General features: G+C 45.6%; 2 protein-coding genes across 3 annotated transcripts in view; both read right to left on the bottom strand.

The window, feature by feature from the left end:
• Positions 1–15,009: 15,009 nt before the first annotated feature.
• LOC125940324 (venom metalloproteinase antarease TserMP_A-like) lies at positions 15,010–39,847 on the bottom strand. The gene is made up of 11 exons (XM_049656368.1): positions 39,721–39,847; positions 37,625–37,663; positions 37,417–37,541; positions 31,566–31,634; positions 31,382–31,512; positions 27,395–27,444; positions 23,984–24,092; positions 21,240–21,380; positions 18,343–18,499; positions 16,639–16,767; positions 15,010–15,114 (listed from the first exon to the last, which is right to left on the bottom strand). The coding sequence occupies exons 1-11, from the start codon at positions 39,782–39,784 to the stop codon at positions 15,082–15,084; spliced, it is 1,047 nt and encodes a 348-aa protein (XP_049512325.1). The 5' UTR covers positions 39,785–39,847; the 3' UTR covers positions 15,010–15,081.
• A 22,115-nt stretch (positions 39,848–61,962) lies between these two features.
• The window catches only part of LOC119465019 (venom metalloproteinase antarease-like TpachMP_A), a 45,811-nt gene continuing 35,684 nt past the window's right edge, over positions 61,963–72,089 (bottom strand). For both annotated transcript variants that reach the window (XM_049656370.1, XM_037725861.2), the window contains exons 4-9: positions 70,767–70,816; positions 68,943–69,051; positions 67,234–67,374; positions 66,439–66,589; positions 64,600–64,725; positions 61,963–62,118 (exon numbers count right to left, since the gene is read on the bottom strand). In XM_049656370.1, coding sequence (XP_049512327.1) covers positions 62,092–62,118; positions 64,600–64,725; positions 66,439–66,589; positions 67,234–67,374; positions 68,943–69,051; positions 70,767–70,816 — 604 coding nt within the window. In that variant the 3' untranslated portion in view covers positions 61,963–62,091. The remainder of the gene's footprint in view (positions 62,119–64,599; positions 64,726–66,438; positions 66,590–67,233; positions 67,375–68,942; positions 69,052–70,766; positions 70,817–72,089) is intronic.

Raw genomic sequence — 72,089 nt, 5'->3', positions numbered from 1 at the left:
TTACGAAAGAAATACTGATAAATAATAATAAATAAATCACAAGAAAGCATAAAAAACATAAACGTTTCTTGTAATACAGAACTACTAACAGCTATTCCTCTCCAGTCCAAAGTATGAAGAACAACGTGCACGGGATTTATTGTCAAGAAAACACTTATACGCACGCTTTTAACAAATTTAGTTATGTACTGATGAACGTTCCTTTTTGTCTGAGGATCCTTGGTATAGCCTTTGTCGTAAGAAACCTGCAGATTCAATGATATATTTGCCGGAAGATCGTCCGCATCTATGCACGAAAAAAAAAAAAAAAGGTAGACCAGGAGGAAACGAAGCTTACATGTTATGACAGGACATGTTCGGAGAAAAATATATCATGCATGCGTAGCGCTTCTTATGTGTGCTGTAGTTGATAAACGCCACTTTTTATTGCGAGGGCCATATACGTATTATGCATTCCATACCAAGGAAGTATGACAGGCAACATGGAGGGCAAGAAAGCACTACCAATTGAGCTACTTAGCATGTCATTCGCCCTCTTACTTTGGTATGTCTGTATATATGGTAAAAGCCTATCTCTGCAGGGCTGTTAACCAGGGTCACTCATCGTCGTGGAGGCTTATTGAAACAACCTTTAAACTGCAGGCGTCTCGTGACCTTAACAGCAGCTCATTGGCCAATAAATCATTGTATTCTATACCCGAAATCTCAAGTCTGCCAAAGTCAAGGCCCTCGCTACGCAATTACTGATCAAGAGAATAGGGGCTCTATATTTTGGAACACTTGTGGTAGTAGTAGTAAACAACTTTATTGGGGTCCTGAGAAGCTATTGGGGTCCTGAGGGGGGCCTGCTTGCCGTTGGCTAGTCCCATGTTGGAACAGAGAGGTGTGCCTCTCCGCTCGTTCACGGGCCCTATGGACAGCCAGGAGCTGGACGTCTTGTAACACTTGTGGTAAAGATATTTAGTATAAGGTCAAGAATTGATGGCCACTGGTGGCGAGTGTCCTTTTCGCGAGCTTAACTATTGCGTTAACTATATGAAGAAAACGATGTTTATTGCAAATTGAGCTCTCATCCTTGATTATGTAAATTAATACAAAAACAATTTGTTGTCTGTTTTCCTCGGCATTGCTGTGTGCGAGCTTTAAATGGCTGCTAGGATTCATGTCTTATGCAAAATACGAAAAAAAAAAAAAAACATGCACGCAGTACCGTATCTGCTTAGGCTTGATTCCACTTCAATGTCCAAGCATTTCCCGTGGTTGCCTACAAAAGCTTATAAGAAACATTACCAATAATAATTAACAATAACAAACCACTAAAGAGGCATTTCATCTGTTTTATCTGTAGCTGAATTTTTATTTCAGTATCACTTCTATATATATTTTCCTCTGGCCACCGGTACTTAACTCCCGTGTAAAGAAGGTTGTGTCGGGGCTCGAAAAAATGCCATGCAACTAGTTCTCTTGAAATTATTAGGTTCGTATCCTATTGTTAAATAATGAAAGAAGTAAGTAAGCGTGATAAAACTGTTTTGCATGTCATACACGAGTGAAACCATCCTTATTGGTCAATAGATCAAACGTCAGAACATTAATTTAAATTGGTTTTTATTTCTAGTCCTCTGCAAACAGGAGAGTTTCTGGAAAACCTCGTTAATATTTTTTCTTCTCTCGACAAAGAAAATGTTGGACAAAGAGTTCGACCCGCCACTTATGCAGCTTCTTACAAGGTAGGTGTACACGCATTTATTTACGTATAGTGTGCCGTGTGGGAACACGTGTGACAATTAAAAAAAAAGGAAACCATTACTAAGTGCATAAACAGGACGTATCGAAAGATATTCCCACTACTCGTGCCTTAAACAGCCTTTTAGTGCAGAAAACTCACCAAGGACTGTCATAATCGGCAGTGAGGCATCTTTCAAACTCGTAATCATTTTTGTGCCGCTTCAGCGTGGGCGCTGGAAAGATGTGGTTTCCCCTTATATATCTGCAGTGAACCTACAGCCTTCTGAATTTCTTTAATTAGATTCCAGTGCGAAAAGTTTAAGCAGCCAGTTGTCAAAATATACAGGGCACCATCGCACACAACGCTCGCCCAATTTGCCCGTAATGTTTCCAGGAAACGTAATTCGCCGTGAAGAGTGGAAATGTCAGTAAGAAAAACCACAAATGTTGTTATCCACGTAAAGAACGCGCTTTTTCTTGGAGATCAACGACTGCCGATGTTCAGGCTGTTCCTCGGTTCTGTACAGCGGCATTTGTTTCGGTGGGCAGATATTAAATACCAAGTGTCAGACACTTATACATGGTATATATGCGGAAGCGAAACATATGCGAGAGCGCAGCATGTTATTGATATTTCATCAAAAGCTGCCTTGGCTTCGCCGCTCGCGCTGAAAATAGCTTGCGCAACTCCCGATTAGACGCATAGTTGCTTCACCAGCAGGGACGAGACAGATAGCTTTATCGTACTGTACTGCGAAGCTTAATTTTACGCCACCCGACTATGGGAAGGGGGAGGGGGGGGGAAGGGGGGCTTGCACCACGAGGCGCGCTTCGCAGTGCCACGTGCTTACAGGCAACTTCAAATAAATTGCCACAGATTATTTCTGTTACATCGCCATTATGAAATGTAGAAGCACGAAATTGGACTTTTATGACGATTCCTTTTAAATTTCCAGTATAAGGAATGTGCTGGTCTGGGCTGGTTGGTACATCATTAGGACGGGAACAAACAGCGCTAGGACGGGACGAGATTCGGGAAGCGTTTTGCGTTCAATCGCACGGAAACTCCTGCGTCAGCGAACCCTCGGTTTCTCTGCATAGCTGCGAGATTAACTACTTGTTAAAAACATGATAACCTGCTATGACGACGCGCGTGATGTGATGATTTCATTCCCTTCCCGGCGCAGAAACCGTGTTTTTCTGGCCTTCTGCGCTGAACCTGTGTATTGTATATATCGCTTTCCCACCAATATACCAGTGTTTGTTAGTTCGGTGCCTTGTCTGATGATGATGATGATGATGTGTGGTGTTTAATGGCGCAAGGGCCAGCTATGGCCAAAGAGCGCCATGACATATGGTAATAAAATGTTTATGTATTATGAATGAAGTGATTTAATTGAGTTGCTAATGTACATGTTATGTGGCTGTAAAGAGGCCTAAGAACGGGTCGCTGTAAACAGCGTAAAATAGAATGACAATGATTCATGATAAAATAAAAATGAGCATAAAAGTTTCACTATGAAAAGGTGATATAATAAATGACATACAAGGACTACTGCCTCCACAGGGCTCTTGAAGTAGAGAGCTGAGAGGCATGTGGTATAAGAACTTATGTCACTGCGGCTACAGCCTCGAAGACGAGGCTGTGCTACGCATGACCTGGCCAAATGATTTCTAAGACGTTAATTTCATCTAAAAAGCTAAAAACTGTGTTTATGTTAAAAAGTGGTTCGTTGCTCAGAAAAAATGCTGGGTGAAATGGGATATGCTGGCGATATGCAGAATAAAAGTACTTTTTACGCTCCCTTTCTATTTCCTTGCACTGGATGAGGACATGGAGCACTGTAAGGGTGTCGCCACACCTTCGACATGACGGAGTATCACTTCCTGTCAGTAGGTAAGAGTGGGTGCCGAAGGTATGGCCTATTCTTAATCGGCAGAGGAGCACTTCTTTGTATCGTGCTGTTTTCTCTGATATCCAGTGCCCTAATTTTGGTTTGATAAAATGCAGTTTATTGGATACCTGGGTATCCCACTGTTTCTGCCAGTGCTTCTTCAGCTTATGACGTAAATATGGTTTAAGGTCTGTGGCTGGAATTGGTATGTTTCTGTCGGCGTTGCTAAAAACTACTGAGGTAGCGTTCTCGTCAGCATCTTCGTTGCCTTTTATGCCACTATGGCCAGGCACCCAGCATAGGACGATGACTTGTTTAACCGTATAAGCTGAGCACAGCAATGCATATAGTTCGTTAAAAACAGTGTTCTTGTTTTTTCGTACGCTCATTAGAGCTCGGACTACACTCAATGAGTCCGTGAACACAATAGCTTTTGCGAGGTTCATTTGTTTTATGTGTTTAACTGCAGAGAGTATCGCGTACGCTTCTGCCGTAAAAATACTTGTATGTGGATTTAATGTACCAGATATTAAAAACGATGGTCCTAGAGCTGCATAGGCAACACCAGCAGGAGACTTCGAAGCGTCTGTATAGAATTCAGCACAAGAATACTTATCCTGAAGTTCACGAAAATGTGAATGTATACGTGTATCAGGTGCTCGTTTCGATATTTCAGCAAAAGAAATGTCACACTGTATATTCTGCCACTCCCAAGGTGGTGGCAGCCGAGTAGGAGCCATTAGAACATTCTTCAGAAGAGGGGCGCCTAATTCTTCTGACAGTGCTTCCAACCGAAGTGACAGAGGAGGCCTAGTGGCCGGGCGGTTACGGAACAGCCTGGCCGCGGACATGTCGCGAATGGTAGAATGGCATGGATGCTGACTATCTGATTTAACCTTCAGGGCGTAGGCAAAGCTTAAGTATGTCCTTTGGAGATGTAGTGACCACTCGTTTGATTCAACGTACAGACTTTCTACAGGACTAGTCCTGAAGGCACCTGTAGCAACACGGATACCTAAGTGGTGAACGGAATCCAGCATCTTCAAAGCACTAGGTGCAGCGGAGTTGTATACTATAGCCCCATAGTCGAGGCGCGACCGAATGAGACTTTTGTAGAGGTTTAAAAGGCATCCCCTGTCACTTCCCCAAGATGTCCGGGACAATAGCTTCAGTAGATTCATTGTCTTCAGACACTTCGCTTTCAGATATTTTAAATGGGGGATAAATGTTAATTTAGTGTCTAAAATGAGGCCTAAAAATTTGTGTTCATGGCTCACAGATAGCCGTTGTCCATTAAGATGAATACAGGGGTCAGGTAGTATACCTCTCTTGTTCGAGAAAAGAACGCAAGTGCTTTTTTGAGGGTTCAGTTTAAATCCATTCTCGTCAGCCCATTTACTTACTTTGTTTAACCCAAGTTGTACATGTCGCTCACAGATAGAAATGTTACATGATCTAAAACCTATTTGTACATCATCCACATACACCGAATAAAACATCGTACTAGGTAAGACAGTATTGAGCGAATTCATTTTCACAACGAATAGAGTACAGCTCAGTACACCACCTTGTGGTACGCCCGTTTCTTGAGTAAATGGACGAGATAGGATATTACCAACCCTAACACGGAACGTGCGATTAGATAGATAGCTTTGAATCACTCTCAAAAGGTTGCCTCGGACTCCCATTGCAGCCAGATCACGGAGAATTCCAAAACGCCAAGTTGTATCGTATGCCTTCTCCATATCTAAAAATACCGATAATAAAAACTGTTTGTGCACGAAGGCATCCCGTATATTCGCCTCGATGCGAACAAGGTGATCAGTTGTGGATCTACCCTCCCTAAAACCACACTGCAAGGGGTCTATTATTTTGTTGATTTCAAGATAATGGATCAGGCGTCGATTCACCATTTTCTCAAAGAGTTTACATAAGCAGCTTGTCAGGGCTATAGGCCTATAGCTGCTGGCCGAACACGGGTCCTTGCCTTCTTTAAGAATAGGTATTATGATTGCTTCCTTCCAGGCGGACGGAATATAGCTGGCAGAGAAAATGGCGTTGAAAAGCGATAGGAGTGTTTTGTGTGCTTCGGGGTGTAAGTGTTTTATCATCTCGTAAACTATTCGATCGTTTCCAGGGGCCGATTTATTACAACAATTTAGTGCAGCCTGAAATTCTGCCATGTTAAATGGACGGTTGTAAGGTTCATTTCTGTCTCCTTTCCGATCCAGAGGCAGTCGCTCTGCTTGTCGCTTGTGTCTCAGGAATGTGTCTGAATAATGGGATGAACTGGAAATGTACTCAAAATGTTCCCCTAGAGAATCAGCTTGGGCCTCAAGAGTTTCTCCTTGTGTATTCACCAATGGTAGAGGATGAGTTTCACGGCCTTTTATCTTGTTTACCCTGTTCCAAGCTTTTCTTTCGTCTGTATAAGAATTTATGCTAGATATGTATCTTTGCCAGCTTTCCCTTTTGGCACGGCGGCGTGTTCTTCTTCCTTCAGACTTTATTTTCTTGAAGCTGATAAGATTCTCTGTAGTCGGAGAGTCGCGGAGGTGATTCCAAGCCTTATTTTGTTTCTTTCGCGCTTCCCTACATTCATCGTTCCACCAGGGAACACGTCGTTTGGAAGGTGAACCATTTGTTTCGGGGATACATATTGACGCCGTATCAACAACAAATGCCGTCAGATATGCCACTGCATCATCTATAGGAAGCGTAGAGATGTCTTCCCAGTTTATGCGCGTGAGTTCTTCATACCGCTTCCAGTCGGCTGACTCGACTTTCCAATGGGGGACGCGTGGAGAGCACTCATCAGCTTTTGTTAATTTTAGGACGATAGGAAAATGGTCACTTCCATATGGATTTTTAATCACGTTCCACTCTAGGTATGGCACGAGTGTACTAGATGCGATGCTTAAATCGATAGATGAATATGTTTTGTTTGCCACGCTGTAAAATGTAGGCTCTTTCTTATTTAGTAGGCATGCATCTGTAGAGAGGAGGAAGTTTTCTACTAAGCGCCCTCTAGCATCACAGCGACAATCTCCCCAAAGGGTGTTGTGTGCATTAAAATCTCCAACGACAACATAAGGTTCGGGCAGTTCATAGATGAAGCTGTGAAATTCTGCTTTTGATAGGTGGTAGTTCGGGGGGATGTATAGTGAAGCAATTGTTACCATCTTGTTAAAGAGTACTGCACGGACAGCAACTGCCTCCAGAGGCGTTTTAAGCTGTATTTGCCGGCAAGCAACACCTTTATTTACTGCTATGGCCACACCGCCCGACGAGGCAAGGGCGTCGTTGCGGTCTTTTCGGTAAATGGCATACTGCCGGAGAAAGTTCGCATGAGAAGAATTAAGATGGGTTTCTTGGACACACAGCACCCTTGGATTAAACTTGTGAAGGAGTTCCTGAATGTCATCAAGATTGTGGAGTAAACCTCTAACATTCCACTGCAGTATCTGTGTATCCATTTTATATGTGTTTTGTGCTGTGTGTCTGAGAGGTAAATTAAGCTAGCTCACGAGGCCTTTCCAGGCCCCGTGATGGGGGTTTTCCCTTTCTTCCCGGCGCGCTCGAGGGAGCTGCGCCGTTCTTTGGGCGTCTGAGACGCCGGTGTTTTTCTTGTATCCATCACCTCATCTGAGGCGGTGGATAGTGCCCGCTCAGCGGGCACGTTTGCGGGGGTTTCGGGCCTATCTGCACGGGCAGTGGCCCTGGGTCCGGCAGGCCCGCGGGTCTGCTGGCCCTCCTTAGCAGGGGGCGGAACAGCGCTGGCTGCTCCAGCCGGGGGGGCTGATGGTGTGGCTGCCGTCACACTCCGTGTGACTTGAGCGGCCGCCGAATGACGTGGCGCTGCCCCCCGGCGCGCCACATCGGTGTAGGACGGACTAGACTGGTTATGCATAGAGAAACGCTTGCGTGCTTCTTGGAACGACAGATTAAATTTGATTTTGAGTTCAATGATTTGCTTCTCTTTTTTCCAAGACGGACATGAACGGGAGTACGCGGGGTGATCTCCGTCACAGTTAGCACAGCGGGTGGTGAAAGTGCAGGAGTCAGATAGGTGCTCATTGGATGCACATTTTGCACAGGTGGTGCGCCCTCGGCAGGTTTGCGAACCATGCCCGAACCGCTGACACTTGAAGCATCGGCGCGGATTCGGGATGTATGGCCGTACACGGAGTTTGCAGTATCCAGTTTCTATTGAGTCTGGTAGGTTACTTGTTCCAAAGGTAATGATTATGTGTTTCGTCGGGATTTGCTTGTCATCGCGCCTGATGGTTATTCTTTGTACTTTTACTACATTCTGATCTTGCCACCCCTCGAGTAGCTCGCTCTCACTAAGGTCAATTAGGTCATCTTCAGAGATGACACCGCGGACAGTGTTCAATGATCTGTGTGGGCCCACTGATACGGGAATGTCTCCAAAAGCAATGAGTTTTGTTAATTTGCTGTACTGGGTCTTGTCTCGAACTTCAAGAAGAAGGTCGCCGCTTCCCATCTTAGTTACTTTGTAGCCTGGGCCGAGCGATTCTGTCAAAGATTTTGACACAACAAAAGGAGATATTGTGCGGACTGTCTTGGTTTCATGCTGACTGTGGATTACGTGGTACTTTGGGAATGTTTCTTTCGGCTGCATGAAAAAATTGAAGCTTTCATCGGTGCGCCCCCTCTTGAGGGAGCGATCAGGTAGTGGGGGGAAATTGGATTCCATTAAGAGATTCCTATATTCGGCAGGGATGGCCGCCACCCACCATGGAGCCCAACTAGGGGACGACACAGGACAAACTATTCAGTTCTGTGCACGCCAACGGTGCATCCCCACTATAACCAAATACCTATACCCAAGGCTGGATATAATGCACAAGGTTAACCCTTGCTGCCCATGAAATCGGAAGTAAAAGGAAAATAAAGAGAGGACAGGAAAGATTGAAAGTGAAAGAGAAAGACGAAGATTGGGAGAGAAGGACAGGAAAGGGCAACTACCGATTCCCCCCGGGTGGGTCAGTCCGGGGGTGCCGTCTACGTGAAGCAGAGGCCAAAGGGATGTGTTGCCTCCGCCGAGGGGCCTTAAAGGTCCAAACACCCGGCATCGGCTCAACCCCCAGGATCCCCCTTTCCCCGGACACGGCTAAGCCACGCACGGCTACACGCGGGAGGGTCCAACCCTCGTGTGCTCGGGTCCGTGGTGTCGCCACACACCAAACGCCTGCCAACGCAGACGCCCCTGCGGGGTGTGCCTTGTCTGTCTACTCACTTCATCCCGTCCTAGCGCTGTTTGTTCCCGTCCTTCCAGTATAAACATGTGCCATAAAGTTTGAAATTAATTAATGTTAATTGATGTAATTGATGAAATTATGTGAATTAATTGATTGCTTAGCTTTTTCTTGAAAATGATGTCCGCCTGGACAGATAATTCATAAGTAGTGACGCGATTTGAGTAAATTTAGGGCTGACGTAAAAACAACGCTGTATTAGTAGTAGTGCGGATATTTAGGAACCATCTGTTGTTTCAGTGCGTAATTCCGCAAAAGGCAGACCAGGTGCGGTATTCTGTAAGAGTCCATATAGTGGACAGTCCACTTCGGCTGTCGCTGATTGGCTGCTGCTTGACGTGCAGGAAGGTGCCAGCCAGTCTCCTTCCTGCACGTGAAGCAGCAGCTAATCAGTGACAGCCGAGGTGGACTGTCCACTAATTAGACTCTTACAGAATACCGCACTTGGTCACCGGTGGATATGCAACGCGGTATACAGGCGGCTATAATAGCCGATTCGCTATATGAATGCTGTACCAAGTTGAGGTGCGCGAATATCATCTTTAAACGCTGCTACCACACCCTGTTTTTTCATGGGACTAGTGCGCTTTGCTAGACGATTTAAGCTAACCTGAGTCCTGGCACATGGACTAATTACGTACATACCTTTCCCATTTACATTTTATTGACATGCATGATTACAACGTAGGATGTTGAAACCAAGAGATGGTGCCGGATGCTTTTTTCACAAGAGAAACATGGAACTATATCACAAGGGTAAAATAGACGCATTATAGATTGCCATTACGATGAATCCTCAAAGTAGGAAATTTCACAACATAGAAACAGAGCTTAAATTGCCACAATCTCTCTACATGCACTCCAGGTGGACACTGCAGCATGTCATCAGAGGGAAAATAATATATCTGACAGAAATCAATGTTTCGGAACAAGAATGCATCTACTGTCATGCATACATACACTAAATTTACATGCAATCTCAATTTCTCCGGGCAAAAGCATACATGCACTTCTTAAGCTAACAACTTTATCCATCGGTATGCTATTAAGCCTCATCAGTTTTTACGCCAGTCGGCTTCTCTTTATTTATTTTTTATATACGGTATACTGCAGGCCAACATGTGGCCCGGGCAGGAGTGGATTTGTTTATGAAGCATGGTTCAGAGTGTTTGCGGCATTCAAAAACAAGATATTCTACATTCTCATCTGCGCCGCCACATCCGCAGGGAGGGTTTTCATCACGGCCAGTGCAACGTAGAAACTGTTTTGTGTAGACGGTAGCTCGGTCGCATACAGTGAACAAGTGTTTGGAGACTCCTGTTGAGCTCTATCGTTATATGGAGTCCAATAAGGGGATCAATATAGTAAATATCAAAAGTCCTATAAGTTCCGTCGAACTATGTTCTTCTGCTATTACGGGTGGATGTCATTCCTTAATATGCACCGTATTCCAGACCTAGTTAAAGGAAGTGCGGTTGTTGTGTTTTCTTGATGTACCTGTCCCACTGCTACATCAGCTGCACAATTGCTGGGTTTGTTGCTGCAGTGTGCCGGTATCCACTGAAAAAAAAAAAAAAAAAATGTGCGCTGCGCTTCATTCGCTTTAGTAAGTTCTTTTAACGCCTGGTACATTAACGATGCGTTTATAGAGATTGAAGCCTCTGCCGTGAAAATACTGGTTTCAGGGTGTAGAATGTCGGATTCCGAAAATGATGCGCCGGCAGCTGCGTAAGAGACGCCGGCTTGTGACTTTGATGCCTCTGCGTAAAAGTCTGGGCAGATGTACTTTGACTGAAGCTGCGGAAATGGCATTTGAATGTGCACATCGGGAGCGCGTTCTGTTACATCAATAAATGTGTCACACTCATCGAGTTGCCATTGCCACGGTGGTGACAGCTTAGCTGAAGCAATTAGAGGATTCTCAAAGACTAGAACACCCATTTCCTCACTGAGGTCCCTTAAACGCTGTGAAAAGGGCTCTCTTACTGCAGGTCGGTTATCAAACTAGTCATATCATTTACAGTTGAATAGGAGGGGTGCTGATTGTTTGAGTGCACTTTCAGATAATACAAGAAGCTGGAGTATACCGTATAGCTATATTGCAATAATAACCAACACACACAAATAGGCCCGTAATTAAGCCTAGACATTGTCGATTTACTGAAGTATAGGCCCGCGGGCAACAAATAATTTAGAGCTAACGGGCGTCCGTTCCAGGGAAACAAATAGAAACATAAGGCCACGCATGTAAATATGTTTTTTAGAAACATTTCTGCTTGCCAAGGAGGAAATAAGACGAAGAAAATTTCTTTTGATGCAAACATGACATTATCTAGACAGAAAAACGCAATAGCAGTGAAGTGGTGAAGAGCATTTGAAAAGTCATTTTACGAGAAAATACCTCTCTGATTTAAAAAAAAAAGCATTCGTTCAACCGCTAACTTTCCGAGAACTGCAACTCCAATAGCGCATTAGCGACATGAAACTCACATAACCAACTTATGTTCTGCTATGCATAACACGTATAAGTTATGCATAGTACATAGCTATATGGTGTTGTGTAGATGGTATATGCACCATGTGCAGTTTATGTAGTATTATCCATGTAAATTACGTCACATGCTGACTTGTAGTGCTCCATGTGAGCCTTGTCAAGCAGTTTCTATGCAGCTTTTAGCCCACGCGATCGGCCAGGTTATTTAAAGGTCGTAGCAAAGGTCGTTGTGAGTCTTTTTCATCAAGGAAGGCGCCGTACACTGTTGGTATTGAAAATAAAAATGGCGCATGGGTTCTTGCCAGATTACTGTACGGATGTTCCTTGTTGTTACTTGCTAAGTGCCTTGAAAGAAATTTTATATTCTGTGGGGAGCGATGATCGCTACAACTGTACACGGCCGAGTGTCAACAACTGATGCAGAATACACGTGCACGTAAACAAGACAACAACGTGACAAAAACCGTGTCAATTTTCGAACAGATTCTCCAAACGGTTCCAACAACTGAATCAGCCATACTTATGAAGCGTCGTCCGACGGATTGGATGGTTCTGGCGCACGTGTGTTCCTAGCGTAAACTGTTGTAAATCATGCACGTGAAAATCATTCTATTCCTCGACGGTCTAACAAAAGCACCCAACACTTTTCCGATAAGGTCTTGCACGTTCTGATAGGTTCCACCAGTCCGAATGACAGAGCATCGTTCAATGGATGAAAAGGTTTTTATGCACACGTGTTTTCCCCTTAACACGACGTGGCTACGCGCTGGTTTGTTTAGGTGCGCTTCTATTCCACTGGCTCGAGGAGGTGCGTCGCATTGCGCCTTTATGCGACTTTCATACAGTTGCTCGCACATCTGACGAGGAAGGCTGGCTAAGCAAAATGTTTCGAAGTAGATTGGGAATTTTCCGTATGATATTGTTATATAACTGTTGGTCGTTGCGACGTCATATCTATTCATTGTTTAGGCGATGAAATTGCGATCACTTTTACAATCTTAGCTAGTGATCTTGCTTCGCTTCTTGAGGTGTAACGGATAGCGCATATGACAAGTTGTTTGACACGAAAAATAATTACTGGTGTCATTGCTTTTGCTAAACACCCCCGAACAGGTCTTTAACCATATTACTTCGTCACTATGTTAATGTTATATAACAATAACAGCGTTTCTTACTTATTTAATTGTGTCGTTCGCGATAGTTTCGTGCTGCCAAGCGATAATGACCCTAAATTATGAATACAAAATTATGGACTGTGTAATATTCGATATTCAAGGAGTATGATATGCCAACCGATATGGCGATTGGTTATTATACAACGACCGATATTCGGCGGGTGTTATATGGCGGGAGATGATGATGGACGTATGTCAGTTAAACTTTCATATAACGATGTTCGTACTTTTGTTTATGCACTAAATTGAATTTGCATTTGAATTTGAAGTTTATGCACCATCTACTTGTAACGAAACGTATTATGATCTCTGCGTCAAGTTCTGCGAGCACAGAAATGTTACCAAGTCAAAGACCGCGGACTGGATGCGTAAATAGAGAATAAACGCAGGCTTTGCTTGTGCAGTGCCCTGCTTGCACGAGACAAGAAAAGAACGGAATGCAAATGATTTTGTCTTAAATCATGTTAATTTCCGGAATGTGACGACATAGCCGCGGTGACGCGAAAAACAAAATGGTGCAGTCATGTAGCGTGACAATGCTTCCTTCATCTAAAATGCATCAGGAGGCACAGCTGATACAAAAACGCAAGATGGCTCGAATAGCTATAGATATGCATCGTTTTAAGAAACTACAAAAATCACGTCCTCTAAGTCACCTTGAATTCTTCGAGTACAAAACGTTTTGGCAGACAAAAGCAGTTTCGCGATCAACATTTATGTGTAAATAAATTTTGTTTGCTCTGCTTATTTCAGGATCTTTTTGCAGAAGCTAAAACACCCGTTTTGATACGACTGTCGGCTTGTTATTTTGATGTAGGTACCCCCTGCAACCCTGAATCGCATGTGAACAAGGAAAACGAGCAGACGCACGCGTTAAGTTTGGTGTTTCCCTTCCCATGCTGTAACTGAATCCGCAGACAATATATCTTCGTTGTAGCTGAGTATGTGCAGTTGCGTTGGGCTGCTGAGCACGAGGTCGCGGAATCCCGGCCACGGCCATCGAATCCCGGCCACGGCGGTCGCATTTCGATGGGGGTGAAATGCGAAAACACCCGTGTACTTAGATTTAGGTGCACGTTAAAGAACCCCAGGTGGTCCAAATTTCCGGAGTCCCCCATTACGGCGTGCCTCATAATCAGAACTGGTTTTAGCATGTAAAACCCCATAATTTTTTTTTGAGTATGTGCAGTTCTTTAACGACCCTCTTTCACGCCAACTTGAATCACTGGGTATGTGCACAGGGCATCAACAACCCCAGCATTTCCGGACATCGCCTTTAGGTCACCGTTTTTACACCACGCGGCGTACCCCCTCTCTCTTCCATGCCTCATCCAACTTTTTTGTCTGATCGAATTGCCGGGCGGCTTTTCCGGGTGTCTTATAAAAGCAAAAACGAATTTTTTTTCGCTGCAGTTCTCGTAATCCGACAAGCAGATTTTCAAGGAATAATGCAAGCTTGTTAAGTGGTGGTGGTGGGCACGTGTTTCAGGATATGCAGACACAGGCTTGACGTCCTTAATCTCAGTTGACTTGAGTTTACGAGTCCATTTGCGCATTTGCGTGAATGCGCCTGGTTGCGTTACGTTCGCTGCCACCGACATCGATTTCTTTTTTTTTTCTTTTTTTTTTGCATAGGGGACGCGTGCATGCCGAGAGCCTTTTTGAGGGCTTCGATAGTGACAGGAGTAAAGGTAGAAATTAATCTGAAACTGGTCAGTGTTCAAAGATCTGCTTCACTGAAGGGCTTCGAGTAAGACGCATTAGTTTGACCAATCTATAGTAGTTCCGTTCTTTTCGCAAGCTCACATTACAGCAAGACGTCTGAAATCATTCATTTTCCTATGCGCATGGCACACAATGCAGTGCGCCCTTGCCTCTTTGCTAAGGATTGGCGAAACCGTATAATGGAACTGATTATAAACTGATCTACTAGACGAAATGGCGCGAAGGAGGTTCATTGAAGGGCGACACATGCTCGGTAAAACGCATCAAGTGACCCCAAGTTGATCCGACGGTTGACCAATTGTAGCCCGGTTCGACAAAAAACGCAGTGTCATATTTCCCAGTTTCTTCCATTCTTAACTGCGCAGCAAGAACATTTGGGCGTGCTAGAACATGTGTACTTAACACGATGCATACGGATGGCTAAAATGCAACCATTCGCGCACTCAGTTTTAGCATGAGTCAGCGTTTATTTAGAAATAAAAAGCGTGAAGCTGTTTTCATGACATGAATTATAACACAACTCGTCTAAAATAATGCTCAATGACATGCACGAGAATTGCCACCATGTAGAAGGACGGACGGACTTTTTATACTGACAACGGCGACAGAAGTCATGCAATGAATATTCACTGTTTTATGACCACATCAGAAAAATAAAACACTATTCGCGGCATAATACGAAGGCGGGAGCAACTGAACAGAGCTCTTTATTATATCGGAAGAGTTCCCGAGAAGATACGTCAGCTTATGTGAATGTTTCTCATTGGACCAATATAACTGTGTTATGGTTCCACGCAGATCCTGCTCTTGCATACCTGAGAAAAAAAAATACAGATAAACAACAAAAGCGATTGCTTTCAAAATTCTTACAGGGATGGATTTATTTTTTAGCATTGCCAATACTCAGACAGAGTAAGGTCATCTCCATGGGCAATGGGCGTCTTCAATTTATCTCACTATACTCTCGGCCCTATTTACAGACCTATCTCGTTTTTGCGCGTTCTTGATTCATGAGTACTGTGAAGCCGGTGCAAGAAAGTGTGGGCTAGCATAACACACATTTATGTGCCGTGGTATTTTTCTTGAACTGAGGACTTTCTTTTTGTCTTAATTCCTGATTACAGACCACTGTCTTTTCAAAGCCTCAGTCACTGAATGACTTTCCTCATTGTATTATACCGCCAGTTTCAACTCTTACACCTCATGTAAAGTCCCACCGTGGGAACCTCGATGTATATGAAATAAATAAATAATAAATAAATAAATAAATAAATAAATAAATAAATAAATAAATAAATAAATAAATAAATAAATAAATAAATAAATAAAATTTTCACGGGATAGCATGCCTGCTCTCAATGACGTTCAATATTCATCACCGGATAGCACAGATATTAGCAGACGAGATGCAGAATACCCACTGTAAAACACTTCAAGTGTTTACAATCAACAGACAAGAATCTGATAGTTTTATTCCGTTGGCGTCTATGCATGTATGTGCCACAATGAACATTCTGAGATTCAGTGAGTTGATTGAATACTTCGCAAACCAAGGGTGTAATACAGTTGGGATCAAGCTCCAACGCTCAGTTCTTGCCATTACCGAATACGCAGTAATAAATAGGGTGAAAAGCGTCAAACTATGGATTGTGGCACCCGTTGGTCGCAAGTATTGTCTCTCAAACAGGCCAGCAATGCACAAGTACCGATTTCTTCGCATCGCAGCGTGCGCTGTAGATGTAAGCGAGAACGACTGTATGTACCATTTAATGGTTGCCGATTACGCGCTCTTATTTACGCGCAGCTCTGAAACTGGACGGAAACACCCCCCCCCCACACACACACACACACACACACCACACACACACACACACACACAGAGTAGGAACTAGCACATGTTTATTTTAGACAATTTACTGATACATGTATACACACATGCTAACATAATGATCACCAGACTAAAGGTAGAGGTACAAGTACAGTGTGCAAGCGCATTCCTTTTTGCGTCCCAGCGCAACGCATTCTATAGCCCAAATGGCCCCAATTGCAGCCCTACTTCTTAAATTTATGGCGGACAAAATACTTCCCTGGTGCACCGGTATACTGTCGTGGTAAAAAAGGCACCTAGGAACTCTGTCCGAGGACCGTGTTATCACTTGAAGATTTATATAGTATATATATATATATATATATATATATATATATATATATATATATATATATATATACGTGGTAATTCCGCACCCGTTAGGTAGGCTCAGAAACTTCTTGCTTGGAGGTGCAGGTACTTTAGAGTGCTCAATATTAATGTAAGCGCATGAAGTCAAGGGAGCTCTCACCTTTCGGGGTTCAGATTGAGAACACGGCGTACCATCGACTGCAAATGGTGTAACGTTCATCGCCCGACGGGGAAGTCTCTTGGACTCTACCAAACAGCGAAATAGACATCGGTTCAGGTCAGAGTCCACCTGTGAACAAAAAAGCGCAGGTATTTAAACTTGCATACATTAAAAGAAAAGAAATAAAAAACACAAACAACGCAGTTCATCGTGCTATAGCTAAGCGTATGTAATGCGAAAGCTATATTATTTATTTTTATTTATTCATACTATTGACCCGAAGATTGCTACAGGGTGGGTTAAATATATAGCAGATACACATGGTAAAATATGCATTTCAGGCAGTGATTTTAGCCGCACGTTAACAAACGCTAACTATCACTAATATAAATGTGAACACAACTGATATGAGTATTATTCAAGACAAAAGTGGGTTTTCAGATTTCAGAGCAATCGCGTATGCAACCGAGTAGACAGGGCAAGTCACAAAGCAAACGATTAAAAGCAGCCAATTACCGCAGCTCATTGCGTAGAGGAACAGAAAAAAAAAGAAGTAAACTAAGCCACAACCTGTGGTACAACTAAGTTTCGTTATAACGTCAACTGCTGGAACAAAAATGACGCAACAGAGAACCTTCAAACTGCCTTACAAAAATACGTGTTATCATTCTATGATTACCCATCGGCACCCACACGAACTTCCTTCCCTTCCATGATCATCCGTGAAATATTGCGAACTGTTAATCTATACTGGTACTGCATACCTGCGCCTTACGACATTATGATCTACTGATTATGCTTGATTATGACGCATGAGGAGACTTATCGTGCATCAAAAGAGGTTCGATGTTGTATTAACTTTTTCCGATAGCGTTTCTGCTTTTCCACTACTTCTGCTTCGTCATACGACGGCGCATCAGCACAGATAAGAAGGTAAGTATACAAAGAAGATAAGCAATAGGTCCCTTCGGACTCTTCGATTTTCACCTTAGAAATTCACCTGAGTTAATCCGTTAAACTACGGCAAATTTTATTTGATATTTTAGCCCTCGAAGTGTGTGTAGGTTGTGCCATGAAACTAGCTACGATACAATATCGACGATGCAATAAAAAAAATTCTGAGTGCAATGAAGTGTATTGCTCGTTAGCACACAAGCTCTAGCAATGTTCTGCGTTACAAAACGCTTCCTTTAATAAACGAAAGGACTGGGAGGAAGCTCTTAAAAGCAGCGATCCCCAGGACCCACGAACGGGCGGTTGACCATGGTATTCCGGCCCCAACGTGGGAGCGCCCCGCAACTACGACTTAGTCGTTCCTTAGGACCTTAATAAAGTTTGTTGACTGACTGACTGCATGTGCTTATAGCGTTTGCGTGCAGGTTGTCTTAAGGTTTCTTCAATCCTCGTCACGTTTTAAAACATTCACAGTCTATATAACGATTACGAATCCCAATGCATACAGATTAAAAGAAAATCAAGAGAAAACAGGAAAAAGAAAAAGATTAACATCGCCGGTACTGCAAACCAGGGTTTTATGCTTGATAATGTAAGTAGTGGGGTCGTAGTAAAAAGTGATTCCAAGCGGACCTATCAACGAAAATCTCAAACCGATCATTGAAAAAGAGGTGTAGTTGAAAGCGGCACCACTAGAAATGAAAAACGTGATGATCAGCCATTTCAGATACGTCGAGAAACGTGTCGAACCTTGATGTAAGTCGAACTCTTGTACTTTCCCTTTGGATAGTACTTGCTGCAGAAAGTGGGCCCATCCATTACATCCCCTGGCAGGTCTGCCGCCTTATTCGGAAGTGAAATGACGTAACATAATATTTCTTTCCTAAGGCATTCAGAGCCCGGCTTCCTGAAAAAAAAAAGAAAGACCATCACTTTGTCTGCGAGTTCCACACAAAGATTCAGTGTTATCGCGTTCAACGCCACTACACCTAGCACCACAGCGGATGCACAGAAATCCTAGGCTGTTACGTCTCGTCTCGTCTCGTCGCAAGGCCAAAAATGGTGCCAAGTGCTTCCAAGCTACCGGTCGGATAACAAAGACATTTCGGACGGTTACGGACGCCGAAAGCCCCCTGTTTTCGACGAGGGCGAAAGGAACGAACGCAGCCCCACCCCCAAGTGCGTGTGTTTGAGTTCCACTGCGACACCTCCAGCTTTCTCTGACTAATATGCTGCATGCTTGGAAAAGTCAGCCGCGCAAGGCTGCAAGCACAGACAGTGATGATTCCTACCATCCCCTGGGCGAGCGTGCTTCCAGGAAGCTATAAAAAAGCCCATCGTCAGCGACAGCTTCAGCTTTCACTTTTTTTCGCCTTCACTCTTCGTTACGTGCAGCTTATGAATGAGACTGCTCCTTACGTATCGAGGTATTTACACGTTTTGTTTTATTGCGATAGCAATTATAGGGACACTTCAGGCGAATTTCCACCATCGCAGTTGCCGCGGTGTTCTGTATAAAGTCCAAGTGCGATTAGGTCCTACTGCGCCCCGTGCGCAGTTTGTTGTGGGTGCAATCAAAATCTTGCGAGGTGAGCCGAGGGGGATGGTTGCTTGATGCGCGCCGTTTTCCGCGCTCGCAATGTTGGCGGTCACGTGATCAAGCACGCGCAAGGCGGAGGGGGGAGGAGGAGGTGAGAGTATGGTACCGTGATCAAGCGCGCCCTAGGAGGTGATGGGGCAGGTGAGCGTGCGTCTCCTCTTCTAGCCCGGTCGTGGCTGCGCATGGCTATCCACGCATGGCAGGGGGATGCGGGAGTGAGAGAGAAAGAACACAGGAGTTCAGATCAGTCCCGCTCTTTCAACAAGGCACAACATGTCTGCAGTTGAATATTCAAGGTGGACACATAATTGTTCATCTGTGGCTGGAACCTGCTGCTGGCACTTCGTGACTGCGACTTCCCCGCAAATGATTGGATGGACGATGATTCCTCGCAAAGCAACAGCCAGGTGCAATATAACCGCATCGTGCGACTGTGGATTGAATTTTACTCTTGAAAAGTCTTTACTATGTGCCCAAAAGTCACTATAGGTCGGTTTCGCACTGTGCTCCCATCGAAGTATGGCGATAGCGAATGATAATTGAGACGGCGATCTCGGCGTAAGTCGTACACATTGCGCCATCATGGCAGATGTGAGTAAATTGGAAGAACCTCAACTGCCTAGTGACACCTTGTGATGCGTCAACACAACGCACAGACTGGTCTATGACTGTACCTTCAGGAAGTATCAATGCGGATCCTGCACACTCTTCACCAAGTTGACAGTCGTTTAATTTGTGTCGGCTCAAGGGGCCTAGAGTGCGTGGTCGCATGTAAAACTTACAGTACTGACACCTACAACCAACTGTATTTCGATGAGAAAGCGGGAAAAAGGACAGAGTGACTGGAACCCAAGGAAAGAAAGCATAGCTAGCTGTTTCATGAACCGTCATGAATAATTTATCTTTCGTTCAAAATGCCATATAAAATTTATTTCTTGTGCTTTTGCTAAGTCGATAAATATCTGGTAGCAAAGTAAGTTAAAGTAAGCGAAAATATTGGATTGTTCTTTTTTTTTTCTTTCTTGTAATCGGGACACTCTCGTGCCAAATAAATGTTGCCCTTTTTCTGGTCTTTATGGCACCTTTTCTCACCAATCTTGCTGTATCGAAATAACATTATCATTTAAATTTCAGAATTTATCATCAACAATTCTGCCACTTTTAGCAACAATTTACAGCAGCTAAACGTTGTACCTAGCTGCTCGTGCAGGACCTACGTACGCATGTAGGTATAGGACCTACTCGTACGACCTGCTCGTACGTACAGGACCTACGAATTCTTGCATCACCTTATGCACGCCCGGACTTGGGCTTTAGTTCCTTCGGGGCTAATAAATGTTATTTCTCTCTCTTAAGCACGCAAGTACGTGAAAGTACGTACTGACTGCAAGATTTACAAACATTATTACCAAATGCTTGCAAATTTAGATGAATGTGTTCATTTTTCAAGGAAGATAGCCCTACTGAAACTACCAATATGCCCCATAAAACTCCGTATCAACATATGGGTGTCCCATATAAAAACCCGTATGTAGATCACATGGGACATGTCTAATAGACCCGTATGAAAATATTTGAACGTACGGGTTTTTATATGGGACCCCCAAATGTTCATACGAGTTTATTGAATATGAGGTACATGAGGAATATGGTCCTTTAGACGCCCGTGTCCCGTGCATTGGGGGCACGTTAAAGATCCAAAGATCCCCTGGTGTTCAAAATTAATCCCGAGCCTCCCGCTACGGGTAGCCTCGTAATCAAATCGTGGTTTTGGCACGTAAGACCGAAGAATTCAATTGAATTCAATGGTTCTTTATATATGAAAAGACAATTTAATTTCAATCGAAAAAGAAGCTGTAACTAGAGCGGACCTCGGAATGTATCCACTAGTCATGCTTTCCCGACCAGTCCTCCGTGTTTCATCGGGGTAATAAGTTTCAAGTTCAAATTTATGGGTATATAGCACATTATTTCTGGGCAGCCGATGCCACACCAAAGTGAAGTTATCGTCAGGAAAGATTTATGGAAGCTAGGTTTGTGAACTTACTCGAAAAACTGGGCGACGGCCTTTTTCGTGCAGTCGGAAAAAGTGAGGCCGTTCTTTCCGCCTTCGTGCGTGCTCATTATGTATCCGTCTTGCGATGAGCAGTTCTTCGCGTCACCTTCTCCGTCGTGAGGAGCACCCAACCTGCACACATTGGCAGTAAAGCCCGCCGTGGAAACAACAGTGTTCCCATTAATTACCCAGTACTGTATATCGATTGTCAGGTTGTAGTGACGACCCACCGCGGTAGCTTCGTAACTATGAGGTTACGCTGCTGAGTTCGAGGTCGCGGATGCGATCCCGACCGTGGCGGCCATGTTTGGATGGGGGAGAAATGCAAGAAGGCTCGTGCACTTAAATTTAAGTGCAAGCTTTTTTAAAAACACCAGGTGGGTAAAATTAAGCTGGAGTCACGGCATGCCTCATAATCAGGTCGCCGTTTTGCCGCGTCCCAGAATTTAATTTCTGCGATGCAGTGATGGTGAAGAAGCAAGCACTGTCAAATTGTAAGTTAACAATGTAACTCTTTATTGGGCGTATTTGTTCCCAGGAAAACAGTAACACTCAAAAACACAAGGATAGCGGCGGGCACAGTTGTCAGTCATCCAAGTTTGATTTCACGCGTCAGGCCTGTCCGTTACTTACAGATGCTCCCCACAATACGCTCCAGAATAATCGCTCGTGGTCGCTTGCATTCCAGAATGTACAACCCTATTCCCGACGTGCATGCTCAGTGTCATTACACAAGGATAATTCTTGGGCATAGCATAGTCGCGTCTTGCGCTGAGACACAAACCGATAACAGTGAGAACGCGGTGAAAATTGGTCACCGCCAAATAAATAAAAAGAAAGAAAGAAAAAGAACCACTGCACGTGTGATAAATTTACCCGAAGCGTCGGCTAAGTTACTATGGCGTTTTGCTGCTGAGTATGAGGTCGTGGGTTCGAGTGCCGGCAGTGGCGGCAGGACTGTGCTGGTCTCTTTATACCTTATAAGTGCAGATTGCCCTCTTCGTCCCCCAGGAATTGTCCAATTGTCCAAACATAATTCACTACATAATTATAATAAAGGCTCTATGTGGGAACCTTCGAGCCCTCGCTGACCGAGCCAATAGGAGGCTAAGCGTATACGGTGCGCACATTATATTTTAGAGCACAGCCCTTAGGCGGCCGTTCCTGCGGCGAGTATCGGCGGCGTAACCGAGCGAACGAGCACAGCGAAAGATGAAAGCTAAGTCGGATCGCAGCGGGGGATGAAAGACGCGAGGAAGAAAGCGGAAAGGAGGGTGCGGCGGTACCATGAGGCGGAAAGCGGAGGAGGATATGGCGAAAGTGTGAGAAGAAAAGCGTTGTGCGGCGATGATGGCTCAGAGATGGCGCCAGAATAGCGCGCGCCGTCTGGTAATTTTGACGGCGGCTGCTGCTGTGAATTTTTCACATGGCCTTTTACACAAAAAGTTGGCGCTTTGGGTTATAGGTACGTCTGCTATTGCAGCAACGTGGTGGCGCGCTTTTCTTTCACTTTCATTTCTTTTTACATTGCATTTATTAGAGGGAATTATAGTTTTAAAAGGGGACAGAATGCAATGAAGCTCATGTACATGCATTTAGCTGCACGTTACAGAAACCCTAGAGGCCAAAATTAATTCTGGAACCTCCCCTACAGCGCCTCTCATAACCCCAGTGGTACTTTGAGATGTTCAAATGGAGGAATGAATGAATGAATGAATGAATGAATGAATGAATGAATGAATGAATCAATCAATCATTCACTAAATCAATCCTAATGTATTTCCGTCAATCTATGATTATTTCTGTAAAACCAACGAATAGACTGCTTGGTTGACTGATACTCAATCATTCCTGTCTTTACAAAACGTGTACTGCACATCCAGTAACAAATATTAGCCATATGCATATTTTAAATGCCAGTTAACATGTATAATACTCGACGTGCACTCAAATGCAAGTACACGAGCGTTTTTGCATTCCACCCACCTTTCTAAACTGCATTCCCTTTTAAAAAATATGATTGGGGCATCATAGCCTCAGTTGCATTTCCGCCATTAAACCACACGTACCTGAGCTAAGTTAAGCTAAGTTAAGGACCACGCAAAGCGAGATGGAACGATAAATGTTAGGCGTAACGTTAAAAGATAGGATCAGAGAGCAAACGGGGATAGCCAATAGTTTAGTTTACATTAAGAGAGAGAGAAAAAAAAAGTAACTGCACAGATCATGTAATGCGTAGGACAGATAACCGGTGGACCACTACAGCTGCAGAATGGGTGGAAAGGAAATGGAAGCGCAGTCGAGGACGGCAGAAAATTAGGTGGACTGATGAAATCAGGAAATTTGTAGGCGCAAGTTGGAATCAGCTAGCGCAAGACAGTAATTAGTTGGAGATCGCTGGGAGAGCCCTTCGTCCTGCAGAGGACATAAAGATAAGCTCATGATGATGAATATGATGAACTGAGCACGGATAGATGTACTAGCTGGTTCCACATACTAGGGCAGCAGCGCAGGGAAGGCATGAACGCAAGAACATGAAAGCACGCGGTGTCTTTTTTTTATGTTCTTGTGTCCTCCGCTTACCTACGCTATTCCCTTAGTACCTGCATAACTAACCAACCTTTAACAGATAGAAAATATGAATAAATAAAAGTGAGCGATAAGTCCTGTTGCTCAGGCGTAAGCTGAATGAAAATTGCACCAATAAAATCTGATTCTGAGCCTAACATACTTACAGATGTGCTATTTCGTGAGCAGCAGTTTGCACCCCAGAAAAGGTGTCGGGTGTGTCCTGCCCTATGGCCACTTTGTCCTTCCTGCAAGCTTGACCTGTGGTAGTGATTCCTGCATGCATGAAATGTTTAGAAGTTGGTGAATTAACACAGAACAGTCAAAAGAAGTCTGGATATAGGCAAGAAAGACATTGTTCTTTTCAGTAACGAGGGCCTCAGATAAATCAGTTTGGAACTAAAGGAAGCACCACACATGGCACATGGCTTCTGCTAATGTACTTCCCTATGTTATCGTGGGTTCCGGAGGTCTGCGATACACTCTTTGGTAAAATACTTTGTTTCTTTGGGATAACAGCTCTGAGAAGAGAGAGAGAGAGAATGCACTTTTATCACAACGATGGCTCAAATGTCAAGCTGGGGTGCTGATCAGTGGTGAGGATCATAAGATAAATGCAGAAAAACAAGAGATCGGTTTCGTTCGATTGACGAAGCTTGGACAGCGAGAGCAAGGTTTAACGTTGTGCTTGAACTTCTCGGACGGTGCTCTAACTATACGCGGGCGCGCACGCAAGACTGCTGGGTAGAAGAAACAGCGCCCCGGCAGCTACCAGGCGTCTCAAAACGCTGGCATGATGAGCGTCGCCAGGTGGCGTGGCAGGTGTCACACATCGATGGTGCGCGAGGTGAGACCGATGAAATGAGACCGATGGTGAGACCGATGGTCAGCGCCCAGTGAAAGGTTAGACAACATTAGCTTGAAATTTGCTATCCGTTACGCTCAGACAGCGGCTCAGCAAGAAAGCTACAGTGTAATTATAATGTGCGTGCGCAAGACGCTCATGCCGGCCCTCCACCGAGCTGATTGGACGGAGCGTTGTCGGTGCGTCCACTTCGCTTCATCGTTTTTGCCGCCAAACGTACTCCGGGTCTCTGGAAACCTTATAACCCACTGCCCGTGGGCCGCACATGCGCCATCGATAGTACGATGGTGGCATCAGCACCGACGACACTGTCTAGGTACACTTAGACGGACCAGCTTGAACTGGTCGACCGAGCTGACGGGCAGCTAAGCCCGATTGATTCCTTCACTGAGGAGACCACTCGCTGCATAGCGGAGGAGCTACTGTTCTGATTAAAGTTTATTCTCTCTCTCTCTCTTGCCGACGTGACCACCATGAGGACACTGTCGCTGTGCCATCGTCATCATTTGAAGAAGGTAATCAACATACGGAGATAAGATTTGACATCGGTGGAGTCAGTAAGCAAAGTGCCGTTGTACTGCCGTCGTCGCCATCATGACGTCATTATGCCATCGTTGTCGCTGTGCCGCTGCATTCGTCGGTCATCATGTCGTCGTGGCTGTGTCGTAACGGCTTTGCGCAGTAACAGAAGTAATGGTGCCATGGGCTTCTAAATCGGTATGCTTATTTTTAGGGATATTGTTGAATGAGAGTTGCTCGAGACTGTCTATTTCTAGAATTTCCGTGACAAAATGATTTGTGTGTGTTAGAAAGACGGCGATCTGCCGAAAACAAGCCACATCTGCAGTTTCAGCGGCGAATGCCAGAGTGCCCCAGCATACTCTAATCGCGTTCGTAGAGCATCTCGTTTAGGTAGCGCACTAGCGCCTATAGCTGCTCGGCGTTAGTTCGCTTCAGTGTCAGATTGTAGATACGTGGCACCTTGCTTAGTGCGTGTGAATGAGCTAGACTTATACGTTCTCTATATTTTTCTTTCACTCCTCCGTCCCCTCTGCACAGGTAGGGTAGCAAACTGAACAAAGTGTAGTTAATCTTTCTGGGGCTGCTAAGCACGAGGTCGCGGCATCAAATCGCGGCCATGGCGGACGCATTTCGATTGGGGTGAAATGCAGAAAACAGACGTGTACTTAGATTTAGGTGCACGTTAAAGAACCCCAGGTCGGAGTTCACACTATGGCGTGCCTCATAATCAGATGGAGGTTTTAGCACGTAGAACCCCATAATTTAATTTTATTAATTTAGTTTACCTTTCAGCCTTTCCTACCTTGTATTTCTCTCTCTCTAGTGGTTGTCAGACATAAGGACAGTCGGCTTCAAAAAAAGAAACAGAAAATTCATGCGAAGGTTACGAGCGGGTAGCGCGAATGTTTGATTGCGTGAGCAGTGGTGTGGGCTAGGCGTTTTCTCTCCCGATATCGAGCTTGCCGAATATCTTGGGGGTCTGAAGGTCCTTCTTCCTCCGTGACATTTCAATGTAAAGGATGTTTCACAGCGTCTTCGTTTAAACTACTATGCTCCTCTCCGATGCTCAAGCGCTCGCCGGCTTCACTAAGCCTGCACTGGCGCAGCCGAAGGTGGTTTGACGACCACGGCATGACTACAATGTGATTCTGAAATCAGGAGGATAGTAAAGGGACGGCGAGTGTGTGATGACAACGACTGTATGACAGTGATTGTTGGACAACGATTCTATTAGGATGACGGCGAGACGTTGAAACAGTATGACGAGAATCGAGTGACGAAGTTGAAATGACGACTACGGAACGGCCACGACAGCATCACGACGATGACATGACGACGGCGTACTGAACGCGATTGTCTGACGACAGCATGATTGATTACGATGGAATGACGAAGGAGTGACGTCGATGGAACGACAAAAGCGGTGTGACAACGACGACACGACTGCGACTGTACGAAGAGAATTGGATGACGACGAATATATGACTGCCTATAAGTGACATTACGAGTTTTGCCTTCTATACATTGTGCTTATTATTTATCGGGCTGATGTCGCGGCCGAGTTGTTCTTATATGCATTCACGAGAATACTCGTGTGGACTCTTTCACTCCTGTGTGATGGGCGACCGTCCTATATGTACTGGACAGTGATTTCAGATGCTGTTGTCTGCTTGTGTTCATGTGCCTATAGTGCCTGTTGATATTTCCTTCTTTCTTGCCCTTATCAAGCGTTGCCTAAGTTACGAATTCGGGAACATGGGATAGCCGGCTCTAATGTGGCCTACCTTTCCACGTTTTTAAAAAAAAGAAAGAGAGAAAAAGGGGTACATAAAACATACTACCAGTGCAATGTGTTGCCTCTCATGAAAAAAAGCTAAGTATTTCTGTGCACAGGTCACCAAACATAATGAAACAATAAAATAAATAAAGAAATAAAATTCAAACACTCAAGAATAACAATAAACAATAAATAAAGAAGTAAAATTAAAAAACAACAAAAATTCAAAAACAACAATAAATAAAGCAATAAAATTCAAAACGACAACAACCAACACTAGCGCCAAGTTTGTTCTGCCATTTGCTAGATAAAGCCGAGTGTGCGATTTTGCATTATGGCTACTCCAAAACCTTTCTCTGCTATAGATTAGCCAAATCCAATCGCTTTTTTTTTTCCCATCAGAAATGCACTCACCTGCAAGGCTGACATATTTACTTGGATCAGTGCCGTATTTTATATCTAGACTGAAAAATGAGAAGAGACAATAATATAGGGTCACAAAATTGTTTTTGCACAGCTATAATAAACATACTTGACAATGAAGGTCGTGGGTCCGATTCCCGGTCGCGGCGGGCGCATACATATAAGGGTTGGTAATTTAGCGAGAAAGTCGCTTAATATCATCATCATCATCAGCCTATATTTATGTCAACTGCAGGACGAAGGCCTCTCCCTGCGATGTCCAATTACCCCTGTCTTGCGCTAGCTGATTCCAACTTGCACCTGCAAATTTTCTAACTTGATCACCCCACTTAGTTTTTCGCCGTCCTCGACTGCGCTTCCCTTCTCTTGGTATCCATTCTGTAACTCTAATGGTCCACCGGTTATCCATCCTACGCATTACATGGCCTGCCCAGCTCCATTTTCCCCTCTTAATGTTAACTAGAACATCGGCTATCCCCGTTTGCTCTCTGATCCACACCGCTCTTCCCGACTCTTAACGTTAGGCCTAACATTTTTCGTTCCATCGCTGTTTTTGCGGTCTTTAGCTTGTTCTCGAGCTTCTTTGTTAACCTCCAAGTTTCTGCCCCATATGTTATAGTACCGGTAGAATACAATGATTGTTTACTTTTCTTTTCAACGACAGTGGTAAGCTCCCAGTCAGGATTTGGTGATGCCTACCGTATGCACTCGAACCCAATTTTATTCTTCTGTAAATTTCTTTCTCATGATCCCGATCCCCTGCGAGTAACTTATCTAGACAAACGTACTCCTTTACAGACTCTAAAGGCTGACTGGCGATCCTGAATTCTTGTTCTCTTGCCAGGCTATTGAACAGTATCTTTGTCTTCTGCATATTCATCTTCAACCCCAATCCTACGCTTTCTCGATTAAGGTCCTCAATCATTTGTTGTAATTCGTCTCCATTGTTGTTGAATAGGACAATGCCATCTGCAAACCGAATGGATGGATGGTAATAACTTTATTGTGTTGTCCTGTAGTTTTGACGGCCCGGGCTCAGGTCTCCCACGAAGGGACGTCGAGATCTTGTCTCAGCGCCGCCTCGCAGGCCTGCTGGACAGCCTATAGAGTTGGTCGCCGAGGTCGGAGCTGCGCAGAGCGGCGGCTCACCTCAGCGATAGGGTCTCGGAGTTTAATTCGTTTTTGTGTTGGGCGTTACATTCCCATAGCATGTGTCTGAGTGTAGCTGTGTCCTGTTTGCATATCTTGCATGTGTCTTCTTTGTTTACTGCGGAGGTTGCTGAGATATTCGCCGTTGATTCGAGCTCCTAAGCCTTCCCAGTCTAAGAGCTTGAATACTTCGTCTAAGCATGCAGTGAAGACATTGTGTCTCCTTGCCTGATTCCTTTCTTGATAGGTAACTTTCTACTTTTCTTGTGGAGAACCAATGTATGTGTGGAATCCTTGTAGATATTTGCCAAGATATTCACGTACGCATAGGCGCCGACTACGAGGAAGGGGCGGGGGGGGGGGGACTGAGCCCCCCCCCCCCCGGAAATTGGTAGCCTACCCCCCCCCCTCCCCCCGCCCCTAAAATATGTCATTACCGGAGTTCTGTTACCCACATAATTTCATTATTCTCTTGCGTTGCCTCCACATTTTCACTTTTGTTGTGGCTAAAAGCTTACGGCACCATTGTTGGCGCGGACGTGCACAGCTTTTAATTTATACTTTCGCGTTATTTCGGCAAATCCTGACAATAGGAGGACAATTAAGCGCATTAGAAGCACCAGCGGCGGCTACCTCATTCGTGTTTCCTCACTTTAACATTCTTTAAACATTTCCGCTGAGACACAACATATTTAAATATATACAAAGGACAAAGTTAATATATTTTTTAAAGAGAACGAGGTAGCCAACTAAATGGATAGCCTATACCTAGAGAATGAATATGTTGATGTATGTTCACCTCACTTCAAATTACTTTGCGTGCTTTTTTGACCCTGAAAAAACCTGCAGAGTTCAGTGATCCCTTCGGCAGAGTCTTCTATCAACGGCGTGTGAAAAGCACGTGAGTGATATGTGTCTCAACATTGATTCTCTTTCCAGTAGGCGATGCTAACGACTGGCGACAAAATAAAATAAAAATCTCTTCTAATTATTTACAACATTTACGCATTAGGGATGGAAACATCTCCTCTTGCATGCAGAGGCCATAAATACGGGGTGTTTCAGCAAACACTTTCAAAAGATGTTTGAAGGTTGCCTGTGGCAGATAGCACAATTATAGTTCATGAGCTGGTCTACTCGAAGAGGTGGACATTACTTGCACAAAAAATTGAAATGCATAATCGTCTAATTAAAAAAAACACCAATTAGGTTTTTAACGTATTAACTTATGGCCCGTGTTGCAATTCACAAATTCTAGCCGTGGAATTCGCAAGGCGGATGCGCTATAGGAACTAATTCTCAGGATGGCACCAGTTTCGAGATATTAATTCCCGACCATTGCGGAGAAATGCATTGGCGTTCCAGTTACTTTTGCGCTTACCCGCCGTGGTTGTTTAGTGGCTATGGTGTTGGACTGCTAAGCCTGGTCGCGGGATCAAATCACGGCCACGGCGGCTGCATTTTGATGGGGCGAAATGCTAGAACACCCGTATACTTAGATTTAGGTGCACGTTAAAGAACCCCAGGTGGTCTAAATTATTCCAGAGTCCTCCACTTCTGCGTGACTCATAATCAGATCGTGGTTTTGGCACGTAAAATCCCATAATTTGTTCTTTTCATACTGTCACAAGCGAAAGCAGACGACTCTTGGTGCGTACGTGTCTTGCGCCTTGGCGCCGAGAAAACAAGAGATCGGCGCCGAGCTCGCGCTCGCGAGGGGCTCGAGCAATAAAGAAGGGTCGGGCAGTCCCTTCCTGGTCTCCCTGTGTCTGGATGCGTCTTACGCCGCCCCGGAACCCATAGAAACCGACGTCCACAACGGCACGTCACACATACTTTTGTGCTTTGATGCAAATTTTGTTGAGAAAGCCACTGGCACGTCAATGCATTTCTCCGCAAAGTTAGAGAAATAATATCTCGATACTGGTGCCAGCCTGAGATTTAGTTCAAAGTGGATCCGCACTCCACGGCTAGAATTTCCACTCCACGGCGACTCCACGGCAACCACCAGCCAAGGACATCGAGAGCGGTGGATGTCCCTGCAGACCCAATGGGCCGGTGTCAGCGACCAAGGCAGCCAGCCGGGCACCGCTGAGTACGAGTGGGGTCCGAGACCACCTGGCGTTCCGGTACTACCAGGGACCCGCTGCCGAGATCAAGAGCGGCTGCGCGACCGACGACCGGGCGCGGGTGGTTAGCTGGGACAACCGCTAGGCAGCCCTGACTTGCGGCCCCGGTACGCATCGTCGCCACGCCCGTTTCCGTCGCCCGCTAGCAACACCACCTCGAGCTATCTGAAACTATCGCCAGCCACAGCTAGCTCCAGCTGCACCAGACAGGCGGCACCTGCTCTACCGAGTCAACGCGACGAACTTACAGTGAGAACCTGGAACTTTCCTAGGTGAACTTTCCTTGGAACTTTCCGTTGACTTGTAAGTCGCGCCAACTTGAGTACAGGTTAGCGGTTAAAGCAGGAACGCCTGAAAGTCTTTAGCGTTGCCGAGACCACGCTGAGACTTTCCTCGTAGCCATGAGCTCTGTTTGCTCCTAGTGTGTTGTGTCTGCATGTTTGCCTTAGTTAATTTTCTGTCTCCTTATTATAAATACAATTTGGTGTGTGTTTTGGCACGGGTAGTCTGACTCTCTCCTGTGTCCTTTCCTCGATGCATAACACGTCGGCAAGCGTGACGAATGTCACGCTTGCTAAGCTTGTTACGATCGCGTGACAATGCCGTTGTGGTAAATTGCTGACTTCTAGGACAGAGGAACGTTGAGAGTTGTAGAAATGCACGTTTGACATGTTTCACAAAACTGGTAGAATTTTCTCACCCTGTTGACATATAGACGAGGTCAGACTTCTTCGGCACCTCATTATTGTTAACATATTGGATTAGGTCATCCAGGGTTCTATCTCCAATGAGATCGCCATCCGGATAAAGCTTCATATAAGATGGATTCGTCTGTAAATGTGATGTTGTCATTGGTGGAAAAATAACCAACACGTTTTCTTTACCTTCAGTCCTTCAACTGCTGCTAACCCTATCCGGACAGGTGGTTCAAGCTGCTGCAAGCGAAGGCTAACCTGCGAATTGGAAGCCCCAAAAACAGTTAAAAGTAAACTTTTTTTTTGTCTCAAAATAGGTACAAAAAACAGAAAAAAGGCACATTGAGTTTATAATCACCGCAATTTTACGTGATGAGTCACCAAACCACTGGAAGAACAGATGACCTCGAATACAGTATAAGAATAAAACATGCCGATCACACTGAGGAGACACAGCAAGACATTCTTGCGTTTTACAGCGTAAGCTGTTATGGGCTCATTCCAATAGCCGTTTCTGGTCGCGATGATGCCGCCGCCGCCCCGTAACCGTTATCGCCGGAAATGCGAAAGAAAGTACCCGCTCTCCGCCGGGATCTAACCCAGGCCCGCTGCGTGGGAGTCGGATACTTTACTACTGAGCCACGCTAGCGCTTGCTATCAGGCAGAAGAAAAATTCCCTTTATACGCGCCCTATGGACCCTTTTCGCGGAGCAGTTTGTTTTAGAGAAACGAGATGGCGCTCACGGCGGCGCGCCATACCTCTCCTCAGCGACCGCGCACGAATACGAAACCATTACTGCTTCTACCTTGCTTCTGTGCGATCCGCTGTCGGAAACGCAACTGAGTTTTCGCTAACACACTGTGCTCCAATCATGCTTGATTGAATCATGTGGATTGAAGACGTGTGCAGTAGTTGGCTGGAAAAATAGTGACTGGCATGTTAAGGAATAGAATGAATCTGTGTGGCCATGTTCGCGAACCGCTGCTGCAACTGTCCGAACGTGTTACCGGCACTTCGTGATGTACGGCTTTCCTCGAGGATACAGAAATTCGCTCATCCGCCAGCCTTGTATCGCTAACCTTCAAAGAAAGGGCTTCATCCCCAGAATGTCGGCAAGAGTGAGTACCACTCGTCAAACAATGACAAAGAGAGTAGCGCCGCTTCCTGTCATCGTAGGTGTCGCGCACGTTATCTATACACATCTGTCCCAAATGACAGGAAAGCTTACGCCCACTCTATCGCCGACGTATCAAGAATAAGTGAATGGGCGCACACTTGAATATATGCGCACTGTATACGCACAAGTAATGATGGACTACACCGATGGCGCCCGAATGGACGAAGCTGAATGTTTCGTGATGGTCCACAGGAGTAAGCGAGTTACTAGCTGTAATATACATTTGCTACAAGGTATTACAATGTACAAAATAGCTACGTTTCAAGCCTTGTGCGCAGCAAGAACAAATCTATCGGAACTGAGCACACTCGCGAGCGATTAGGCAGAAAATAATCAGATAGTGGCCGCACCGAGGAACTTCACTGAGTCAGAAATTGACAAGCCACTGCTTCAAAATATTTGCCGAATAAAGAACAAAGAGCAAAACGCACTAATCCTGACTGAATTCATGAGCGGAATGTTTGGATAGCTTGGAATACATATTTAGCCCCGCTTTTAGAACAAGCACCATATACGCTGCTTGCACCGTTTGGACATAGCTTAATCAGCTCCGAAAGCGCTTTTGCATGTTCTCTGAAGCTGTGATCAAAGATTCGTGTCGTCCACCTAGTCACCGTCTACGATATCTCCGAAAACAGAGGTTTTCTAAGCCGCGCCGGCGTCATACACTTCCATTGTAAACAAGGAGGCAACGGAGGCAGTTGAGGCAAGCAATGGACGCGTCACCACGTGATCAAACATGGCAGCGCCCACGCGATCGCCGCGAAAAGGGTCAATAGGAAGGCGCGCAGGCGCAGACGACCTGAGCCTCCGCCAGTATGGTGGCGCCACCTAGTTAACGTGCCTGCAACCGCCACGTGCGACGACATGTGATTTAGACGCGATACGATTCAGACGAGGCGCGCAATCAACGCTATCCCAATGTTAGATGTGCGCCACGTATTAAAATTACTTCTTCGGTACACGTTATGGCGTCTCCTCGCAAGGTACGAACCGCTGCTGAAGAAGCGCATCGTAGAGCTACGTGCGCGGCGGCAACCAGGCATCATCGGGATGAATGCTGTGCAGAGAGCATTGCAAGCTGCAGCTCGCCGTCGACGCCGACGCCGGGCGGACAGTTTAGATCGTTCTCGTCAAAATCGAGGCGAAGACACTTAGCCACGAAGACCTTGTTGTGCGTGGTGCCGAAATTGGAGCTACTCTTGCGCCGCTCAACCAGCTTACGCTGTGACTGTGCTGCGTGTGCCGCGCAGGCCTGTGACTTTTTTTCAAAGACTGATGTATAAACTGTCACTATCATGAGAGCTATTTATCGCAGTTTATGTTCCGCGCTTCTGATTACAGTGTTCAACCGAGGTGCTAGAGAATGGTGAAGACAAAGCAAGAAATACAGGAATGCTACATGCACCTAAGTTATCGTTTGCAACAAAGCAACTATTTCCAACTAACCCTCGGCATCTTCTTTTTGAACGATGTTTTTATTCTACAAAATATATTGGTAGTTGGCTTAATTTCTTTTGTCCTAAAATGCTCGAGAGAGACTTTTTCAACAAATAAGTTGTATATTGTAACACATTTGAGAGACCGATGTCTTAAAACTAGTGTTAATTTCAAGATCAGTGGTAAGTGCTAGAGTACAGCCTTGTTTCAATTCCACGATTGCTACATGTGCTCTAACATTAATTATTAATTAGGGTTGAGTGCGATACCGCACATTTAAATAAGTATAGTATATGCGCGAAACATGTGCTTGTAGGATTCCGATTATATGTGGCAAAGAACTCATAGGGAAGTCGGGTAGGTGTGTAAATCATCAGAAAAAAATTACCCTTCTTGTTCTTTCGTCTGTTACTTCTTCGTCGTATTTTTCTGGTTCCCTTCACAATTGCTCGCATTTGACTACGTAATACGATGTACCAGCTCGCCTCCTTATTATGACAGCTCAGTTAAAAGCGGCCATCTTAATCCTTATTTCAATTATGACGATGCTGACAAAGAAGGCAGCTTCGCGAAGACAACATCGAAATCGACAACGATGCAGGCTACTTCTGTCCACGCAAAATGGCTGCTGAGCAGAAGGCATGGAGGAAGGAAAGTGTAGGAGAGTCCCCGGTCATCCCGGGTGTGTTGGAGAGAGTGGCGGAAGCCAGGTACAGCTTTTCGCTCAGGAGCACTGGGACTGGTGTTCCAAACAGCCTCGTTTCCATAGTAATCGTGCTCCTGAAGCTCTCGCTGCTGCTCTCGGCCTCCGAAAAGTGACACAATATTTTACGGCCCGGGCCTTTCTCGAAGGACATCCCGTTCGCGAGACAAGGTGAGTTTGGAGTGCGGTGTGTTAGTTTGAAAGTTGTGTTTGGGGTCTGGGAGTGCGAGTCTCAGCCAGCACCAGAGGCACTCACATAATCACGGCGCGCATCCTCAGTGCACCGCGGAAAAACACAGGAGCGCGTCTGCTTCGCTAAAACTGCACAGCACATTCGTAGGTTTTGTTCTGAAGTGCGTCAGCAGCGCACACTTCCGGCGACTTGTAGCAATACAAGTTCAAAGCTTGCGCCATCTGATCCTGCGATCACAAAGGGAGATGACACACCAATATGGCAACACTTCCGGCTTCAAAAACTTGACATCAGGGCCTCTCTTATATTGTCTCTTTTTCCTCCGTGGCAGAGGACTTGGAAACTAGACGGGAAGGTCGTTTGCTCGCAGGAAAACGTACAGTCATGCGCTTTCCTACGCGAGTAAGATAAGCTACGTTGTGTTTTCCAGACGTTCGCACAAATGAAGTGTCAAAATACAGCAATAATACGTGCTTCTCCTTGATTTTATTGCGAGAGCAGTTACATGGACACTCCAGACGCATTTCTGCCGTTGGCGTCGCCATCGGCGTCGCCGTGATGTTCTGTGTAAAGTGCAAGGGCAATAAAATCGTCGCTGCGCGCCGTATGCTGTACGTACAAGTGAAAGCGTGCAAGGGTGAGCCGGCGATCGCGGCTCAATCTCGCGCACGCAAGCGAGGAGAGCGGGGAGGAAGGGCGCCGTCTTCGGTCGCGCGCAAGGCTCCGGGAGGAGGCGCGCATTCTACTCCGGGTGGCTAAGGAATGAGTGACTAAGGAATGCTAATAAACAACACAAACTAGAAATTGCAAAAAAGTAACAAAAGAAGAAGAGCTGGATGAGTAGAGTATTATTTCACTCGGGCGTAGCCTGCTATACAATATCGTCTAGAGCGCACTGTATCGGCGACAAGCAAACATGGAGACACAGCGAGTGTTATCAAAACAGTCTTCATCTATATAGTCACGGCATAAAAAGCAAAACACGATGAAGAATAAATCACACAAAAATAGTGGAAGTTCCCCTGAACGTGTACAAAGTCAGATAGTGAGCATGGTTGTTTTTCAAGAGATTGCATAATGTCACTATCTGTCAGAATCAATGCGGACCAGAATTGGAACACGACCTTTAGATCCAGCCTGAGACACTCCTTATTCGACCACTGTTAATCTCCAAGTCTCGAGTTTCCTGTCTACCTTGTTTTGTTTTCTAGCAGGGCTTCTTGTATCACACAAGGAAGCACACCAAGTTGGCGCGTAGAAAACGCTCATTGGGCAAACTTTACTCTTGCACGAAACTTGACACAAGAAGATTAAAGCACATACGCCGAACAGAATTGGGAAACTTGTTGACATTGTCGTTCTTCTTAAACGGATGCCAGAGTAAAAAAAAAAGGAATCTAGGAACGCAAGCGCTTGGAACCACGACAAAGAGAGGGCGGTGCGAGCGTGCACAGCGGCAAATCTTTGAGAAACCCTTATTATCTACCTGAGAGTCTACTGATCTTAAAATGGTGCCTTCATAGATTGAAGCGATTTTGCAGCAAATTCGGAAGCAACGTTTTTGCACACGCAGAGCTGTTTACGGACACGAAAAATGCATCGAACCCTAGCCATAGACAGCTTCGCTGTAAAAGATAATTCGTCACATACGAATGCCTTAAACCTACGAAATGGCCAATTTCTTTGCATGTACGTATCGCGTAAAAACTTTATATGCCAGAAAGTGTCGTGAAATAAAATGACAACTGTTTATGTTGTTTCAGAGTACTGGAATCGGTTCACTGCGACGATCGCACTTCGCAAGTGTTCATGACTGTAACATTAACCACGTGCGGAGTCAGATGACCATATCGGATATATTGCCGATAATGTCCCCGCAGAAAAATAACCACTCGCATAAATAAAGCTACATTTTCGCCGTCATACACTCACGTCGGAAGTAACATTCTCAAATGGAAATAAATAGAAGAAAAAAAGCTTGTATATTTATCGCTTTATGAGCTGCTAGACACCATAGCGCGACATTGCCTCTTGTTAGGATAGCGAAGTGTTCCGTCGAGACTGCATTTATTTGGTGAGAAAAAGGTTGCTTACTGACGATAAAAGTCGAAAATTTTCATGCTTTAGCTTCGTTCCCTAACCGCTTTGCGAACACGTCAGTGTCTTGTCACCAGTTTCAATTTCTCTTCCCATGTATGGGCGCTTCTTCGAGTGCGTGAAGTTAATTGAGACGTCCCTATTTGTCTTTCGATGTTTCTATTTATAGAGTTAATAAGCCTCCCCTTGCGGTAAGGGTACGATATTGTCTATTTCATAAATGTAAGTCATCAACCCATCTTAACCTAGTCGAAAGCGTTCGGTTGTAAAAACGCTGGGAAATTTTCCAGACAAACTACAGGCAATTTTTATAGGTGAATAATGCCTTAAAGTGTTCGCTTGAGGTCGCTTTGGGCGAAGTTCAGTTAATTAAAAAGGGCTTGGTCGATCATTTCAACGGACTTACCAGACTTCTATGCTTCCGCTTACCGAGTGCATGAATAGCATTGCATAGGCAACGCGATCTTCCGTTTGTTCACCGAAGTACGAGTTGTGTTTGAGGTCGGTGATAAAGTGCACCTCTACGGTATAATGCGATGGAACCGTTCGACTTTCTGTAAAAAAAAGCAGAAAGCTAAGAAAATTTTTTCATATTTTACGCTCTATAGGAGAAGAAAGGGCACATAAACAAACACACCGATTACCGGAGCCGTAGGTTCCTTGTCAGGCTCACTTCCTACAAAAAACAAAAACAAATAAAAAAGTGAAAGCTAACGAAGCCTAAACGATGGCGTAGCATAGCACAGGAGAAGAAAAGACTGTAAGCTCTCTTATGATGCTAGGAATAAAACCCAACCGCCCAAATTTTGGATTGTATGGCTGGAATGTGAGTTGTTAATGTGAGTGCCATTGCTGTGCAGACTTTTCGGTATAGCAGTTCTTCTTTAAAATGGGAAAATCAGGTGCACTACAAGACGTCCCAGCGTGAAGAGCAACATAAGTAAACTGGTATTAGTTGTTTCATATTTGAAAATTAAAATGGTTTTGTCTAAAGGGACCTGACGTGGCTGCAATATCGAAGAAGCTGTTGCAGGTAGCACCACTTGCACTGCGTCCTCTATAGTATCATCTAGTTTTATACGTAGATAGTCCAAAGCTGACCTTTGTATCGGAGTGCTGCTTCTTGGGCGAGCTTGTATTGCATACTGTGGCGGTGTATGCTTTTAAAACAAGGGCAGATTAAGGTACACAGATAAACAAACGGGAGTGCTTCTAACAACTGACGTTTCTTGAAACATTTCGGGTTCACATAGTATATAAACACCACCGTATAGCCACGCGATGCGTCTTATCTGTCTTACTGACGAGTAAAGAAGCAATTTTTTTACGTCAACAGCACGGATGCTGTGCTGACATTTCAGCACACCATCCAAGTTGTTTACGATGTATCGTATCGCGTCTGACACATGTGCTACGAATGATAAGCTGAAGGGACGTTGCCCAACTTCTCTGTATAAAACAACTGCTCAATAAATATTGGGCACTCTGCCCTGGCCACCCGAACGTGGTGTCATGTTGATACCTGGTGTCAGAAGTCGGGTCCGAACCCACGCTCTCTTACGAGAAAAAAATGCTTCTTAACTGGTCCGTAAGATAGATACGACGTGTCACGTGGCTGTACGATAATGCATACAGGTAGCTGTACCTAATTTTTCAAACTTGCCTCTGGAGGATAGGGCATTACTAACCCTTGATCTAAATTACTCGATGAGACGGCCATTACTTTTCGAGTAATCTCTAATTACTTTTCGAGTAATCAAAATGCATAATTGAATAATAAACACAGTTACGATAATTAGCTCTTTAATTAATTACTTTACAGCACATATTTCATTCCACGAAGTGTAGCTAGTACGTATGTAAGGCATATCGACGTATAACTAATTGTAAGGACTCCGTCAGTCCTAAGATTACGCCACAGTCATGATTCTAGATAAGCCTTTTCATTTAGGGCGAGTGAAGGTACGATAATGCAGATGTCATTCTGTTTCTATACCGGAAGGCTTCAAGGCATTTTCTGGCAATTTGCGTTTTATCTCGGCCAAGAATTGTTACTGAACTAAGCAGGTGTTTAGTTAGTATACATCCGAATACCTCTACTACGGCCGTCCCTTATACATCAGGTTTATGCTATACTATACTAATCGGAAGGAATAGTTAACTTTTTTTAAACACTAGGTCGCCTTTGCTGGCTTCATGGGTTTGGCAAATGAAGAATCTGTGTATCTTGTAAACACATACAAAAAAGAACTGCCCTTTCGCGTCTCCTCCGCGTCGTAGCGAGTCGCAAAATGTATCAAAGTTAGGTCTTAACGAAACAAGAAGCGAGAATTAGTTGCAGAGTAGGCAAAACGAACTGTACTGACGTAATTCGTGCCAATATAGTCGCAAATAAAATCCATTGCACCATAGACTTCACTATATATCCGGGATCGGCCCATCTGGTTTCTTGTACGAAAAAAGAGAAGGTCAATCAAGTGCCAACGCTAAAAGGATACAAGTTAAATGTAATTTTGCGTGAAATACGATACGAATAAGTTACGAAACGAGTGAATAATGAATAAAAGAAAGAGACAGAAATAGAGAAAATAGAGAGATATAACCAACGTATAATCATCGAATCATTTTAACCATCACGCACGTCGACATTGTCTTCTTTAGTGTCGACACTTGGTTGACCCTCTCGTTTTTTTTTTCACCCGAAATAAATGGACACGCAAAATATATACTCACGCTTTCGATTGGCAGATTCACAAGTTCCCGGTTTGGCGTTAATTCTTGATATTTCGTGTGCCATTCCTTGTATTGAAGATCGCTCCCACTTCGTGAGAGGTTGTATTTTATGAGTGAAATTTATGAGCCCTGTCTGAACAAATATTTGTGGTTTTGGTGCCATACGCCGAAACGCCTTTGTTTCTTGCAATACGCACATCAAATACACCCACGACACCCTACGTCTTAGCCTAGTGAACACTACAACTTTCAACTCAGCATAAAAATGAAAAATGCCCGAAACAATGACATCTAATATACAAAAAATTTGCCGGCCCTTCCACTCCGTGAAGATGGTTAACCCAGTTTTTATTACTGGGTTAACCAATGGCTCATACCCCCGTAAACGCGGCCTCCCCATTACGATGACAGAAAAAGAAAGTGAAATTCTACGCTGGATTGATGATAGGATAGGAATAAACTTTATTTGTCCAGCGGTTAAGGCTGTTGGTGCCCGGGGCTAGGCTGCCAGGGGTCCATCGCCGGAGAAAAATCTTTCGAGATCCTCGGCAATGGCCCTGGCCCGCTGGACGGCCCACTCCTGGTCCTCGGGTGCCTCGCTGAGGAGGGTGGCTTGCCATCTCTCAGCGAGGCGCCCCGCTTCAGAAGGTCCTGCTGTTATCTTCCCCCTTCCTCTTGGTCCTTCTTCTTCAGGGCGTTGACATTCCCAAAGTATATGGGCCATATCAGCCCGTTCGTGCTCGCACCACGGGCAGCCGGGCGACGGGTGCAGCGCGGGCCACAGGCGGTGCAGGTGATAGGGGTTGGTGAAAGTGCCCGTCTGCAACCGCCTCAGGTCGACTGCCTGGGATCTGTCCAGCCGCCCGTGGGGTTGTGGATATGTCATACGTTCTTTCCTATAGTGTGCAAGAACCTCTCGGTACGAGGCCGGAAACTCCTCGATATCACAGTCGGCGTCCCCGTGGCCCCCAGCTCCGACCGCCGCGATTTGGGTTGTGTTGATAATTCCTCCGGTGGGGTCCCGCACAACAACGGCGGCTGCCCTCTGGGTGATCGCGTCGCGGCGGGTAAGTTGCCTCGCGACGAGATGGGCACGCTCGTTGTGGTTGGGCGGGATGCCGGTGTGTTTTCGGCCGTTAGTATTGTTGTTGTTGCGGCTGTTGTCTTCTTTAGTACCAAGCTCCCCGACGTGCGCGGGGAACCATTTGAGGGACTTGATCGTAATCCTGCAGGACACGAAGTCTCCGGCTCTGGCGTTGAGCATGCGCGCCACATCCGCGGACACCCAACCTTTGGTGTAGTTCCGGATCGCTGATTTGGAGTCGCTTATTATCAGGCTATCCTCCGTACCTCCGTGGAGTACCGCGAGGGCTATGGCCATCTCCTCCGCTGCTTCGGCCGACGGCAGCCTAGCTGATGCCGTGACTCGGATCCTTCCCTTCGTATCTACGACCGCCATAGAGAAGGCGGGCTCCACCGCCGTCGGCCGGCCGTGTCGTTGATGTTGCTGCTGTTGCTGCTGCCGTTTTTGCCGTAGTAGTAGTAGAGATGGTGGTGTTGGCATCCCCGGTTCGTCTCGCACATTTCGTTGTAGTGGCGATGGTGGTCGTCGTCCCTCGTCGCCATCAACGTTACCGGCGGGCCGCGGGTACCTGGCTGCATCGACAAACAGGACGCCTTCTCGTCTTCCGTGCTCCTCGAGGATTGCTACCGCCCGTCGTTTACGTCTTTGCAAGTCATGCACCGGGTGCATGTTCTTCGGCATGTTTTCCGTCTGTATGGCGTCCCTGACCTCCGGTAGCAGTGTTTCCTTCAGTCCCCGCGCCTCATGATATCGAATCCCGAGCAGGTCGAGGATTCGTATTCCCGTTTTGGTGCCCGACAGCCTCTCCAGCTGCGCTATTCTCTGCGCCTCGGCGACCTCCTCGAGCGTGTTGTATACGCCCAGCTAGAGGAGATCATCATCATCGATGATGATGATGATGATGATGATTGATGAGTGGCAACACAGCTATCTGTGGAAGAAGACGGCGACGACGAAGCGGGAGCAGTGGCACGAGCGCGTGCCGAGCACGAGCACGAGCGCAGCCCGAAGGGCGCCAAACAGCCAGCTGCGGAAGAAGACGACGACGCTCTAGCCAATGCTGATAACGATAGTTTTCTGTACACAAGCGATTTAATTCACCTAGCCATTTAAGATTTCGCCTAGACATATAAAGCTTCGTAGCGGTGGGCATCGATCACGATGGGAAAATCACGAACTGTGCGACTGTTCGAACGAAGTCGGCCGAGGTGGCGGAGCAGGTGGCCATAGCCCTGACCCTGCTGGACGACAAAAGGACCACGATCTACAGCGACTCGCGGACGGCTGTACGAGCTTTCGCCAAGGGCACCGTTTCGGAGCAGGTCGTGCGCATTTTACGGGACAAGGACATCAAGTCGCACACGATCATCTGGTTCCCTGCACACATGGGGCAGATCAAGGGCGCCCCGCCCAACCTCAACGAGTCGGCCCACAGAGCTGCGCGAGGAGTCGTTGACCGCGTAGCTACCGGGTGGCGCGACGCTGAGGTTATGGACAATCGGGACCCTCCCTCCTCATATAACGAACTTACGAAACATTTTTACATGGGACGGGGACGATATCCTCCGCCACATAGGAAACTAAACAGACCACAGGCGTTGACACTCAGATTACTCCAGGTCGGGGCATACCCTAACCCCGCACTGTTACACAGAATATACCCAGATATACAATCGACCAATGCTTGCGAGCTATGCTCAGACCTAGCTGACTTGGAACATATGCTCTGGCGGTGCCCCGCGTTACACGACGGCGACGATGTCACGTCGACCAAATGGGAGGCTGTCCTAAGCAGCCCCGATCTTGAAGCACAGCTATGGGCTGTCCATCGGGCCCGCGACGCAGCAGAGAGGCTCGGCCTTTCTGTGCCGACGTGGGAGCGGCCCGCTACGTGCTGACGCGCGTTCCGACGAACAATAATAAAGTTTTACCATACCATACCATACCGTATAAAGCTTCGCTTAGGAAAAAAAAAAAAAGATCGCAGCGAAAATGAAAGCAATGCAAAGCAGGCTCTAGGGTCTTGTGAAATGACAATGAGTGTGATGTTGGTTTGCTTCATAATTAATGATCAAGAATTTACGGCTGGTAGACAGGTTTTTGAAGTGAAGTGCTCTCCTCTAGGAAGCATAGGGGCGGGTGACCTGCATTAACCAGAAAAAATTTCCTCATAAAATATCTCGGAGCACATCTGACAAGCACTAACCCTATATATATGTCATATCATAAGAAGCCAATGACACCAAATACAGCATAGGGGAAATTAACTGCAGTTCTTAATTGAAATAACGAAATCATAAATAAACGGAAATGCAACTGGATAAAAGGACAGCTGTCCGCAGGTGGAATACGAACCCAGGTCTTCCTATTACGAGTGCGCTGCTCTTACCTGTTGAGCTACCGTGGCGCCGTTTTAGCATCCAATTTCTGGGGTAGTTATGTTTATCGAATACAATTAACCCTCGGAGTGTTTAGCCAGCGCCACCCCTCATGGCCTTGGCGGCGGATGTGGAACATCCTTTCCGCCGCAGACGGCACGTCTACGTGCACTTCTTGCGTGAAGGCAACTGGCCAATAAACTCACACATGCTACCTGAAGGCACCAAGGCTGCCGGATCCGACACTCTCGCTATGTAATGAACGCCAAGACAGGAAACCGAGGGGCCCGATTTTTACTGGTCCTATCATAAAAGCCAACAAACAATGACACCAAGGACAGCTAGGGGAAATTAACCGCAGTGCCTAATGAAAAAAAAAAAAAGAAAGTTGTCGCAGTTTCACCTGAAAGGCGAAGCATCAATTGCGATAGCAAACTTGTAGAGAGCTATACGGAGTAATGATATTAGCTTTATCAGCTGTATAAACTTGGACATGCAGCAGCATCGGCAACACGCAGAACTGTTGTCGACGCCATCGGCGTTTTGCCCGCGTTCGCTCAAAATGCGTGCGGCGTTGGTGACTGTTGCCGGAGCCTCTGATATAAATAGGCACTGCGTGCCGCAGCTAAACGTCGCCTCCCTTCCCTCCCCCTCCCCCACGGCCTCTCGCTCGTCGGAAGAAGGCGCGTTTGCTCTACATACATGGTGATTGTGAAGGAGAACAGAGACGCCTACTTCTGCAGCCCTTAAGCGAGCACGGCGCAGAACGCGCGTTTTTTCTCTGCCGTGCGTTCACTCCCCGTGAAAGACGCGCCCCTCGCGCCCTTTCACTCGCACATACAGCGTTCGGCGCGCGGCGACGATTTCTTCTCCAAATGACGTCATACGGAACCTCACGGCGACGGCGACGGCAACGGCGACGCCGACGGCAGAAATCTGCTTTTGAGTGTCCATATAATTGCTATCGCAATAAAAACGTGGGCAGCTTGCACTAGTGGCGCAAGGCTGGAGTAAACAGCGGAGTTGATGATCGACCTAGCTGCTTCCTGGTTTTACTAGGCGTGGCTAAGTTTTGCTAGGAAATGCTAAGTGCTGCTAGGCACAGTATTCCGAATCGGCTCGCCGCCGACGCGCAGATTCTCGCTTGGCCGCGCGACGCGCTTCAAGATGAGTGGCATCTTCTTCGGGTGTCCGGATCTTCTTTGGTCATTCCATGTGTCAAGGCTACATGTACTCGCCACAAAGTCAACGAGAGTTCTGCTGCCGTTGCGGCGGCTCCGAGCTTTACCTTCCCGGTGACGTCACGACCTAGCTGCAACTCCACACTTGCCGGTGCGTGGCTGGTCGAAACCTGCCGTGCCGCCGCCAGAGGTGCCTGCTGAAGTCACGGACACCGCGCGCGTTCGGCGCGAACGCGGGGAAACGCGAATGGCGTCGGCAGCAGCTCTGCGCGCTGCCTCGTTGGTGCTGCTACTATTTATTTCTCTCTCTCGCTCTCATTTTCTCTTTCTCTCTCCCGAGCATAGCTTCGCGCCACGCGCATGCTCTCCTTCCCTCTCCTTAACGTCCCATGTCAAGGCAACATGTGCACGACACACAGAGTAGGCGAAGCACACGCCACTGAGCGAGGTGGTTCGCTAGGCAACGCTCTAGCTCGGCGAGGTGGTTTTTTGGATTCAGAAGACACATTACGCCCGGATTAAACAGCTCCGCTGTTAAAATTATAAAAAAAAAATTGTCGCAGTTTCACCTGAAAGGTGAAGCATCAATTGCGATAGCAAATTTGAAGACAGCTATACGGAGTAATGATAGCAGCTTTATCAGCTGTATAAACTTGGACATGCAGCAGCACCGGCAACACACAGAACTGTTGTCGACGCCGTCGGCGTTTTGCCCGCGTTCGCTCAAAATGCTTGCGGCGTTGGTGACTGTTGCCGGAGCCTCTGATATAAATAGGCACTTGGTGCCGCAGCTAAACGTCGCCTCCCTTCCCTCCCCCTCCCCCGCACGGCGTTTCGTGCGTCGGAAGAAGGCACGTTTGAGCGACGCCTACTTCTGCAGCCCTTAAGGGAGCACAGAGCAGAACGCGCGTTTGTTCTCCGCCGTGCGTTCACTCCCCGTGAAAGCGCGCGTCCCTCGCGCCCTTTCACTCGCACATACAGCGTTCGGCGCGCGGCGACGATTTCATCTCCATTGACGTCATACGGAACCTCACGGCGACGGCGACGGCGACGGCTACGGCGACGGCGACGCCGACGGCAGAAATCTGCTTTTGAGTGTCCATATAATTGCTATCGCAATAATAACTAGCGTAGCTTGCACTGGAGGCGCAATGCTAAAGAGACAGTGGAGCTGATGGGCACGTAGCTAGCCCTGGCTTTTGGGCTAGCCTAAGCACTACCAAGTAATCCCCAGCATTTCCCGGAATTTATTATTTGTCGATTATCGATTAGATACTGATTGGCTATCGATTGGATATCGCAAGGTACTGGCCACGTATTTGGGCCAAATTAAGCACTTCCAAGTCATGCTCAGCATTTTCGGAATTTATTGAATATTAATCGATTATCGATCAGCTATTGATTGACTATCAATTCCCTATGGATGACTGACTAAGCTTAAGTAGTCCCAACCGTGCTGCGATGTAGCGATGCTTAAGTAGTCCCAACTTTTCCAGGCTCAGCTTCGCTAGTTCACAGGGGTATGTGCCATTGCGCTTAGACCCTTTCGGCAGTGCCGCCAAGATCGGCCCACATTTTTGGATTGAGCAGACACTCCACTGTTAATATAAATTGTTCTGTTTACCATGTAACATCGCTCAAGTTCTTTACATTTTTAAGTTAGCCTGAAGAAATTCTGTTTACTTATATACAAGGTGTTCAAAATTAAGCTTTACGGAATTTTTAAAAATTGCCTGTGGCAGGTAGCATAATTCTTATCGTTGAGCTGGGTTATCCGAAGAGGCGGACATTAGTAGCCCGAGAAATCGAAACACATATTCAACTAATCAACAAAAATTGCCTAATGAACTTCTAAGTTAATTAGTTTACGACACATATTGCAATGTACGAATTGTAGCCGGGGAGCTTGCAAGAATCATCCGCTTGAACTGAATTTTCAGGATGACACCAGTTTCGAGATATTATTTCCCAAAGTGTGGGGCGAAATACATGGGCGTTCCAGATACTTTTGTGCTTCAATATACAAAACAGCATTTTGGTAAACAAGTGGAACAACAGCGCATTTTTACGGCGAGTTTGATGGCTCATATCTCCAAAGTGGTGTCATTCTGGAAATTAGTTAGTTAGTTAATCCTGGTTTAATGGCGCAAAAGCGACTAAGGCCATGCTGCGCCAGTCACAAGACAATACAAAAACAATGTTAGGACAGTCAAAGCTGTGTTACTTTATAGTTGATGTAAATAACCAGTTTCGTCTAAAAAGTTGAACAACTCCGTGAATGGCACTAGCGGGTCGTCTCCTAGTAGTAAGGAGGGGTGTAGAGGTATATGCAAGGTATCTAGATTTTGTAAAAGTTTCCGTCTCTGTGTTTCGGTATGTGGACACGTCATAATAATGTGCATTACAGTAAGTGGTTCATGGCACTTCTTGCAAGTTGGTGGGTTTTCTTTTCGAAGTAGAAAATTGTGTGTTAGATGTGTGTGCCCAATTCGAAGTCGACATAAGATTACCTCATAGAACCGCTCTTGGTGACTGCATGATTTCCACTCGCCAAGCAGGGGTTTAGTCACATGTAACTTGTTGTTTATGCACGAGTTCCATTCCTGTTGCCATCTTGACGCAAGGGCCTTACGAATCGCTTGGATACTGTCTTTGTATGGAAGTGTTGTGCGAGTTACGTTTTTGAGAGCTGCCATGGACGCACATCTGTCTGCTGCTTCATTCCCTGGTATCCCAACATGGCTTGGGACCCAGCAGAATCGTATGGTTCTTCCGTATTTGTTACAAAAGACCATGTTTAAGATATCACCAAGTAGGGGTTCGCAGGCGGAATTTAAATTTAAAGCTCTCAGTGCACTTAACGAATCAGTATAAATTATAGCATTTTTCAGCTTCTCGGTGATAATTTTTTTACTGCTATCCATATTGCATAAACTTCGGCGGTAAAGATTGAAGCAGAATGGTGTATTCGAATACTAGTTTCCCAATTTTTCGTTGCGATTCCCACGCCCACATGTTTTTGTGTTTTAGAGCCATCAGTGTAAAATTCTGTGTAATTTTTGTATTTTTCTTGGATAGCTCGGAACTCTTGTATTATGTGTTCTTGTGGGGTGTCCTTTTTCTTTAGATGTGTTAGTGTCCAGTCACATAACTGTGTGAAATCGCACCACGGGGGCAATCTTTGTGGTCTTTCAGCAGCTTGCAGTACCTCTTGAGGAATATCATAAGTCTTGCAGTATTCCTCGTGCCGTAAAAGAAGTGGCCGAATCATGTTCGGCTTATTAGTGTAATGTAAGCGTGAGTTGCATTGTGTGACGATATTGTAACATAAGTGCTGTGGTGATGACTGAATTTTGAGTACGTAAGAAAAAGTGAGTGCCGCACTGCGCCGCTGTAAGGAAGGCTCATTACAGTCAACGTATAAACTTGGAACAGGTGATGTCCTGTAAGCAACACTTGCTTGGCGCAGTCCAAGGTTATGTACTGGATCAAGTCGCCGAATGTAAGAATGTCTGGCTGAGCCATAAACTACGCAGCCGTAGTCTAGAAGGCTACGCACAACAGACCGGTAAATACGTAAAAGACATGTTCGGTCAGAACCCCAGTGCTTATGGGACAACACTTTAAGGATATTCAGCGCTTTATTTGTCTTAATCTTTAGTGTGTTTATGTGGGTCAGGAAATTCAGTTTGGTGTCAAAGGTTACTCCTAAAAATTTGTAATGTTGTTTGACCGGTAGTGTGGCGTCATTTAATTTCAGGACTGGGTCGCAGTATAGCCCACGTTTCTGAGAAAATAAAACAGTAACTGTTTTCTGGGTGGAGAAGCAGAAGCCATTCTTGTTAGCCCATTTTGCAAGTTTATTTATTGTGATCTGAAGCTGCCTCTCACAAGTTGATAAATTTGAGGCACGGCAAGCCACTTGCAGGTCGTCGACGTATATAGAGTGCATAACAGACGACGGTATAACCTTATTAACCGAGTTCATTTTTACAATGAAAAGTGTTGTGCTGAGAACACAGCCTTGTGGAACACCATTTTCCTGTGCAAATGTACGAGAAAGTACTGTGCCGAGACGAACCTGAAATGTTCTATTAGACATGAAATCAGCTAGGCAGTTAAGCATTTTACCACGGATGCCGAGGTCAGCTAGGTCTCTTAAAATTCCATATCTCCACGTGGTATCATAGGCTTTTTCTAAATCAAAGAAAACTGCCAGACAATGTTGCTTGTGTAAAAATGCATATCGAATTTCATGCTCCAGTCGGACAAGATGGTCAGTGGTTGAACAACCCTTTTTATAACCGCATTGGTGAGGGTCTATTAAGTTTCTTGACTCTAAAATGAACGAGAGCCTTATATTAATAATGCTTTCATATGATTTTGCCAGACAGCTGGTCAGGGCAATGGGTCTGTAGCTACTTGCGGATGTTGGGGATTTACCAGCTTTGAGAAATGGGACTACTATTGCTTTTTTCCACTCTTCTGGCATTCTCCCAGATTCCCAGATTAAATTGAAAAATTCAAGGAGAGCCTCTACAGATGCTTGGGATAGATGTGCCAGCATGGAGTAGTGAATACGGTCGTGACCTACCGCTGTTTTTTTGCCAGCTGAAAGGACTATGTTTAATTCCTGCTGTGTAAGGGGGGCATTGTACAATTCATTTGTCGCGCCAGTAGTGGGCAGCTTCTGTTTTTCAGCAGACTGTTTGTACTTTAAAAATTCTTTTGAATAATTATCCGAGCTGGAAACATTGTGGAAGTGTTCACCAAGTATGTCAGCCTGTTCTTGTAGTGTTGTTTGTGTACCTGGACTTGTAAGGAGCGGTATTGTATACGACGAGTAATCTCCCCTAAACTTCCTCACCATTTCCCACATTTGTTTAGAGGTGACAGAGCTGTTTATCGAAGATATGTACTTCCTCCATGATGATTTTTCCGCCTGCCTTCGTATAAATCGTGCTTTGGATTTGGCCTGTTTGAAATGTAGGAGGTTTGTATAGGTCGGGTATCTTCGAAAGATTCCCCAGGCCCGATTTTGTTGTTTTTTTGCTTCTGTGCACTGTGGTGTCCACCAGGGGTTAAGTTTTTTGCGTACAAGGCTGGATGTTTGGGGAATGGCCTTTTCTGCCGCTGAAATTAAAACCGCAGTGAACCTTTCATTGATTTCGTTAACGCTTAGCTCACTTGAAAACACTTGTTCGAGCTTTGCATTTTCTGTAAAGAGTGTCCAGTCAGCAAGGTGTACCTTCCAGCGACGCGGTTTACAATTTATAATGAGTGGTGATGATGTGAGTTTGATGATAGCAGGGAAATGGTCACTGCCATACGAGGTATTCAGTACTTCCCATTTAAAATCGGTAAAAACAGACGGTGAGCAAAAGGCTAAATCGAGGCAGCTAAAATTGCGGGAGCTTGGTGAAAAATATGTTGGCGCACCTGTGTTCAAAAGACAAATGTTATTAGTTAAAACGAAATCTTCGATAAGTTGCCCTCTTTGATCATTTTTATCGCTGCCCCAAAGGGTACAGTGCGCATTAAAATCACCTACTAAAACAAAAGGCTCCGGCAACTGGTCTGTTAGATTTTCCAGGTCTCGAGTTGTGAAATGTGTATGTGGTGGAATGTACAGTGAACAAATGGTGACAGTTTTATAGGATAAAACGGTGACGGCTACAGCCTCGTACGGGGTATTTAATAAAACGTTTCGTGTAGGGATGCCGCTTTGCACAACAATAGCGACTCCCCCAGATAGACGGCTGGAGTGTTCGCGGTCCTTTCGTATGACAGTAAAACCTTTAAGGAAATGTGTATATTTAGGGCCTAGATTTGTTTCCTGTAAGCAGAATGCTACAGGTGAGAGGTTGTTTATTAAGTCTTTAATGTCACCTAAATTGTTGATCAGGCCTCTACAATTCCAATGTATGATAAAAGCCATACTGATGGTATTGAAAATATTAACTGATGTATATGAATTCAAAAGTTGTAGGTGACATGTGTTAAAAGGGATGTGCTATTTGCGAGAGCGGTAACCACTCAGGTTACCGGTCCCTTTCTCGGCGCAGTTACAAGAAGTTTTTCCTTCTTGGTGCGCTCCAGAGAGCGCGGATCTTTTGGCGTCAATGGCGCCGGGGTTTTCGCGTCGACCTCCATCGCCTTCTCCGAGGCGCTGGATGATCGGGAGCCAGGCGCCGAAACGCGCGTCTCGGGCCGTGAAATTCGGTTCAGCTTTGGGCCTTGCAACACTGTGGTCTGCAGGCCCGTCTTCGATGATGATGGCGCAGCACTGGCTGCAGCCATCAAGGGGGCGGATGGAGTTTCTACGGGCACACTGTGCGTGGACCCTGTAGACTCCTGGAACCGGTGTGGCGCTGCCCCCTGCCGCGCCGCACTGGCATAGCTAACTTGAGGTAAGTGCCCTAGCCTTTTCCTCGCTTCGTAAAATGAGATTTTTTCTTTTACTGTGATTGCGATGATCTCTTTTTCTCTTTTTCCAGCAAGGGCAGCTCCGTGAGTAAGCTGGATGGTCTCCCTTGCAATTGACACAAAGTGCTGGAGCGTTGCAATTGTCCGAAGGATGGTCGTTGGCACTACACTTCGCGCATGTTTCTTTACCTCTGCATGATTGTGATGCATGACCGAACCTCTGGCACTTGAAGCACCGCCTCGGGTTCGGTATGTATGGTCGGACGTTGATTTTCAAGTATCCTGCGTCGAGTGAAGTGGGCACAGTACTGGTTCCAAATGTTAGTATTACGTGTTTCGTGGGGATCTGTTGGTCGTTTCGCCGAAGTGTAATTCGCTGTACTTTAATAACATTTTGCTCTTGGAAACCTTCAAGCAGCTCTTCATCACTGAGATTCAGGAAATCTTCTTCAGATATTACTCCTCTGCTTGTATTTAGGGAGCGATGTGGGGAGATTGTTACATTAATGTCACCGATACTGGCGAGTTGGGCGAGCTTTTCAACTTGGTCTTTCTTTTTCAGTTCGAGGAGGAGGTCTCCGCTAGCCATCTTTGTGGCTTTGTAGTCAGGTCCAATCGTGTTTACGAGGCATTTCGATACAAGGAAGGGTGAGAGTTTTCTTACGCTTGTGTTGCCTTCACTATGAAGGACATGGTACTTTGGGAAGGTGTCTAGGTCGGTTCGGAGGGTAAATTGGAAGATTGCATCGGTGCGACCTCTTTTCAGAGGCCGATCTGAAAGTCGGGGGAACGGTTCTGCCATAATATGGTTTCAAAATTCGGCGGCGGTGGTAGCCACCCACCACCGAGCCCAACAAGGGGACGCTACAGGTTACGAGAAACCTGCAGACGCCAGCTATGCACCGCCACTATAACCTAATGTACATACCCAAGACTGGATACATTACACACGGTTAACCCTTGCCGCCCAGAAATGCGGAAGTAAGAAGAAGAGAAAAGAAGACAGGAAAGATTTAAAGCGAGAGAGAAAGACGAAGATTTGAGAGGGGGACAGGAAAAGGCAACTACCGATTTCCCCCGGGTGGCTCAGTCCGGGGGTGCCGTCTACGTGAAGCAGAGGCCAAAGGAGTGTGTTGCCTCTGCCGAGGGGCCATGAAGGCCCAGACACCCGGCTTCAGCTCAACTCCCAGGATCCCCTTTTCCCCGGACACGGCTAAGCCACGCACGGTTACACGCGGGAGGGTCCAACCCTCGTGTGCTCGGGTACGTGGTGGCGCAACTCACCAAACGCCTGCTTGCGCAGACGCCCCTGCGGGGGATTCTGGAAATTAATTCCAAGTGGATACGCCTGACAAACTCACCACCTACAGTTCGTAAATTGCAATATGTGTCGTAAGGTAATCAACTAAGAAGGTAATTAGAAATTTTTGTTAATTAGTTGAGTATGTGTTTCGATTTATCGTGTAGTAATGTCCGGCTCTTTGAATAACCCAGCTCAATGATAAGCATTATGTTACCTGCCACAGGCGATTTCTAAAAATTCCGTAAAACTTAAAAATGAACACCCTATATGTGAACGAAAAGAACGAATATATATAGTACTGTAAAGGAACAGACGTGAATATTTTCAGGCGTGGTACAAGTCATCTGACATATCTTGTATATTTGATCCTTGCAATAAATACTACAGGAATTGGTCAAACCTTGAAATAAAGCGAGGCTATAGTACCGTGCTGCAGCGCATTTGTGGGCATGCTGTTTCGGTCCCACCTTCCCTCCATTTTCATGATATTATTTTTTTTTCGCCGTGGATATAATCGTGCCATTTTAAAATAACGTTTAGTTGGAGGTTAGCGCCTGTCCATGTCCGTCCTGTTGTCCCCGTGTTTCCCTTGGCGCTTCACGCTTACTAGAGATGCTTGAAAACTGGACTTGATATGATGCCAAGAACCGTGTGGTGAACAATGGAAGCAAACCGATACGCTCAACGTTAAGAAATAAAACGACGGCAGTATGAGGCATCTGAGGTATAACGTGAGGGGCCGATAACCTAGTTGAGTTTGTGAAGTCGGCCAACTTGCTGAAATGCGTAGAGCTGATGACTGATGGTTTATAAAAGCAATACAATGGGCACCAACAGCCACAACCGTTGGACAAATAAAGTTTATTCCTATCCTACAATGGGCAACGGGCAAGGTAATGGGAGAGGGAGGATTAGGCGGACTGATAAAAATTGGAAATTTGCGGACATTGAGTGGGTTCTGTAGCAGCAGGGCTGGTACGTACGACTGGAGTTACTCCGGGAATGCCAGTAATGGTTTACTCACAATATGGTAAACACCTCGTTCTACGGGCTTCAAGATCAGGGACGCTTGTTTTCTCGTATCTTCATACAGGTGCCTCTCGTAGTACGCACCTTGAACCTGCACAAACAGTATATGGGTGAACGTGTGCTGAAGGTATTTGCGGAAGTACGACATTTTGCCTTGTGACGCCTGTGCTCATGCGTATCCTCTTTGTGCTACTAGTTGGGAAGTGAAAAACAATGTTGGACGTGCTGTAGTTGTTGGAAGACGGCATACAAACAGTTGAAATTAGCACATACTCACATATCGCTCGAGGGTATCATGTTCTGTTACATCTAGGAGTAGGAGAGAGTTGGCGAGGACTGAAGCTTTTCTTAAAATAAGGGAGTAGGTTTGGCCAATGGCGAGCACTTTCTCCGAATTATCTTGTCGACCTTCGTACACTTGAGGATACACTTTGATGCTGTCTTCAGACGGCTCGTCTTGGCTACCTGAGAGCAGACAGAGCAAAGGAACCGTTCAGGACAAATATTGCTAAACACAGTTAAGATAGTATTCACCTTGTGTATAAGAGACGCCGCACATAATAGAGGCCTTCGGGCATATTTTGACCAATCAAAATTTTTACGTGACTTGCTACAATATCACGAGGCATCACCCATCCATAAAACATGAATGACGATAACAGAACTGAGGTGCTTTGCTTTTATTGCGATAACAATTATATGGACACTCCACGCGCATTTCTGCCATCGCCGTCGTCGTCGCCATCGCCGTGATGTTCCGCGCAAAGTCCACCCACGATAACATCGTCCCCGCACGCCGTAAGCTGTATGTGCGAGTGAAGGCTCAGCCGACTATCACGGCTCAATCTCACGCGCGCGAGGGAGGAAGGTGGGGTGGAAGCGCGCCTTCTCCTTTCGCGCGCGAGGCACGGTGGGGAGGTGACGGAGAGGGGGGGGGTGCGTTCTCCAGCGGCGGCTACTGCTTACGGCGCCGCCGCGCGGCCGCCGTATCTTGAAAGCAATCTGCGATGTGGACAAAGTGCGCGCCCGCTCGGGCATCATCTGCAAAGCGATCTGCGATGTCGACAAAGTTTGCCGCGTGCCGGTAGCTTCGTATGGGCTGTGCTTTCGACGTTTACTTCGCGTTGAAGCAAGAGACAGCACGAAGGTCAATTCGCTCGCTGCGGCTGCCGCGCTTCCTCACTCCAGCGTTTTGACAGCGAGTTTCCGCGGTCATCGAGCGAGATGTGTTCATGTTTGCCTGTCCATGCGTGACACCGTGCTTGTTAATTTAGTTAGTAAGCGAATGTTTACAACTTTATGCGGCCGATAAAACTACTATCCTTGCTTCGTATAGCTGTCTAATAATTTGCTATAGCAATCGATCCTTCGCCTTTCGGGCGAAGCTGCGACATTTTTTATTGACTATCGTATGAAGCCAGCTGACAATAAAGCCAAAGAAAGCACAAGAAAATGTAGTGCTTTTTTATTCGAGTGTGGAATGAATTAGGAATGAGGATCCAATTTCCTATAAGCGACATATTCATAATAAAGAAAACATTATTTGAAAGTGTAACAAAATGCAATCTGCCACCGAAGGGAGCCGAACCCACAACCTTCACGCGGATGTTTGTTGGTCGGCGAGAGATGCCAAGCGTGAACTGTAGTTGGTTCCGAGCAGGAATCTGTTTATCCATCGCTGCGACAGCGCACTCATTTGGTTCCTAGCTGCCATGCGTAATCTGAAGCTTAGTGCGAGATCACATGGCATGGTACTTCAAACTAACAAGTTTTACATATGTTCTTAAACGAGAAGCAGAAGAATGGTGCTCCGAGTACCGAATGTCTTAAAATACGAGGATGATTGTTTGATTATTATGTGTGAATTATCTTTTAAAACGGGGAGCTAGCATGTGCCACCACACTCTAGCATAATATTTAAGCTATCATGCTACTTTGCATGCAAAGTTCTTATGCCAAGAGCAGAACATGATGATGATGATGATGATTTATTGGCATCCCCTTTGAAACGGGGTGGCGACAAATAGTCACCTAGCCTGCTTGATTTAATCAGGTATACTACACATGTTCTTTATCTCGCATTTTTGTATACCTTTTTCAAAAATTTTGCTTGTACCGCTGCCTATGATTTTAAGAGATCAGGTCGTATCCATCTTTTCCCTGCTTTTTTTCCACCAGTACTCTAATCGTCTCTTGCTGATCTCTACGGCTGATCTGTTTATGTTTCCTTCCACTTTAAACCCAAGCGCTTCTGGGAGTTGCACGTTACCTACGGTTCTCGCTGGGTGGATCCCGTCGCATTCCATTAGGATGTGCTGAGTGGTCTCTGGATCTTTACTGCAGCATACGAAGAGCGCCCTCTTGTGGAAGGAGCCGAAACTTATGGCAAAGACCGTATTGTGAGGAACACACCCGCTATTGTGAGGAACACAAATGAGTGGCTACCTTACTTGTGTTTTTCGCTGTATTCGCAAACGACACTTTAACCAGTATAGAATGCAGTCGTCGTTCGGATGAAATTGACGTGCTTACGTCGTTTGATGTCGCGCCGAAAACACGTGGTAATGACCGTTCCACGAAGTTGCCGCTTAAGAGCCTAAAAAATCGCAGCTGTACGCAGACTGATCTTCACTGGCTTGAAAATATCCCGCACTGAAGATCGAAAATAAATGACTGCGCCTCATGACTTATAGGGCAGCAGAAGGTGAAAGCTGAGCGTCGTGGGTCAAAAAACAACAACAACAACAAAACAAGGTAACAGAAAGAGAGAGAGAGAGAGAGAGAGAGAGAGAGAGAGAGAGAAAGGAGACGCTTGGCGATGGCAGTACAACGACCCGACGTGAGGAGACAAAGCACACAGCAGTCCGCGAATGTTCAGTTTCGACGAAAGCTCGTTCACTGTCGTTAAACATAAAAATGATTGAAATCATTTTTATGTGCTGAATGTGCCGAAATGAGGCAGAAATTCCTGTCGTAAGCTTTACGTCGGGTTCGCCGACAGTCGCGCTAGTGACGCAACCACGATACAGTCGCCATGGTCGATTCACATGCTTCGCGAATGTGAGACACATTTGGTTCAGAGTCAACTGTCAGCGACATCAGCATGAAGGCTGGTCGATTGAAGCACGACTATGAGCTGCAGGACCAAATGACATTGCGCAAAACGTTACGTGAAATAAACTTCATTGTGTTATTATCAAACGTGCAATTATACAGGGCGTAAACAAGCTCAATAAAAAAAATCACGCGCCATTCCACTGTTGTGACGGTGGATATCAGCGAAGCAGTTTAGCACACGACATAGAGGTGACACAAAATTTAGATCAAAGGTATGAGCAAATTTTATTTCTCTTGAATGCTGAGGGTGGTCTTCTCGAAGAAAGACACACGAACACGCACTTTTATTTTGGTTTGTGGTCTTGATCGGCGGCATACATTCGCGTGGAAGACTACCGCCACCTGGGGGAGCCGGAAGAAACGAGACATGCGCGACGGGACCGCCACGATGGGAGAGCGCAGGGAAACTAGGCACGCAAGTGATTGAAACGGCGACAAAGAGAGGGCGGTGTGAGCGTACTCATTGTAACTCATTGCCGACGTTGGTCGCACAGCGGCAAATCTTTGAGAAACCCGTATTACCTACCTTAGAGTCTACTGATCTTGAAAATGATGCCTATTGATATCTACTGAAAGTGCATATCCAAGCGATGACATGTATAAGGTTTTGCTCAGAGTGAAGCAATATTGTATCAAATTCGGTAGCTGAGTTTTTGCACACGCCGATTTCTTGACGGACACGAAACACGCACAGAACGTACCGGAGCCACAGACAGCTTCGCTGTAAAAAAAACATTTGTCAGACAAAACTGTAGTTGACGTCTACATAATGCGAAACATTCATGATTTGTAGACAACGGTTGTATGAATATTGTAAATATTGTGTTACGTAATTTTGTGTTATGGAGAGATCACATGACCCTGGCGGTGTAGTACCGGCCTGTTGTGAAGATCCAAAAGAAAAAGAGTGTAATGGTTATAAATTAGGTTACTGGCACACTAGCTATAGGAAAGTCGTAGCGGCATGCTTTCGAGTATTTTTGAGAGAAATATTTTTTTAAACTGCGGGAGCAAATGCTGCGAAGAACGAAGTCGCGGTTAAACCCCCCGCAACAGCAACCGCATTACACAATGTGGGTGGAGTGTGGCAACGTTAGTGCACAGAGAATTGGGCGCACGTTCAAAGAACCTCCACCACGACGTCCTTTGCGATGTAAGATTCAATCAATGCAGTAAAACCTCGTTATAGCGAATTTGAAGGGGGAGCCAGAGTTTTTTTTATATCTATGACTTCGTTATATTCATTATTTGGTTATATACCACTTGATGATAACAAGATTTGATTGTAAAGGCATCAATAAACTACACCCAAGATTTAATAAGAATACGTTAGGTACCGTCAGCACATCAGCATAAAATGTACCTGCAAGCAAAACGCCGGGAATCGTATTGGTCACACATGATTGGTCAATGTATTAACTGTGTGCGTTGTTGTGGGGCACACACTGCTTGAACTATCTATTGATGTAGATGTCAGAAGTTCACTACTTCATTGACTGCATGACGAGTTAAACATTGGGCATGTTATAAACGTCGAGCTCCATAACTTTTGCAGGTGTTATAAAAGGGGCCTATATAAATCAATATGGATTCAGCGATGAAAACGATTAAAACATGAAACGGTGAATGTTAGTTTTGTAACAAGTGAAGGATTTTCGCAACCTAAGTCAATATATTTTCCCGCAACTCTGCCGCTATATCGAAAATGACCCATAATTAGTACGAACGTTCGGCACAACTATACCGTGTTTAGACGTTGTTGAATGCACTGGATATGTTATGTTGTGATAAGCTATTTCATCACGGGGCACGGAATAATTCTGTGAATAATTTTGTAAAGTAAAACAAAGGCATGGTAACGAATGCTGGCAGTACGTTGAGCGTGCGGAAAAAAATCTTAGTCCATTTTTTGTAAGTAAGTCTTACCTCGAAGTTCATTATTTTGCGCAATACGCATGAAAAAAAAGTATGACGACAATAACTAGGATGGTTATAAGCAGAACATGACCATAAACGTGAATACATGCACACGCGTCGGTCTGGTAGCCCTGCTTTTCTGCTTTTGCGCTGCCGATGAACTCAACAATACTAACAACCCCTTGAAATAATTAATCTTCTTTCGGCTAGGTGTACTTACAGAAGGCCGTTAGGAACAGATGGGCGAAGAGAACTTTGCCGAATGCCATTTCCAAAGACAGTTTACTTCATGTGCGTGTCTGTGGGTGCTCGTCGATATGGTCAAGGAAACAATTTTTTTCTCGCTCATTGCTTTTATGCGTGAAGCCAATGCGATGCTTTCTACAGCAGCATTTCGTCTTGTTCGAAACGCTTCAGTGTAATGACCGGCATATGGGGGACACTGCTTGTTTCGTGTAGCCAATAGACGCCCTTCTTTTACCTGGGAAAGCGCACTAGGGGCAAGTGGTCGGTTTTGTGAGTTTGACTTTTGCGGTTTGACATTTGTGAAGGCAGGAGACCGAGAAACGACGTTCGAAGGGCACCAGGCTAACAACCTTTCATATCCGCGCTTGCTGGTAGGTTTAAGTACACAAAACGTCACGAGCCAGGTGCTCAGCCCAGCCAGGTGCTCGGCTATTACCTCAATGCTTGGAAAGGGGCGTTTCTCCCCAGCCCGAGAGTGCACCCGCAGCTAATAGGTGCACTGGGAGGTCGCATGAAAAATAGCCGCAATGGTAGCGGCACAGACCTAATTTTTTTTGCTGTGCTCTCGAGGGTTTCGACGGGATTTTAAGGGCACAGGCTTCTTTTTCAAGAGTATCATTTTTGAAGGAAGCCGAGCGCCATGCGGGGGTACGCTTGTGCCCATTTTGAACGAACCAATAGGTACGTGGGGGTGCTGGGAACCACGACATCCCGAAGCCGAGGCGGGTTATTTACCACTAGACCACAACTTTGGTGAAATATTTTAGCATCCACCGCTTTTGTGGGAAGCAGAAGATCGAGTGCTGCCGGCGGGTACCTACGGGTAGGATAGGTGCAAGCAGGCTCTCGGCTCGGGGCTCGACAACTACGGGAGTTTCCAGATGCTTGGAAGGAGACCCACCTGATGGGAAGTTGGCGGCGTGGGACCGCCAGACTAATTTTGACCTTTCTGTGTCAACCTTAGGGCAGTCCCTGCCTCGCTTTGCGTTCGGTGCATTGGCAGACGATTCCCCTTTTGGTCTCTCATCCCCGGCGTCGGACTTCGCTGATATATTAACGCGATAAATCGCTGATATATTAACGCGAGACGGCGGGGCCACGCCCGCTCGCCAAAGGGATCACCTTGGAGTAATCTCGGCGGCCATCACCAAAACTGTAGCTTACTTTGCCTTTCCGGATTTGTAGCTGTCTTTTGTCGCACCATGTAGAATAATTGAGATCAAAATACATTCGGAAAGCACGAGACATTCATTCATGGGAGCCAAAATTCATGCGTTATCGTGCCATGCGGAACCTCTACGAGAAAGAGCTCCCGTGTCTGTCGCAGTGAAGGCCTAGTCCAGCAACGTTTAGGTGAGTCGCATGTATTTTACGGCCCCTTTTTTCTTTACAAAGCCTGTATTTCAGTCTTGTGACGCCAATAAGGCAACTTGTAAGTCAGAACTTCTCATGCCTGCTAATTTACGTTCTGTCCACAACGCTGTTACCCTTTGTTCTAACTAGAAATTATTGGAACGCTGACTAGCCTACACTTGCTGTAAAAGATCGAGCACACGCCCGCGTTTCCTACAGAGCTACGAACGACGTGTAGGTATGCTCTAATGCAGTTTTCAAAAACGTTCCACGAAATATAACTTGTCCTTATTACGACTGTGCCGAGTGTATCGTGATAATGTTCCGTAAATGTGACGCAGTGGCTCTCGTGTAAGCTGCTAGGTTGCCCCCATGCAGAGCGCAGCGCGCGGTCTGGGACGAACAGACGATACGGGCCCACTGTCGTTTTTTACGCAAACCGTAATTTCTGAATGCTACGTGGCAGCTGTAGCTGCCACCGTGCATGGCTGTGACGGATACGTCTGAAGCCTTCTTACACAAGTCTCATTCTATGCAAAATTCTCTTATCTGATTCGACATTGTGCCGTGCATGTGCTGTGTTGCCTCGGGCTTATTAATCGAGATCTGCGTTTGAAGACGATCTCACGGAATATTAAAGAAGTAGATGGAATTTAACTCGTGGCACATATATTTAGTTTGTGACGCCCGTTGACCATGGTGGTTTGCTACTTGTGCGTTCTCTGCAGAAGCTCTTTTGATGCTCCTGCGACCTTGATCATCACGCTTCGCAAGTTCTGTCGAAAACACGTGTTAGTACAATTGCGTGCACGCGTTTGTGCGCAAATACGTGCTTCTCCCCTTTTTTTCTGTAGCATAAAGCATGAAGTTAAGCTAAGCTCTGCCCATTTCTCTAAATGTTTTGTTTGTCGTTCCTTTCGCACAATGGCGCACTATTCTGATGGTCAGTCAGTGCCAGTCATTATCACCAGTGTCATCATCGCACCGTTATCATCCTACTTATCTTTAATGCAGGACGAAATAATCTCCCAATTGTCTCCAGCATGAGCCGATTCCAACGCATTTCCCCAATCCTATCACATCATCTTATACTTTGCCATTCTCAACTGCGATTCCCTTCCCTTGCAACTGGACTGGACTGGACAAACTTTATTTGGGTCCTGCAGGACGCGCTTAGGGCGTAGTGGGCGTCTCCCACGTAGGGACCGACAGGGAATACCTGGCGGCCGCTTCGTGGGCCTGCTGGACGGCCCATTGCTGGTCGGCGAGAAGCGAGCTTCTGAGGGACTTCTCCCACATGTCCGAGGTAGAGTCGGGATGAGCGTTTCTACACTCCCAGAGCATGTGTGTGAGTGTCGCCGTGTATCCGCACGAGGGGCACTTGTCGCTGAGGAACGCGTCAGGATAGAGAACGTGGAATTTGGCGGGGTTTGGGTACGTGTCTGTTTGTAATAATTCCATTGCAACCATTTTGTTATTACACCTGCCCAACTCCACCTCTTCATCTTGACCGTAACCGGAACATCAGATAACCGCGTTTGCTTCCTAATGCATGCCATATACCTGTATCTAACATGTTAAATTAAAAGCTGACATCTAGCACGTGAACCCATCCAACCATTCCATCTGTCACACGGCGGTGTCAGTGATAATGCACGCTTTTTCTTTCGGCTGTCTGTTTTTGTGCATTGATTTAAAAATAGAGGGGGGGGGGGCGCTTGCTTCATAGTTTACAATGACTTGAAAGGGGGAAAATTGTCATCCACCCGACAGTAGGAAGAAGCTCCAAAAGAAACACATACGGTTTTTTCTGAAAGCTTCACAGTTGAAAAACTAAATTGTCCTGGTCCGGAGATTTTTCAAGAAATAAGTTCTTTCTTTAACTGCGAAACTTTCTGAGAAACCTGTATGAGTTTCTTTTGTAGCTCCTTGCTAAAGTCGGGTAGATGACATTTTTTTCATTTTACAAACTTTCCTCCACTTTGCGGGCTTCCGCAGAGCTTATTTGCAATTTACAATTACTTCTTTTTGTCTTCCTTTCTGTCACATATGTCACAGCATGCTTTACAACAGGGACATAAAGAATTTTGTAGACAGATACTTAGTTTAGGCAACCCTGGTTCAGGCTCTTTATGTCACTATTTTTTCGCCACGAGAAAATACACTGTTTGCTACTCACAGAAACAAACATTTATTCACTATTCGGAAGGCGCATCACGAACGAAGTATATTTTTGCGTGTTGATTGATCAATAAAATAATGAATCCTGGCATGCGAGGTCCACAAAAAATTCTTTAGGTAGAAGAAGTCGTTCTCCAAGTGAAAGCGATTGTGCGCTCACACGCAGACGGTATTTTTGCAAACCTGGGACAAAATAAATAAATATCGTTAAGTTTCTTTTGGGCACCAAAAAACACTGCACAGAAATTTAGCTCAGTTCAATCTAGCTTTCCTTGAACCGTATTTTAGATTCGGGATTTCTTTCTGCCTGTCGTTCAAGAAGCTAGGCATAACGAACTCTGTTTTACACAGGACGTGAGATTCCGAGTGGTGAAACACGAGAAATATCTCCGCGAGATTGTATCGCGCCGACATGATCGAAGGCCATAAGACATATTTTCCTAAAATATTACGTTTACGGGAAAGTAGCGTTGTGCCGCTGCTGTACGCGTGGGAATGGCGGGATTGGTATCGTTATCGGAGAGCCAGGATACCTTGAAGATGCCTATGGCTAGGACTATTCCGTCTGTCACAGTGACTCATTGGCCACTAAAACAGCAAGTAGTGTCTTTTCTTTAATAGTACACATTTTTTTTTCTATGGTGAATACTTGGGCTTGGATGTCCAATTATACAATACTTAAGAAGTATCGGCGGACGGCTAAATTTGGAGCATAGACGACAAGGTTGGCGCTCTATATGTGCGACAGTTTGTCGTCTGCTTGCAATGTTTCTTGCTTGCTTACGCACTGTAGGTGAGTAAATTTTATTGAACAATGTGATACGGGTAGCTGAAAACTTTTTGCGAAGATTTTATTTTAGAAAGCTTTTCCAGAGCAACCAGAGCGAGGCCAGTCCGTGGTCGAGGCGAAGCCTCGCATACGCACATCTCTTCATTTCCGAAGCGGCAAAACGTCCTTTAGAAAACTTACACGGACGGTTGCGCGAGATTTCCCTTTAGCTACTACTTTAAGAAACTCTGAGGATAGGGTTGAATGGGATCTAACTGGAGCGGTTGAAAGATAAGTGTCCGGCTACATTATTTCACTTATATGGAAATCATGAAAATTGCTGAAAGAAATTAACAATTATAAAATGCAAGAAATAAATAAAAATTACAATTTAGCATCGGCAAACACTAGCACATACACGTACAAACACATAACACATATAACACACAGGGAGAAAAATATACGAGACAGTCATAGTCAATGAAATAGTCTCTAGTAATTCGAGGACATGTACTTACTGATAAGGAAGTCTTTCTGTGCTCTGAAAAAGCCACTTCAAAGCCCACTAACTGAGTATGGTACAAGTATCTTCCCAATAGACCATAGATTATTTCTCCCTAAGCATGTAGCGCAACTGTCGCCTTTGCTGGGGATATCAGGGGCAATCTAGCAACACATAGACTATCTTCTCGTACGCTGCTTCACGCACGCGCACACGCGAACACACACGACATGGAGATTGTGCGATGGATTTTAAAGGGAGGATGCTCAGCGCAAGCCACACCAAAGAGAAAGCTGTGAAACAACGTTCCCACACTTCGCGGTAACTTCCCATATGCACAGAATTTCAGTCCAGTCGTATTGAAACGCTCCGTATGCCATTACAATAATTCCGTATGTTTCCGTATAATTGTTATGGAATCTATGCGAATTCCGTATGTATTTCGTAATATTTCCATAAGAATCTTAACGGAAAATACATGGAATTATTGGAATGCATACGGAACGTTTCAATAGGGAAGGTCCATGGTACACAAAGCTAATTTTTGCCCTCTTCATCGAAGCATATGCCGCACATTTCTTTCTCGTTAAAAGCTTTCCTAGTACTGTTCTAACGTCCTAACCGTATAGTGGAATGGTGTTTTACTCCGAGTCCACGTTCGTGTGCACGTTTTGCCAATTCGTCCACTCGTTGACTTCTAAATATAATGAGATGACCACTGAAATTCAATTTAATGACCGCGAGATCCCGCAACATGTGTTAACTTTTCCGATTTTCATTATGATTTTACTTTGTGAACTTTTTACACGAACGTTGCAGAGCAGCTAAAGCGTAGACTGTAAATCTACGGAAGCGAACCTTTATATGGAGGTTGACATGTCGCAATAAGCGTTGTCGCTTCCAAAATTGCTCACAGTTCTGCTACGATTAGTGTAATAACACGTCATCGCTGAAACGTAGGTTGCAGTCTTAATGTCTGTATACAACAAAATCACCCGCTGAACTTGATCTGCAACACGAGCCATCTGTGGGCACTTGTATTATGCAGGCATGCTGGTTGTGCATCTGAAACATCACTAGTTGTACCGCGACAACTGGTGAAACTTCACTCTTATTCTTCCTTCCCCTTCACGTTTACATTAACTTGTAGTTCTGGAAATATAATGATGGTGGTGGGGCATCCTCTTATATGTTGAAAAGCGGGAACGGCATGGTATAAAAGAATTAGTGGGAAGCTTGTTTAGTTTTCTCTGCTATAGTCAAATTGACTGCTTTGATACAGGAAACATAGCAAGTTTTTTGATAATATGGTTCGTGTCATGCAGGGCAACGCACATAAACGTGATAAACGACAAATTAATTTGGAAGCGAAAGTAAAGCGATTTTTTTTTACCTTGTGTCGATTATTGTAGTCGCAACGTGTGCCATCTGGTGCTATAGTCGTCAAAAATCTCAGCTTCTTGGTTCTCTTCTCCTCAACCAGGCAAGGAATCATGCACTTCTGGAGGAACGCAAAAAGCTGCGAAGAAAAGAGACTCGGATTATGTTAGTTGAAAAGGAAGAAAAAAAAATATTATGCACTGGGAGCGGGAAGTCTGGAAATGCTTCCGGCTGTGTAGTATTATAAAAGGATGTCTGCTGCAATGTAACTTTAAGCTGACGCATTAGAAGGGCAGCAATACAAAAAAAGAAGAATATTACGCGGGTCCCACGAGCAGTGTGAATCAATTTAAGAGAAGTTTTCTTTGCGTTTTGTAAGAAACAATGTATTTTTTTAGATACTATTTGCAATTAGACCACCCGCCGGGGTGGCTCAGTCAGCTAAGGCGTTGCGCTGCTGAGCACAAGGTTGCGGGATCGAATCCCGGCCCCGGCGGCCGCATTTCGATGGAGGCGAAATGCAAAAACGCCCGTGTGCTTGCGTTGTAGTGCACGTTAAAGAACCCCAGGTGGTCAAAATTAACCCGGAGCCCTCCACTACGGCGTGCCTCATAATCAGAACTGGTTTTGGCACGTAAAAGCCAAGAAAGAAGAATTTGCAATTAGACCACACGACGTCATAGGATACGTTTTCTGCGAGAAACGCCTCTCCCGACAAGGGCGCTATAACGTAAAGCTATTGCAAACTGTTTCTATTTTATTTCTGCAATCAGCCCTCCATGATTGATAAAAAAAATTGTCGAGCCCCTGCCACTTCACCTGTCTGTCACGCGACATCACGAAAACAGCGAAAGCATCCCATCTGATACGACGTGTACACACTGATGATGCGTGATCAGACCGAACAAAAGAAAAATTATTTCCTATCGTACACTTTTCTTGCCATTAGCCCACCGCTATTGGTCGAAAGCTTTCGGGCTGCGCCCACTTTGCTTGCCTATCACGTGACGTCACAAAACTCGACACATCAAAGTTCTGTTAAGAGTTTCTGCTCTGTGCGCAGGCGCCTGCCGTCGATACGTTTGTTGCGGCGCCTCGCGACACGGCGCTGGGCATTACGCTGGTCGACGATACTGTGAGATTAATAACCTCTTTGAAAGATGTGCTTTTTCTTTAGCAGGCAGGAATTCCTACATTAAGCACTAAGCACTAAGCACTTTTTAAGTGCTTAGATTTTTAAAGCAAAGCTTTAAATGTATAGGCGAAATCGTATATGGCTAGGCGAAATCGCCTGTGTACAGAAAACTATCATCATCAGCATTGTCTCGAGCGTCGTCGTCGTCTTCTTCCGCAGCTGGCTGCGTTGCCGCTCATCATTCCAGCGTACGAATTTAAGTTCATTTCTGTCGTCGTAATGGGGAGGCCGCGCTTACGGGGGTATGAGCCATTGCTCAAGGGGGTATGAGCCATTCATTGTGTTACGTAAAGGACATATTTAATTTTAAAGCAATTTAATTTCGAAGAATCGCAAGCGGCAATGGCAGGCGAATGCTGTTAACCACGCCGCCGAGCAAACTCGAGACATCGAACGCAAGCGCCAACGTCGGACTGCGAGCATACCGTCAACCGTCAATGACGTCGTTATCTTCGTCGCAGCCGAACGTGTGTGTAACCTCGTACTTGAGAAATACTTTATTGAGCCCTCGGGATCAACCCAGTGATAAACAGCAGGGCCACACGTTTCAGCTCCGCTGGTTAACCATCGTCACGGAGTGGACGGACCGACGATCTTTTTTTTGACCGGTGGTCCTTAATAAGTTCTAGGCGGGACATGCACTGGAATGTTTCTCACCTCTAGAAAATAAGCAGCAGCAAATCCTGAGTAGAACAACTTGCAATAGGCGTCTCCGCTCATCACATGGCCTGGCAGTTTTAATGCCTTGTTAGGAAAGGATACAATTTGACAGTTGATTCTTTTCTTTAAACAGTCAGATTTATTTAACCTGTGAAAAGAACCCATGAAATTAACCAACGCAATAAATTCGACACCGCAAGTGAGAAATGTTTTGCGCGTGGGTCACACCACGATTCACAATCCTTGCTTTTTTTCTGGCACAACGTTGTTCCGCAGTTAGTGTTGCAGGAAGTTTAACGATTGGTCGGCGCTGGATATTTCCCGCCATGAATTTTCCCGATTAGACGGGCTTACATCAAACCCACTGATTTCATTATGGAATCATTGTTAGAACTTTGCCAACACTAGTGCTTTTGAGGAGTGCTATATCGCAGTTCATCATCATCATCATCATCATCATCATCATCATCATCATCATCATCATCATCATCATCATCATCATCATCATCATCATCATCATCATGTCCACTGCAGGACGAAGGCCTCTGCCTGTGATCTCCACTTACCCCTGTCTTGCGCTAGATGATTCCAACTAGCGCCTGCAAATTTCCTAACTTCATCATCCCATCTGGTTTTCTGCCGACCTCAACTGTGCTTCCCTTCTCATGGTATCCATTCTGTGACTCTAATGGTCCACCGGTTATCCATCCTACGCATTACATGGCCTGCCCAGCTTCATTTATTCCGCTGAATGTCAACTAGAATATCGGCTATCCACGTCAAAGGGCTTACGTCAAGAACCCAGCGATGGCATTCTTGCTGCAATTTGAAAAAGTAAAGGCACGTTTTCCGTTCGCATATTTGCTCATCAGGTATCCATCTTCCGTTTTACAATCACCCCATTCGCCTGGGCTGTCGTCGGGGGAACCTAACCTGAAAGAAAGAAAAAGACCAGTTTGTCTGTTTTTGTATAAGTAAAGTTTATAACTACTACAGACATTCTCTTTGCAGGCGCAGTACATGCCAAACGTTTTTTTCTGTCACATACAAATTGCCGTCCACGTATTTTACAATATTTTACTGAGTTCAGCAAAACGTCCCGGTGTGACTTGGTGGGCGATATTTTTCTATGTCAGTAATAAAGCATCAATTTGTGTGGGTATGCTGTGGATTTTGTTTACCACGGCATAACGATGGCAGAAAAAAAAAATGATGGGGTTTTACGTGCCAGAACCACGATCTGATTATGAGGCACGCCGTAGTGGGGGACTCCGGAATAATTTGGACCACCTAGGGTTCTTTATCGTGCACCTAAATCTAAGTGCACGGGTGTTTCGCGTTTCGCCTCATCGAAATGCGGCCGCCGTGGCCGGGATTCGATCCCGCGACTTCGTGCTTAGCAGCCCAACACCATAGCCACTAAGCAACCACGGCGGGTTGGGGAAATGAAAAGCTTGGGAAAAGCTAGATAGCATTTCTCGTTCCCAAAGAACAACATGCATATTCCTACAAGCTTCTTTTTTCACTTATGTACCCTTATAACGATAAACCTTTATATTTAAATAACATTATTACGGGATTTTATAACTGTGTTCGTCCTTCCTGGCAATATTCCTGTCAAAATTGATAAGCCAAACTACTTTAATTCAAATCCATTTATCGTAATTTCAACTGCATATTCGTAAACTCCCGTGTGTTCCCCAGTCTATGCCGCTTTTTTTATTTGGCAGCTTTGTGAAAACCACCCTTAACACCGACCTTACGCTACGCTTGGCTTCACCTCAAACTTTCTTGCGAGTGTCCAAGGTTCAGCCCTCAGGTGATAAGCAGAAGACACTGGTTGTAGATTGCCCTTCACAATGGTCGGTTAACTGGCGTATACCAGTATATCTTTTGAATGTTTATGTCGAATGCCCACTAGTAATCTTAGGATTTCTTTAATATCATTCAGGCCAGCGGTGTCCGCAAGGCCAAAATATTTTTACTCGCTTTCCCGCACGAGCTCGCAGCATGTTTAGAAAAATTATTTCGTCACCGAAATGTTTAACTTTACCGTGTAGTCTTCAGTGTAGCACTTTTTCTATAACAAGGACATTCCTTCCACATAAGCTCGCCCTAGTACGCAGACGTTTTGCAGATGTGTTCTACTTACTTAGTGGAACTTGTGGGAACAAAATTAAGACTCTAGTGCGAAGTTAGGGTTCATGTCTCGCGTTTCTACGCAACCGTCAACTAATGAACCGATGGTACCATTTTGTGTACTCTCGAGAGTGGAACTCAGGTGGAGCAACCGCCGCTGCTGACTGTCAAGCTAACACCCCTTTTAGCAATACCACCATTACTGTGAAATCTGGAAATGTTCAAATAAGTAGCGTACGCATAAACACACGGACACAGATGGTAAATGGAGCAATACACATCGCTTTGGGTTTAACAGCTCGTTCTCTCTTAGAAGGACTGAAGAAAACTGCAAGCCTGTAATATACTGAGAGCACACTCACAGATGTCCAATTTCATGGGCAGCAGTGTTCACTCCTGAAAACTTTCCAGGCTTGTCCTCTCCGACTGCCGCCCTTTTATCGGCACAAGCTAGAGCGTCACCCGCCGTTCCTGCAAGTCATCAGAAATGCATGTCAAGCTTTGAATTTCTGCTCTCGCCATTGTGCGCTGAGATTTTAAAAAAGGACAACAAGCAAAACATAAATCTCTAGCAGAAGACATCGTAGCAGCAGTAATCTTTAATTGTAGGCATCCCGCCACTGTAGCCCAATGGGTATGGCGTGGCGCTGCCGAGCTCGAGGTCGCGGGTTCAATTCCGGCCGCGGAAGGCGCATCGCTATGGGGGCGGAAATAATAAAAAAGAACGCTCGTGTTTTATGCATTGGGTGCACTCTAAAGAACCCCAGGTGGTCAAAATTAATCCGGAGCCCCACATTATGACATGCCTCATAATCAGATGGTGAAATTCGGTATTTAATTAGACACCAGAATTTTAATGGCAAAGTGTGCCATTTCTCCCGCCACTCTTGAAAGCAAGCGTTTTAACAGCGTATCTGTTTAAGCCGGGCGTAATGTGTCTGCTGAATCAAAAAAAAAAAAAAAAAAAAAACCCTCGCCAAGCGAGAGCGTTGCCTAGCAACCACCACGCGGAGCGGCGTGTGCTTCATCTCCTCTCCGTGTCGTGCACATGTTGCCTTGACATGGGACGTTAAGGAGAGGGAAGGAGAGCATGCGCACGGCGCGCGCTGTGCTCGGGAAAGAGAAAGAGAAAATGAGAGCGAGAGAGAGAGAGAGAGAGAGAGAGAAATAAATTGTAGCAGCACCAACGAGGCAAGTCGCAGAGCTGCTGCCGACGCCGTTCGCGTTTCCCCGTTTCCCCGCGTTCGCACCGAACGCGCGCGGTGTCCGTGACTGCAGCAGGTGCCTCTGGCGGCGGCTCGGCAGGTTTCGACCAGCCACGCCCCGGCAAGTGTGGAGGTGCAGCTTGGCCGTGACGTCACCGGGGAGATAAAGCTCGGAGCTGCCACGACGGCGGCAGAACTCTCGTTGACTCTGTGGCGAGCATATGTAGCCTTGTCATGGGACGACCACAGAAGATCCGGCCATCCGAAGAAGCCGCTCATCTTGAAACGGGTCGCACGGCCAAGCGAGAATCTGCGCGTCGGCGGCGAGCCGATTCGGAATACCGTGCCCTAGCAGCACTTAGCGTTTCCTAGCCAAACTTAGCCAAGCCTAGTAAAACCTGGAAGGAGCTAGGTCGATCACCATGCAGCTCCGCTGTTTACTCCAGCCTTACACCACTAGTGCAAGCTGCCCATGTATTTTTTTTTTCGCTGCACGCTGGAAAATCCAACAAAACAAAAGCTGAGGCGAAATTTTCTTTGTGAATGCATAAGTGGCCACATAAGTAATGCTTTTCTCTATTACGTATCCCCTGTTTGGGCAGCGAGCATTGTCTTTCGTGCCTCACCGCGAAGAGCTATAGCAGACGACGAACGGGGTGCGCCATACAGGCTGGCATTGTACAGAAGGCTGGCGTTAGGCAGTTTCCGCCTCAACAAATTTCATGTTGCGCTTCTTCCATCATGCCCAGTTCTTTGGAACCGCTTAATCGTATCTGAAAACATAATTTTAGCGTGCTATATTTAACCTAAGGGTGAGGATTATAAAGTATTATAATTAAAAAAGTCTGGGGTCTTACGAGCCAAAATCACGATTTCATTATGAGGCACGCCGTTGTGAGGGACTCCGTAATCTGTGTTTATATTTCAAAAATTTAATGGCTCGCTATAAGAAAAAAAAAAAACAAGTTATGCTGTACGTACCTAATATGTATGAGCTCTTGCCTCCAGGAATCAGAGAAATCATTTCTCGGCTGAAAGTAACGAGCAAGATTGTTGGCACTCAGAAACTTTCTTCGAGAAGAAAACATACAAGGTCGATTCACATAGGTCGCGAAGCTTCGGGCGAAAAGCAGTTCAGAACGTATTGTCACCGACATCAGCAAGGGTGGTTATGGGAGCAGCGATTGAAGCGCGACTATGTTTGGAGGGAACAAACATTAGGAAAGAAAAAAAAAGCGTTTTTTAATTAAAGCGAGACATAGTCAGATTCATTCAACGAAAATAAAAATTCCTAATCAATTTTATATACGCATGGCGAGAAAAGAACAGACAATTCTGTTTTACATGATTATTATCAATAAATACCTTTTTTCAGCGCCCACCGATATCGGCGAGCGTTGAAGCCACTATCACTTTCAATGTAATGCAGCTCTTGAAGTGTGCGGAAAGGCGCGCTCGTAAGTTCACCTGTTACAATCACATGTTGTGTTGTTTTGCTTGCCGACGTTTGCCTAAATTTGGTGACGAGGGTAGTTTCATTGTTTCTTAACCTATTCAGTCAAAAGCATTAAGTTGCGACCACCAGATAATTGTTTAATTTAGTTGTTTTCGTGCGACAGCGCTGGCCGATGGGCTTGGCGTCCGACGAAAGGACGAGCACTCTACGCCCAAAGCGTTCGTCGGCCTCCAAAGAAAGTATGTTCTGTGCAGGGATGCGATTTCGACACCCGTACGGCTGACCTTTTCCTGCATCGCTTTCCGCGCTGAAAGCTCGGAACGCCCATCAAGTCGTATGGCGGGGCTTTTGAATATACAGATGTAGTTGCAGGCCTCCAAAAACAAATTTCGCGCCTTTGAGAACAAAATGACGTCACTTCTGTTTTTAACGAATATGACGTCACATTATTTTTTCTTCCGCCGGAAGTGTTCCCTCCTCACACAGATGGCGCTAAGCCCCATGAACCGCCGGTAAGCAACCATGTTTTAACGTATGGGCTTCTATGGAAGCTTCGCTACCAGGTATATCTACCTTGTAACATACTCGTATCAATAAATAGCGGTACACGATAAGGGGACAGACAGACACACACGTAACAGACGCATACGTACAGAGGGGTCCACTGGTAAAGGGAACACGAGTGCAGAACCATGCCCCGATTCCCCTCTCTCGCAAGAATACGATCGCCTAGATTTGCCGCAGATAACTTGTAATTAGTAGCTCTGACTACTTTAGACACACCGGTGCGGTGCTTTGACATTGCTTGCGCAGCCACTTGCAGCTTTTGCGCTAGTCAAATGAAGATC

Source organism: Dermacentor silvarum, chromosome 9 (assembly GCF_013339745.2).
Source record: "Dermacentor silvarum isolate Dsil-2018 chromosome 9, BIME_Dsil_1.4, whole genome shotgun sequence".
Classification (NCBI taxonomy): domain Eukaryota; kingdom Metazoa; phylum Arthropoda; class Arachnida; order Ixodida; family Ixodidae; genus Dermacentor; species Dermacentor silvarum.
The sequence above is the reverse complement of the archived record's forward strand: the minus strand, read 5'-3'. Positions and strand labels throughout refer to the sequence as shown.

What these genes read in the sequence shown, in the direction of transcription:
- LOC125940324 (XM_049656368.1), bottom strand. Translation starts at nt 39,784, where the DNA reads ATGGCACACGAAATATCAAGAATTAACGCCAAACCGGGAACTTGTGAA. An exon ending in TAAATATGTCAGCCTTGCAG is followed by an intron (nt 24,093 to 27,394) that starts GTGAGTGCATTT and finishes TCATGCATGCAG; the next exon opens with GAATCACTACCACAGGTCAA. An exon ending in GCCGTCGCCCAGTTTTTCGA is followed by an intron (nt 18,500 to 21,239) that starts GTAAGTTCACAA and finishes TTTTTTTTTCAG; the next exon opens with GAAGCCGGGCTCTGAATGCC.